The sequence below is a fragment of the Rhinoderma darwinii genome, chromosome 8 (assembly GCF_050947455.1).
Source record: "Rhinoderma darwinii isolate aRhiDar2 chromosome 8, aRhiDar2.hap1, whole genome shotgun sequence".
In the NCBI taxonomy this organism is placed as follows: domain Eukaryota; kingdom Metazoa; phylum Chordata; class Amphibia; order Anura; family Rhinodermatidae; genus Rhinoderma; species Rhinoderma darwinii.
Genome location: NC_134694.1, coordinates 12,194,213 through 12,249,013, shown reverse-complemented (window position 1 = coordinate 12,249,013; position 54,801 = coordinate 12,194,213). Strand labels below are relative to the sequence as shown.

At 45.4% G+C, this 54,801-nt stretch overlaps 2 protein-coding genes across 4 annotated transcripts; both read right to left on the bottom strand.

The window, feature by feature from the left end:
• Window positions 1-3,761: 3,761 nt before the first annotated feature.
• ZDHHC12 (zDHHC palmitoyltransferase 12) lies at window positions 3,762-10,316 on the bottom strand. 3 transcript variants are annotated; one of them, XM_075834162.1, is made up of 5 exons: window positions 10,165-10,316; window positions 9,483-9,619; window positions 9,301-9,393; window positions 5,683-5,849; window positions 3,762-5,236 (listed from the first exon to the last, which is right to left on the bottom strand). In XM_075834162.1, the coding sequence occupies exons 1-5, from the start codon at window positions 10,259-10,261 to the stop codon at window positions 4,921-4,923; spliced, it is 810 nt and encodes a 269-aa protein (XP_075690277.1). In that variant the 5' UTR covers window positions 10,262-10,316; the 3' UTR covers window positions 3,762-4,920. The 3 variants fall into 3 exon arrangements, with proteins under 3 accessions (XP_075690277.1, XP_075690278.1, XP_075690279.1); XM_075834163.1 differs by having other exon boundaries at window positions 5,683-5,846; XM_075834164.1 differs by having other exon boundaries at window positions 9,301-9,387.
• A 9,859-nt stretch (window positions 10,317-20,175) lies between these two features.
• Window positions 20,176-53,368, bottom strand: ZER1 (zyg-11 related cell cycle regulator). The gene is made up of 16 exons (XM_075835104.1): window positions 53,077-53,368; window positions 46,963-47,223; window positions 46,311-46,461; window positions 44,982-45,418; window positions 42,645-42,821; window positions 42,430-42,544; window positions 41,937-42,083; window positions 40,404-40,577; window positions 34,916-35,131; window positions 34,791-34,832; window positions 28,724-28,843; window positions 28,519-28,634; window positions 28,254-28,442; window positions 26,999-27,096; window positions 26,706-26,808; window positions 20,176-23,953 (listed from the first exon to the last, which is right to left on the bottom strand). The coding sequence occupies exons 2-16, from the start codon at window positions 47,118-47,120 to the stop codon at window positions 23,896-23,898; spliced, it is 2,301 nt and encodes a 766-aa protein (XP_075691219.1). The 5' UTR covers window positions 47,121-47,223; window positions 53,077-53,368; the 3' UTR covers window positions 20,176-23,895.
• Between the last annotated feature and the right edge of the window lie 1,433 nt (window positions 53,369-54,801).

Below are 54,801 nucleotides of genomic sequence, written 5' to 3'. Positions count from 1 at the left end.
GTGTGTGGGGGGGGTGTGTGTGTGGGGGGGTGTGTGTGTGGGGGGGGTGTGTGTGTGGGGGAGGTGGGTGTGTGTGGGGGGTGTGTGTGTGTGTGTGGGGGGTGTGTGTGGGGGTGTGTGTGGGGGGTGTGTGTGGGGGGTGTGTGTGTGGGGGTGTGGGTGTGTGTGTGTGGGGTGTGTGGGGGGTGTTGTGGGGGGGGGGTTGTGTGTGTGTGGTGTGGGGGTGTGTATGTGGGGTGTGTGTGTGTCGTGCGTGGGGGGCGTGTGGGGGTGTGTGTGTGGTGGCTGTGTGTGTGGGGGGCTGCGTGGGGGGGTGTGTATGTGTGGGTGTGTGTGTGTGTGGGTGTGTGCGTGCGTGGCGCGGTGTGTGGGTGGGTGTGTATTTTGGGGGGTGGGTGTGTGTGGGGGGTGTATGTGGGTGTGTGGGGGTGTGCGTGGCGGGGGGTGTGGGTGTGTGTGTGGGGGTGTGTGTGTGTGTGTGTGGGGGGGTGTGGGTGTGGGGGGGTGTGGGTGTGGGTGGGGGTGTGTGGGGGGGTGTTGGTGTGTGTGGGGTGTGGGCTGTGTGTGTGTGTGTGTGTGTGTGTGTGTGTGTGTGTGTGTGTCTGTGTGGGTGGGGTGTATGTGTGGGGAATTGTGTGTGTATGTGGGGTGTGTGTGTGTGGGGCTGTGTGTGCGTGGGGGGCTGTGTGTGTGTGCGTGGGGGGCTGTGTGTGTGGGGGTGTGTGTGTATGTGGGGTGTGTGGATGTGTGTGTGGGGGTGGGGGGGCTGTGTGTGTGGGGGTGTGTGAGGTGTGTGAGGTGTGTGTGTGTGAGGTGTGTGTGTGGGGGTGTGAGGTGGGGGTGTGTGTGGGGGGGGGTGTGTGTGTATGTGTGTGAGGTGTGTGTGTGGGGGTGTGAGGTGGGGTGTGTGTGTGGGGGGGTGTGTGTGTATGTATGTGGGGGGGTGTGTGTGTGTATGTGGGGTGGGTGGGGGGGCTATGTGTGCGTGGGGTTGTGTGTGTGGGGCTGTGTGTGCGTGGGGGGGGGTGTGTGTGTGTGGGGGGGGGTGTGTGTTTTGGGGGGGGTGTGTGTGTGTGGGGGGGGGTGTTGTGTGTTGGGGTGTGTGGGGAGGGGTGTATGTGTGGGTGTGTGTGCGTGCGTGGCGGGTGTGTGGGGGGGGTGTGAGCGGTGTGTGGGTGGGTGTGTTTGGGGGGTGGTGTGGGGGGGTGTGGGTGTGTGCGTGCGTGGCAGGGTGTGTGTGTGTGTGTGTGTGTGTGGTGGGTGTGTGTGTGTGTGTGTGTTGTGGGGGGGGGGGTGTTTGTGGGGGGTGGGGTGTGTGTGGAGGGGTGTGTGGGCGTGGGGGGGGGTGTGCGCGTGGGGGGTGTGCGTGTGGGTGTGTGTGTCTGTGTGGGGTGGGGTGTGTGTGGGGAGGTGTGTGGGGGGGTGTATGTGGGGGGTGTGTGTGGGGGGTGTGTGCGTGTGTGGGGGTGTATGTGTGTGTGGGGGGTGTGTATGTGGGGGGGGTGTGTTGGGGGTGTGTGTGTGGGTGAGGGTATGTGTGTGGGGGGTTTGTGTGGGTGAGGGTGTGTGCGTGGCGGGGTGTGTGTGTGTGAGCGGTGGTGGGGTGTGGGTGGGTGTGTGTTTGGGGGGTGGTGTGGTGTGGGGGGGTGTGGGTGTGTGCGTGGCGGGGTGTGTGTGTGGTGGGTGTGTGTGTTTGTGGGGGGGGGGGGTGTTTGGAGGGGTGTGGGCGTGGGGGGGTGTGCGCGTGGGGGTGTGTGTGTGGGGGGGTGGGTGGGGGTGTGTGGGTGAGGGTATGTGTGTGGGGGGTTTGTGTGGGTGAGGGTTTGTGTGTGGGGCGTGTGTGTGTGTGGGGGGGTTGTGTGTGGGTGGGTGGGTGTGTGGGGTGTGTTTTGGGGGGGTGTGGGGGGGTGTATGTGTGTGGGGTTTGTGTGTGGGGGGTGTGTGTGTGTGTGTGCGTGTGGGGGGGGGGGGTGTGTGTGTGTGTGCTCGTGGGGGGGGTGTGGTGTGTGCTCGTGGGGGTGTGTGTGAGGGGGGGTGTGTGTGTGGGGTGTGTGCGTGGGTGTGTGCGTGTGCGTGGGGAGGTGTGTGCTCGTGTGTGGGGGGGTGTGCGTGTGGGTGGGGGGTGTGTGGTGGGGGGGTGTGTGTGTGGTGGGGGGGGTGTGTGTGGTGGGGGGGGGTGTGGGGTGGGTGTGTGTGGGTGGGGGGTGTGTATATGTGTGGGGGTGTGTGTGGGTGTGTGTGTGGGGTGTGTGTGTGTGTGGGGGGGGGGTGTGTGTGTGTGGGGTGTGTGTGTGTGTGGGGGGGGGTGTGTGTGGGGGGTGTGTCTGTGTGTGGGGGGGTGTGTGTGGGGTGTGGGTGTGGGGGGTGTGTGTGTGCGTGTGTGTGGGGGGGTGTGTGTGTATGTGGGGTGTGTGTGTGTGTGGGGGGCTGTGTGCGTGGGGGTGTGTGTGTGGGGGGGGGTGTGGGGGTGTGTGTGTATGTGGGGTGTGGGGGGGGGTGTGTGTGCGCGTGGGGGGGGGGGTGTGGGGCTGTGTGTGTGGGGGGGGGTGTCTGTGTGTGGTGGGGTGTGTGTGTGTGTGGGGGGGTGTGTGTGTGTGGGGGGGTGTGGGGGTGTGTGTGGGGTGTGTGTGTGTGGGGGGGTGTGAGGTGTGTGTGTGGGGGGGGTGTGTGTATGTGGGGTGTGGGGGGTGTGTGTGTGTATGTGGGGTGTGTGGGTGGGTGTGTGTGTGGGGGGGCTGTGTGTGTGCGTGGGGGGGGGGGGTGTGGGGCTGTGTGTGCGTGGGGGGGGTGGGGTGTGTGGGGGGGGGGGGGTGTTGTGTGTTGGGGTGTATGTGTGTGGTGTGGGTGTGTGTGGTGGGGTGTGTGTGTGTGAGCGGTGTGTGTGTGGGTGGGTGTGTGTTTTGTGGGGTGGTGTGGTGTGGGGGGTGTGGGGGTGTGCGTGCGTGGCGGGGTGTGTGTGTGTGTGTGGCGGGGTGTGTGTGTGTGTTTGTGGGGGGGGGGGGTTTGTGGGGGGGGTGTGTGTGTGTGGGGGGGGGTGCGTGTGGGGGGGGGTGTGGTGTGTGTGCTCGTGGGGGGTGTGTGAGGGGGGTGTGTGGGGTGTGTGTGTGTGGGGGTGTGTGCGTGGGTGTGTGTGCTCGTGGGGGGGTGTGTGTGCGCTCGTGGGGAGGGGGTGTGTGTGGGTGTGTGTAGGTGTGGTGGGGGGGTGTGTGGTGTGGGTGGGGGGGTGTGTGTGGTGTGGGTGGGGGGGTGTGTGTGGTGTGGGTGGGTGGGTGTGTGTGTGGGTGGGGGGTGTGTGTGGGTGGGGGGTGTGTGTGTGTGGGTGTGTGTGGGGGTGTGTGGGGGTGTGCGTGGGAGGGTGTGTGTGTGGGCGTGTGTGGGGGGTGTGTGTGTGTGGGGGGGGTGTGTGAGTGTGGTGTGTGTGGGGGGGTGTGTGTGTGTGTGTGTGTGTGTGTGTGGGGGGTGTGTCTGTGTGTGGGGGGGGTGTGTCTGTGTGTGGGGGGTGTGTGTCTGTGTGTGGGGGGTGTGTGTCTGTGTGTGCGTGTGTGTGCGTGCGTGCGTGTGTGTGTGTGTTGTAGCGATGTGCATCAATATGCCTCGAATTTTCTTTTCATAGAATTGCACGCCCCCAGCCCTTGTTGTAGGATGGTGCTCACCTACCCAATGTCCAGGCCCTGACACTCGCTGTACGGTGAAGCTGGGTGATCCACCCCTATAATCGGGCCCTGATCCCCTCCCTCCACACAGAGTTCGGTGAAGCATCGTGACCACATAAGAGATTCTTTATTAAATCCAAAATTGCTGTATAAAACTTGCAGCAAATATAAAAAAAAACAGTGCAATAATCCGGCCAGGATGATGTGCAGCGTCGTGTACAAAATAGACGTCTCCAGCGAGACAATAGAACAGAATCTGTATGATGAATATTCCCTTTACATAGAGGAACCTGCTGATCGGGTGCTCTCTATAAGGTGTAGATTGTCTGTCGCTACCCGTGTGATAAAAAACACAATGATTTTGAGGTCCTCGCCATTTCCATGCACGGCTGCATTCACACCAGAATTACAGAATTTTTTTGTTGCAACCACTGCGTTAAAATAAAGCAACTTTACAAATCGTCTTTAATCAAAATCTACCGGTTTGTGTATACAGCTCCCATGCAGACTTATGTCTCCATGCCCAGACTACTAGCATACCTTGGGTGCAGTAATGAATTACTCCTATCCCATTATTGCCAACCCATAGAGGGGGAGTACCACTGAGCTGGAGTCGGGGGTTTGTGTAAGTCCTGATTCACATTGCGTTATTTTTCTTCTATAGAAAGTAGCGATGTACCCCACTGTGCCCGAACTCCCTGGGCAGAGCGCTACTTAAAGCGAAGTGCTCGGGTATGTCCCTGATATCACTGTCCATATACGCAGTGATGTCAGGGGTTTTCAACTACGGAGTCTCTAGCCAGAGCATCGCAAGAGATCTGGCCGGGGCCTCCTGGGTTGGGAAAGCCCTTGACGTCATTGCCCATATATGGACAGTAGGATCTTAGAGATGCTGGAATCCCCAGCCAGATCGTCGGCAATTATCTGACCACAGATTCCGCTCCTGGTGAATCTATATATGGACAGCGACGTATACACAAAATGGCAGAAGATATTTTAAGCAAAACTATTTGTAAAGTTGATTAATTTTTTTTTTCATAAATTGGCTGCAAAAGTGGACATACCCTTTAAATACTTCCCATGCCTGATCTATAGAGACCAGTGCAAACCTCCACTAATCTTTATATACAAGCTAGTCCATTCACATTGTCCGGCGTGGAGCGGGATCAGTTATGAATATTTTGGAGCACATCTCCAAAGTATAGTAGTGCCTTTTTTATACAAGAATGTATGGTATACAGTCAATTAGTTTTGTTCTGGTCCGGTCTCATACTGGGTTATAAGTGTCTCTGAAATAAACCCGTTCCCAGACCACATTACCGCACATACAGAAGAAGCTCCAGAAGTTGCGGATGAGGCCCCTGTCAAAGGGGTTAGTGTCAAAGTCACACTGCTTCAAGTAGGAGATGCGATGGTGGGACATGAACTCCCAGGTGGTGACATTGCAGGAGATGAGGTACAGGTGGATTACAAGCAGCAGTATCACCACAACCGTGACGACGCAAATCACAATGAAGGCCACGAGTAAGATGATGTTGTCACGCAGCCACTCGCTCCAGGTTAGCGCAGAGTAAAATCCAGACCTATACATAGAGAACGCATATTTTTAGCAGTCTGAGCACTAAATTCCCTACGTAGACTTAAAATATAAACTGCCGGCTGCCCGCAGCCACCACTAGAGGGAGCCTGCTGCATACTGATGTTCAAACAGTATGCATCAAGCTCCCCCTAGTGGTGCAGGCAGCCAAATGGTTATTTACCTAATCTGTTTAGGCAGAAGATTTGTATCAGAAAAACATATATTATACTCCGGAGCTGCATTCACAATTCTTGCTCACACATGTGCAGTTACTAACCCATTAGATCTACCTTTTTACTGTGTGTTCAGCTATTAGGGGAGGGTTATCCCCTGCTCAAGAGCAGCCTAAGCAGAGAACCCCTTTTTTTAACACCAAAGAAACCTCTTGGTGACCTCCACCCCAATGACCACGCATTTATATCGTTTGGGATGTAAAATATTTTTTCTTACCAAGCGATGCGGAAAGCCCAGAGTAGCACCAGCAGCTGAAGAGCCAAGTACAAGATGAAGACTCTGTGGTTCTTCTCTCCAACACAGTTCTCAATCCAAGGGCAGTGGTGATCATATCTCCGCACGCAGCGCTTGCAGGATTTGCAGTGTCGAGCCCTCATTGGCTGCTATGGGATGAGACGAGATTATTCAGTTTATATCGTTCCGCCAAGTGTGACGTCAGTAGCCCCATGAGGTGCAAATAGCGTTCTTGGTCCTTTAAGAAAAAGTCATGGCGACACGTCCCTCTCTTCTGAGCGCAGCTCAGACTCCTGGGATGAAGCTGTAGTCCGTGTGATCGCTGCGGTGGTCACATAGGATAAAACGTCATCCCAGGAGCATGGGCTGCGCGCGGAAGAGAAGGACGTGTCGCCATGACTACGGCCGGGTAAGTATAAGCTCTTTTTAGTCATTTGCGCTCATTGCTGTGGAATCGTAATGTTTGTCGCAACACTTGGCTCTTTGTTGCGGGTTTTACCTCCCAATTGAATTCAGTGGGGAAACCTGCAACAGAAAAGCAGCGAAAATTAACACGCTGCAGATTTTAAAAAAAAAAGCACCGCAGGTCAATTTATGAACATTTGTTTGTCTGATTTTTTTTCCCGCTGTGTGAATGACATCCACTTTATGCTACTGGATTATGCGGCAGATTTTCCGTAATGAAATCGGCTGCAGAAAATCTGTAGTCGTTACGCTTCGTGCGTCCTTACCCTCACCTACAATTTTTACAAGTAGGAGGGACGCGGGTAATACGAGAAAGCGTTCCCCACGGCTGCTGTAGCAGGGATGGCATCTGCGGAGAGGGGAAAGGCCGTTATGATGGTCATCAGCAGGTCAACAAACTTATTCTCTCCCCTTTGACAGAGTAAAGATGATAAGAAAGTAGTCGGGCAGAGCAGCCATATCCGATACGGTGATACTCCTTGCCACAGCGCCCCCTAGTGGTGCACCAAATTCACATAAGGTCTCCCAATAAATAAAAAATACAAGGATGCAGAATCCGCTCTTCTCCTGCAGGAATCCAGAATACGCGGAGCAGCCGGGAACGCCGAGGCATCTATAAACACGTATTAAAGAGATTCACGTCATCTCCTGAAGAACATCCCGTCAGTGCTAGGACGGAGCATTACACACAGCGGCCTATAGGGGGGCGCTCAACCCCTTACATCACATCCGTGTTAATACAGTATCAATACATGGAGGTGTAAGCAGAGTCACGCCAGCTATGCAGCAGACCCTATTAGCCGTGTTTTAAAGGGGTCGTCCCACATGGCATATTACTAGGATATGCCATCCATCGCTAATCAGTACCCCCTCCCATGGAATAAGGAGTTTGCTGCCGCACTATGTGGCTCCGAGCGCTGCGCAGGTCAGGACCTCACCTGAACGGGGTGGAATTGCAGTTCTCTGCACAGCGCCTGAAAGGGAGAAACCTTGGTCCCTTTGTATCAGTGGCGATCCCTGCGGTCGGACCCCCACTGATCAGCAAGGGATGGCATATCCTAGTCATTTGCTGTCACTTGACAAGATCGGAAAAGCCCTTTACATTGGTCGTCATCTCGTCGCCATTAATATGCCCCGTGCGGAGGTATCCAGTTAAAAAACAAAAAACGTACACGTTTTTAAAAATGAAGGCATATGGGTGACGTATGTCTAGAATTCACATAAACATCAAGAAGAATCATCAAGAAAAAAAGGGTGGAAATTCAGAATATTGGGGAGCCTGTAGTGACCTCTGGCAATGGGCCGGCGGCTGATATCAGAAAGCAAAGGAGCAGTTAGCAAGGACGCTGGATGGACGTACACGTGCAGTCAGACATAAAGAGCCGTGCCGGCAGAACTTATACTGACAATATGTGGCGTTACACCAGGAAGTCCGAGGCTGATCGCTGCTAGACATTGGGGTGGCGTTAGTAAGGACGCCTATCAGATCCGCTCGTTACAAGTGAATACGAGCGTTACGTCTACAGCACCACCATATAAGACGGACTGCAGTCCCACCTACTGTCACTTATTATTTTAACAACTTTATAATATACTTTGTTTTAATTTCAATGTTATTCCTGATCTAGTCCAGCTCACAGCTGAGAGTTTGTTATCATGTATCTGTCTAGGCAATACTCTACTTCCCCAACTCCAGACTGATAACTGTTACCTACATTGTAACAAACACTCAGCTGTGTGAGGACTGGGCCAGGACCAGGTTTTTCAGCCTCTAACAAGAATGTTTCCATTCACTGACAGCAAGCAACAGGAAGTAACACAGTCCAATGATATTAAAGTGAAGAGCAGCACCAAGTTAAAACCCAAAGACAGGCGCAGGTAAATGATAAGGTTTTGGCTACCAGGAGCCACCACTAGGGGGAGCTCACTGTATGAAGTTTTACACAGTTATATTTTAATTTAAAGAGGCTCTGTCACCAGATTTTGCAGCCCCTATCTGCTATTGCAGCAGATCGGTGCTGCAATGTAGATTACAGTAACGTTTTTATTTTTAAAAAACGAGCATTTTTGGCCAAGTTATGACCATTTTCGTATTTATGCAAATGAGGCTTGCAAAAGTACAACTGGGCGTGTTGAAAAGTAAAAGTACAACTGGGCGTGTATTATGTGCGTACATCGGGGCGTGTTTACTACTTTTACTAGCTGGGCGTTGTGTATAGAAGTGTCATCCACTTCTCTTCAGAACGCCCAGCTTCTGGCAGTGCAGCACTGTGACGTCACTCACAGGTCCTGCATCGTGTCAGACGAGCGAGGACACATCGGCACCAGAGGCTACAGATGATTCTGCAGCAGCATCAGCATTTGCAGGTAAGTAGCTACATCGACTTACCTGCAAACGCCGATGCTGCTGCAGAATCATCTGGTGCCGGTGTCCTCGCTCGTCTGACACGATGCAGGACCTGTGAGTGACGACACAGCGTGATCTCTCGAGAACACGGCTGTGTCTGCACTGCCAGAAGCTGGGCGTTCTGAAGAGAAGTGGATGATACTTCTATACACAACGCCCAGCTAGTAAAAGTAGTAAACACGCCCCGATGTACGCACATAATACACGCCCAGTTGGACTTTTACTTTTCAACACGCCCAGTTGTACTTTTGCAAGCCTCATTTGCATAAATACGAAAATGGTCATAACTTGGCCAAAAATGCTCGTTTTTTTAAAATAAAAACGTTACTGTAATCTACATTGCAGCGCCGATCTGCTGCAATAGCAGATAGGGGCTGCAAAATCTGGTGACAGAGCCTCTTTAATACTAGCTGTATAAATCCCTATGGAAAGAGCTCCCCCTAGCTGCGACTCGAAGAAGTATTATTAGTAAGGATCATTGCCTCCTATAAACAGCGCCACTCTTGTCCATGGGCTGTGTCTGGTATTGCAGCTCAATGCTATTCATATGTATGGAGAAAAGCAACCCTATCCACCTGAATGGGGTTAATATATTAAGCTGCAATACCAGACACAGCCCATGGACTGAAGTGGCGCTGTTTCTGGGGACGGACGGACAGACTTTTTTTTCCTAATCCTGGAAGAATAATAGACTACTAAATATGGAACATTGGTCAAAGTTTCCGCACCTTTAACAGGCAGTATCCGCAGCGCCTCATCCGTACCGCGGCGGAGTTCAGTGACACCGTCTCCCGCTCTTCATTCGCTGGGAAAGGCTGATACTGACAGAAGACAATAGCGTTATTATTCCTATGCTCAATGTACAGCAGTATACGACCACGTGAGACCCCCAATAAGTAAAGAGTTTCACCTTCTCATCAGAGTCAGTCAGTACATAACCCGGGTCCATAAGGGACACTCCATAATACAGCGCCATGGAGCATGTGACCATCAATACAAACACCAGCGCCTGCAGATGCCGCCAGACATCCTCCTGGGGATAAAGATCTAAAGGGGAACAGAAAGGGTTAAAATAACTAAACCAAACTACAAAACGCCAACGTACATGTAACTTACTGCCCAGGCCTGCGCCACAGGCACGTCGAGCCCTGAATAATTTCTTAATGTATTGTCATATTTTTCGGAGCTCTATTTTTCTGATACAAAGCTCCAAATCCCCTGCATAAGTCATTGAGATAAATATAATTCTGTATCCGCACCCACCACTAGATGGCGGTCACTGCATATGGATTTATAAACTCAGTAATATAACAGTGTACAGGTAGATCTAAACTCCCCCTAGTGGTGGCAGCAGTGAGGCGAGTCTCTAACCTCTACAGTCAAATTCCTTTAATCCGGCATTAATATGGTATGGAACCCAGCTTTCCCAGAAACTGATCTTCCTAAAAACGTGAGAGAAGACGCCTGACCCACTGCGTAGTGATGGAACCGTGAACCAAACGTTATTACCGGCTGCTGAGCGTAGACGAGACCATGGGCGCCTCAGACAGAAAGGTGAGGGGGCAAATGGGGTGATACCCCCAGATACTTGCCAATGTCATGCAGGAGCAGCACCAGTGTCACCCCGACGGTGAGCAGCGTGTGCACCGTCCTAATCCCGCAACCGGAGCCCCACACGCTATGAAACATGACGGCTCTAAGACCCCGGGTATCCGCCCTCCACCCCAGCCCGAAGGCCGGAGAAACCAACCCGGAAGACACGAGCAGGCTGCGACACGCGGAAGTTAGTTACCATAGTAACAGAAGGGATTGACCTGTAGTGCTGCGACTCTGATTGGTTAGCTGCGGAGGGAAGTTATTGGCCACTTGTATATCTGACCAATCACTGCTGATTATCGCGTTATGTATCGTAAACTGTGTGAACTGAACGTTTATACAGCCTCGCCCGAGTATACCAGTTACATTGTGAAATGCATGTGCCCCCATAACAGTGCCAGCCAGAGTCACCCTGCAACAGTGTCAGCCACAGTGACCCTACAACAGTGCCAGCCACAGTGCTCCTATAACAGTGCCAGACACAGGCAGCGACCCCACAACAGTGCCAGCCACAGTGACCCTACAACAGTGCCAGCCACATTGACCCTACAACAGTGCCAACCACAGTGACCCCACGACATTGCCAGCCAGTGACCTCATGGCAGTGCCAGCCACAGTGAACACATGACAATATTAGCCACAGCTCTGTGATCCAAATAAGGCTTTGTTCACACTTGCGTTGTGTTCTTTATTTATAAGAGAAACCATGACGCATAGTCGGATCCGTCGCACAACGATTACCACCGCTGCCTGACGGACCCCACTGACTAACAATGGGGTCCATCAGGTCCTGCTGAGGTGTCCTTCGTTGTGACAGGAAAAATAGCGATGTATGCCGCACTCCTTTTCCTGTCAAATCTGACGCAATCTGCAAAGGAGGCTCCGAACGCAAATGTGAACATAGTCTAAGTGCCGACAAAAAGAGACGGCGAGACCAAAAGTATCACATGATAGGAAAATAACCGGCCCCTGAAACGGAGAAGAACAAGATGTTGGCTAAATCCACAATACAGCATTTCAGCTCACAGCACGCAGCCCTCCACTTATTGTCTGCCTGGAGGGACCACACTGGAATGGGCAGGAGCGATGTGCTGCAGGAGCGATGTGCTGCAGGATAACCGTGCGTGATATCCTGTTGTGGCGGAGACTCACTGCTGCCCTACTCTAAATTGGATTATAGCGACCAATCACATTGATAGAATTACATATCGCTATATACAATTTCCTAATATCCAGACAGCGCCTCTCCCTGTACAAAGAATGCAATGCAGACGCTGTTAACCAAATAGTTTATGGCAGCCTGTATTCTGTAACTGGAGGCTGGGAAGCATCCCTCAGCAAACCACAACAGCCTTTATGAGCAGTGCAGACTACAGGCTGCATTTGCAGAGAATTCATGTTCTCCACAGTCCTACATGCTTCTTATCAAATGACTACAGTCAAATCACCGTAGACCGCCACCTGATAGTCCGGAAATTCCGATAGTCGGGTACTGGGATTGTGCGGACATAACCACTTATGTGAAGGAAATAAAAAGGGATAGTAGTAGATTATATGTTTGGTTGTTTTATTTTAGGCTGCAGTTTTCACTGCAGGTGTCCTATAATCCAGAGCATTTGATAATCCGGAATTTCTTTACTGCAGGTGGTCACCAAGCACAAGACATCTCAGGAGCAGCGTCACTATTCCTGCGCTGCCAGACTGGGCTCCATCCTAGTTCAGACTGGGCGTCTCCATAGAAATCAGGACGGGTGCTGTATCGTCTTGATGCCCTCCTGCGACCCCACATTCTGGGCTTGGTACACGCCTGCAAGGAGAAAGTCATGATCACCCCCATCATGATACCACGGCTCATTCACTGGCATTACTTTACTAAATGATCAGTGGATTACATATATAGTACACAAAGGAGAGAGGGCACCAGAGCAAATCAAAATGCCCCCTCCCTGGGTCTGTTGCCGTTTTTGTTTTTACCCGCAACACCAAGGCGGGGGGATACCTGCACAATGCCCAACATAAACAGTGGTGCCAGCAAAATGCCCCTAACAAATAATACTGCCAGCAGAGTGCTATTAATAAATAATACTGCCAACAAAGTGCCCGCATACACAGGAACAGTACTTCCCTTTATGCTGCCATTTCTTGCTTCCTGTAACTACCACAAGAGGGAGCTCACTATACAGCTTCCATTGATGTCAAAGGGAGCAGTATAAAAACATATGCAGCAAGCTCCCCCTAGTGGTGGTAGACAGAAGTTGTTTTTTTTAGAGACTTGCCTGCTCTGTCGGGAGGTTTTGTGATATTTCTGAACAATTTAGTAAAGATTATGTTACCTATATAAAAAAAAAATACACGTCTCACCCTTAATGCCAAGAGCGATTGATGGGAACTTGCAAAATTTGGAAGCAGTAAATATTTCTACTATGACTTTAGGCCACATACACATGGAGTCGGCCCTTGGTGGCCTTACCTAAAACAATAGGCTTCCTGCCTTCGCTGTATATGTTCTATGAAGAAAACAATAAGTGACCTATCTTCAATGTACCCGGTTCCAGTTGGGTGGAGTCTTATACCTGTGCCAGGAGGGTGGTGCCCATCTCTAATGATTTCACTCGCTCGTTGAGATCACACAGAAAGCCAATATGTTCCGCTAAACCCATCTTCAAGTCCTTGCTGTTACGTTCCATGTAGCTGAAGCCGGTACTGTTGACATTACGGACGAGGGCCTGATGAACATAGCAGAAAATAGTATATATATAAATCACTACTAGGGGTAATTCCTAGTGGGCCTAATTGTTTTTGCTTTATGGCTTAGTAAAGGCACAGCTGAATTATCTATTGGAATCTGATGTCATCTATCTCATCAGAAACTGTTTTTTCCACCATGCTTTGCACTGCAGCTCTACTCACTCTCACACTAGTCAACAAGAAAACCACATATTCAATACAATTATCATAGATTATAATGTATATGGAATGCGTACCTCAGCCACACACAGCTTTAGGTGCTCCATCTTGTCAATTTGATCCCCCAAACGTTTTTCCAAGTCTTCTATTAGGTTTATGGCTTCCTTGGACCCCAGAGAGACGTTCAAAGTGGTATTTAGATCCATATTTTATCTTACAAAGAACAGAAGGAATGGTGAAGGGAAAAGAAACAATGGCACCGCTAATGAATGCCGGGTAATATTAGGAAAAATAATAATAATATGCTCCATAAGAGTCTGCTTGGGATAGAGAGGTTGGTGGGAGCTGTACAAGTTTAGGAGGGGGGGCACTGTTTTACTATGATACATGTCAATGGAAATTTACTATTGATATGTCTGTAAATAACATTTGTATGAACAGAGTCGGGCAATTATATAGCGATAAGCGGCATTAAGTGCTGCTTATCTCTACCTGCAGAACAGTTTTAAAAATTTCCTAGAAAAGTGATTTATATCAAAGTTGGTCAGAAATCACTACATGAGTGTCTGACTTGTGGTCTCACCTCGCTCTTCAAGAAAAGGTTCTTCAGAAGCTGCAGTGTGTATTAGGCCTTCTAATAATAATGTAATAATAATCTTTATATAGCGACACATATTCCTCAGCACTTTACAATTCAGGGGGAACATGTACAGACATTACATAGTGACAAAACTAATAAACCACACAAGAGGAGCGAGGTCCCTGCTCACAAGAGCTTACAATCTATGAGGAAATAAGGGAGACCCAAAATTTAAAAAGTGCTTGTTCTGCACAATGGTCCGGCCATCTTTATACAAATTGGGTAGTAACATAAAGCTGCCAGCCAGTATCTGTGTATGACGGACAATGTGTATTAGGCTGGGTTCACACGAGCATGTTACGTCCGTAATGGACGGAACGTATTCCGGCCGCAAGTCCCGGACCGAACATATTGCAGGGAGCCGGGCTCCTAGCATCATAGTTATGTACGACGCTAGGAGTCCCTGCCTCGCTGCCGGACAACCGTCCCGTACTGTAATCATGTTTTCAGTACGGGACAGTAGTTCCACGGAGAGGCAGGGACTCCTAGCGTCGTACATTACTATGATGCTAGGAGCCCGGCTTCCTGCAGTGTGTTTGGTCCGGGACTTGTGGCCGGAATACGTTCCGTCCATTACGGACGTAACATGGTCGTGTGAACCCAGCCTAATACATAATGTCCGTCATACACAGATACTGGCTGGCAGCTTTATGTCCATAAATCACTTAACATTTTGGATACATACAACCACCACTAGGTGGAGCTCACTGCATACAGATTAATGGAGTTGTCCACTACCAGACAACTGATGACCTAGGTCATCAGTATATCATCATTGTGGGTCCGACACCCGCACTGATTAGCTGCTTCCACTGCCTGCGGGCACCTATCAGAAGCAGTTTGCTCCGTACATTGCATAGCGGCCGTGCTGCCAAACTGCAGTCCTGCAGCTCGGCCACTATTCTGTGACTGGAGCCATCTGCTTCTGGCATGGACATCCGATGCCTAGAGGCAGCCAGAGCAGCTGATCGGTGCGGGGTCCGGGTGTAGGACCTGCACCGATCATACACGGATGACCTATCTGGTGGATCAGTTGTCTGGTAGTGGACAACCTCTTTAATTGAGATAAAAAATAAATCCATATAGAGTTAGCTCCCCCTACTGGTGGTTGCAGGCAGCTAGAATTGTAGAATTTAATTTGCAGGGGATTTGGAGCTCTGACCACAATTTTCAGGAGGAATGTAAGATTTTAGAAGGTAGGTTTAGGGAAAAAAATTTCCCAATACAATTGATTAAGGGGGCCCGCTCTAGGGCGGCGGAATTAACCCAAAAATCCTGTGTTGCTCCAGTAAAAAGGGTGGAGGCTATCATTAATGGTACAAATGAGACTGACAAAGTTGATAAAAAGAATAGTTTGAAGAAACACTCAAATAATTTCATCACATCTTATAACAGTGGACATAATTCCGTAAGATCAATTTTGTCGAGATATTGGCATATCTTGAAAAATGACCCATTCCTCAAAGATTTTTTGCCAGACAAACCAGGCATTACATTTAGACGCTCAGCAAATTTAAAAAATATATTAGCCCCTAGCCGGGTCCATAATATTAAGTCATCTATTCCAAAAACCCTCTCCATTTTAAATGGTTCCTTCAAATGTGGACAAAAACGGTGTCTTTGTTGTATCAATATTTCACATAGAAAACATACTTTTAGTTCTAATATTACTAAGGAAATTTTTCCTATTAGGTCATTCCTCAATTGTGGCAGTGATTATGTCATTTACCTCTTGGAATGTTCGTGTCGGTTACAATACATTGGGAGAACTATTCAATGCCTGCGGAGTAGGATTAATAAACATAGGTACAATGTCTCAAAAGGATTTTTAAAACATAGTGTTTCAAGACACTGTGCCTCGGTTCATAATTGTCAATTTAATAAGATTACTATTACTCCGATAGAGCAAATATCTTGTGACATTCCCAATCGGTTCCAGAAATTAAAACAAAGAGAAAATTTCTGGATTTTTAAATTACTAACACTGCAACCAAATGGTTTAAATGACATTTCTGAAACATCCCTCGACTAATTTTATTCTCTGGGGGTCTATGACTGTGGTTTGTGTTTTTTTAACCCCTTTTTTTACATATATATATATATATATGTATGTATTTTTTATATATATTTTTATGTGTGTTTTTTAGATACATGTTTGTTTGGCATATTTTCTCATCTCATATCTCCTAATTCTCCAGTTTTTATCATCAATTGTAACTTTTATCTGTGTATGAATTTTCCATGGAATAAATATTTCAGTAAATTATAGTTAGTCCCCCAATGAGGCATCTTATATTAATTTGTAATGTTTACATTACAGTATTGGTTCTTAATTAATTTTTTACTTAGTGCATTTTTTATCATGATATGTGTATCCTTTTGTATATTTAATATTTTTCATCATATTTTGCAATTGCCGCATTTACATTATTGAGCATCCGTTTGGATGGTTTGAGGGTTTATGTATATTTTTATATATATATGTGGATTATTTCTTCTTCCATTAAGAGAGGGGTGTGTGTGTATATAGATATATGATTATTCCGATTTCAGATATTAAAATAGTTGTCTTCTTTACGGCATCTCAAACCTTCTTTTGAGTTTTTTGATATCTAGTTCCTCAAGTTCATACACGCTGAGAAATACAAAATATACATGTATTCAGAGGTTTATTCGTTTAAACTGATCCTTTTCTTCTTTTCTATCCTATTTATTAAAGTATTAGATGTTTATTTTGATAAAAATCGTTGTGTTTGTAAATACCACACTTACGCGAATAGCAAATAGTATGTATTTTTTTGCAGGTCCCGACTTCTATTTCTCTGAAATTCCTTGATAGCAATTTCATGGTACAATGTTCTTATTTGTATTGTTCTTTATATTTTTTAACCCATGATGTCACTTATTGTGTTACTATTGGTTTTACACTTGTCTTTCTTTATTTGTGTTTTTTTTTCTTTTTTATCGATGACGTCACTGATGCACTCTGACCTTGATCACATTGGCGGTTTTTTTGGCAGCATGTTGTATTTAAGGTGTGTTGTTTCAACTGAAATTTATATGGCCTGAGGAAGATGCCGGTGCGGCATTGAAACGCGTAGCCTATTGAATAAAAGATCTTATCATTATAACCATTCCAAGCATCATTCTTGAGTTGCAGCGCCGTTCATATCCCATTTTTTCCTCTGCAATCATCCGATGCCTAGAGGCAGCCAGAGCAGCTGATCGGTGCGGGGTCCGGGTGTAGGACCTGCACCGATCATACACGGATGACCTATCTGGTGGATCAGTTGTCTGGTAGTGGACAACCTCTTTAATTGAGATAAAAAATAAATCCATATAGAGTTAGCTCCCCCTACTGGTGGTTGCAGGCAGCTAGAATTGTAGAATTTAATTTGCAGGGGATTTGGAGCTCTATGAAACGAGCTTCTGACCCGGATAGGTAAAAATTGTGTCATTAATTGGCACAAAGATTTAGACCTAAAATGGTTTTTTTTACATTCCTAGAAATTCCCTAAATACATTAACTGAATCCATTACCTATATAACCTAAAGAAAAAGATGCCACAAGACTAAAGATGTAGAAAAATAGAAAAGTACTTTATTTGAAAATAACACATTAATATACAATGATTAAAAAAGAATCCATAAACCAACAGGTAAAAAAGACATACAAGCCATGCAATTTATGTGATAAATAGAGTCTGAATAGACAAAAATACTGAAAGCCAAATGGCTTAACCTGGCACTGAATATGTCGGCAAGCTGTATATTTGTTATACTGAGTACAGGTAAATAGAGATATATACCATATACAATGGTCTAAGAAAGAGTACTCAAATACGTAGTAACAGCGCCGCAGAGAAATAGGCAATGCTAAAGTATAAGAAGTAGTCACAATAGATAATGACGATAGACATACCCATTTAGAGCCCAGGTTTAAAGTGCACAGCGAGATGTCTGCCCCAACGCGCGTTTCGGCGCAACTGCCTTCGTCTGGGGGTAGCATTGAACAATGTATGTTCCACTTCTTATAGAGAAATGAATAAACATATTATTTATTATGTACTTATTGCACATCACTACGCATCTTTTCAAATAATACAATTCTTTCTTTTTATATAATGGATTTATGGTCCAATTAAGATTTATGTTCTCTTCACATCACTCTTTTATTTCTTCACTTTTATTCATTTATCTTTTCACTCTTTCATTGTCACCTTCATTATTAATTGCATATATATTTTCACCTTTACGCACACTGCACTCATTCATTCATTACTTTTTCACATCCATTAGGTTTATACCTATGATTGTTGTACTCGTTATTTTTGTGACATTTTTTATAATAATGTCCCATGTACATATGTCTCTTTACATTAGGGTCACATCTAATTTTCTTCACTGGCGTTCTAAACTTTACTAGGGACCACGGTCGCTGTTTACAAACATTGTGTATCCAGGGTTACCCACTTTCTCGCTGCATCGCTCCCTCTGATTGGTGTTCAGGTGGTCGGCCTCCGTTCCGCCGCTCATGACGCGCCGGACTCCTGACTCACGTGACCGCGTCTATTGACGCGGTGACGTGTATCCGGCCCCTCGTGATCGGCGCTTCCGGTAGGCGCGGCCATTTTGTTTTCACCTCGAGGAAGCGATCGGTAACTATGCGGCGTTACATTATTATTATATTGTTACATCTGGGATCCCTGATTAGGATACTCCTTGATTGGTCAGCGTTTCTCTATAAGAAGTGGAACATACATTGTTCAATGCTACCCCCAGACGAAGGCAGTTGCGCCGAAACGCGCGTTGGGGCAGACATCTCGCTGTGCACTTTAAACCTGGGCTCTAAATGGGTATGTCTATCGTCATTATCTATTGTGACTACTTCTTATACTTTAGCATTGCCTATTTCTCTGCGGCGCTGTTACTACGTATTTGAGTACTCTTTCTTAGACCATTGTATATGGTATATATCTCTATTTACCTGTACTCAGTATAACAAATATACAGCTTGCCGACATATTCAGTGCCAGGTTAAGCCATTTGGCTTTCAGTATTTTTGTCTATTCAGACTCTATTTATCATATAAATTGCATGGCTTGTATGTCTTTTTTACCTGTTGGTTTATGGATTCTTTTTTAATCATTGTATATTAATGTGTTATTTTCAAATAAAGTACTTTTCTATTTTTCTACATCTTTAGTCTTGTGGCATCTTTTTCTTTAGGTTATATATTTATGCTTTGGATGCTTTATGGGTATACGCCCTAGGATCTGGCTCACACTTGAATACATGCTTGCTGATGGCCGCACCTTACTTTTTCTGAGCCATTTCAGATCCATGCTGTGTCTTTCGGTTATATGAATCCATTACCTGTTGGCGTTGAAATTCTGTTGTCCCAACAACCATGTAAAATTTCTTCTTAATCTGGAATCAGTCAATGCTCCAAAAGTTTCAGGGTCAAAACGCCAAAGAAAAAGGAGTGTTGGAACAACATCAGGAAACAACTTCGGAGGCGCTAAAGAGATGATCTGGAGTCCAGTACAAAATGTCATGTATAAATCCTGCATAAAAAGAGTTAACTTTGCTGAATTTTCGTTACGGTTTTCTCACATTTTTGTTTGGTTATTTCCGTCATTTTTCTCTATTCATACACAGAGCTGCTTTCAAAATTAAACTGGTTGCCATTGGAAACAGACAGCCATTTAGCCCCACGCTGTTGTCAGACATGCCACCTAACATCTTAGACTTAAAACGGTTGTCTCATGAAGACAACCCCTGTCGATATGCCCTGTAGGGAACCTCCCTCTATGATCCAGAACGGAGAGCAGCTTTCACGTGAGCTCCCACAATGCACTGCTCCCCAGTAACAGGAAACCAGCAGAATTTAGCTTAAGACCTTAACCGAGGAGAAAAAAAATATGCTAATTAAAACTGAGATAATATTTTTTTTAAAAAAAAAAGACTTAAACTTTGTAATATTGTTAATTTTCAATAAAAGGGGTAGTTCATGTGACCTGCAGCCAATAACTCGTATCAGCAGTGAGCCTGCCCGTGATTGGCTGCAGCGGTCTTGTGAATGATAACAGTGTTTTCTACGCTGTAGAAACATTAAGGACTAATGAAACATCGTTGATCGGCACTCGTTTGCTCCTGTCAGACGGGGCTATGGATGGGGAGGAGCGGTCGTCACTCCGATCCCTCGTCCCCATACGTTATTACATGTCGGCAGCGCGTCTCCGTTTACACAGCGTGATGTGCTGATAACGGCGATAATAGTTCACTTTTTTTAAAACCATACAACCAGCAGATAATCGAGCGTTTGGTCGTTCATCTGCGGATCGCTGTTTACACCGGGCAATTATCGGCAAGGAGCGCTCTATGAACGCTTGTCTGCCCGATAATCGCCCAGCGTAAAAGGGCCTTAACTCAACGTCAAGAAATGAAACAAAGACAATTTTCTTTTTACATGGGACTTTATTGTTTCAGGTCATCAATTGAGGCTTTTACAAAACATGATGCACAGCAGCACCGCACAACTAACTTACACCGGGCCTTACTATACTCAATTGCGCACCATGCCCCCTGCAGGAGGTAACAAGACCTAATCCAGATAGAACACCTATATAAATTAACAACACAAAATTCATCTGCTGCTGTAGAGGACAGTGAAGACAATTCAGCTAAAAAGTTGAATTCATAAAAAAGTTAAGAAGTGGACCTGGCGCAAAAGAAAAATAAATCAAAATGGCGGACTGAGTCCCAAATTTCAATGTGGTGAGTCTATAGGTGTTCAGGAGGCCTGCAGTGGAATGTCTGTCCACGCTGACTTTAGAATAAGCACCCAAATATCTATGGCTATAAAAAGTCCAAAAGGAATTGGTAATACAAAAAAGAGCAGGGGGGGCCGCACTCCACTGCCGCGCTTTAGCTTCTGCCTCAGGCACAATAGAAAGGTGAACATTTTCCACAAGTCCATTGTTAGTTTGCTTTCTTATTGCCAGCCGTCCTCATAGGGAAGACACAGACGTGGACTCTCTAAGGAACACTTCAGAACAAGCAACAAAAAAAGAAACAAAAAAAAAAAGTGAATGGGGGAGGGCAAGTGTTCAAAAGAGGAGCCAAACAGATAATACACCTACATAATTATAGGTTTCAAAAAGAAGTGTAATCCATGACTGTTATATTGCTTAAGACGGCACACGCTCGCTTCATACCTCAGTAGCCGGTCTCCCGGATACCTAAATATAGTGGACGCTGCCGAAACTCAACCTCTCAACCAATAGGAACTTAGACACGTGTTGTGGATGGCATACTGGTGCCATTCACTCCTAAAAAATCCACGGCCTGTGCATGATAATGTGTATACAGAGTAGGTGGCGCGTCCTCTTAAAGTGTACCCACAACATATTACATTGGCTTTGCTTATAATAACTAAAACGGTAATACGGGTAACTAAACGTTTAAAGAAACTTTTCACACGTCATAGTCACGTCAGATATTTTGACCACCACCACCGATCGATCGCTCAGGTGAGCGCTGTGCCGCTTAGTATCTGTTCAGCTTTCCTCAGAAAGCCGAGCGAGCGGTATACGGATTCATACTTTCTATTGAGCCCTTACACCGCTCCAAGGAACACCGATCAGTAACTAAGCGGCACAGCGTTCATCCGAGCACTACTTTCCCTTTGTTTTAGCGATCGGTGGGGTCTCAGTGCTCAGATCCCAACCAATCATAACATCTGACACTTTACTATGACATGTCAAAAGTTTTTTTTAAAAGTTTAGTTACACGTTAATGAATCCACTTTCTTAAAGTATGAGATTTCGGAAACAGCGCCACTCTTTTCCAAAGGCTGTGTTTGGTATTACAGTTTAGATCCATACAAGAGAACGGAGATAAGCTGCAATACCAGACATAACCTATGGACAAAAGTGGCGCGGTTTCTGAAATCTCATACTTTAAAAAAGTATATTATCAGACTCCATGTCTTGGTCACGTGATCTGGAGGTAATATTCTCACAATTGCCAAATGCACTAGGGAGCCTGGGTGACAGCATTTTTTGTGCTGTAACGGCGGCCATATTAGTTGTCACCAAGTGAGTGCAGGCATCTCATTTCCCGGTCATGACCTGGTCCTGCTGCTTCTCGGGTAGCGGAGACCATGAATACGCTAAAGCCAAGAGACTCCAGAGAAGCAACGTGTAGACGGCAGGTCGTTTTATAAGGTACACTTCAGACCCGCAAGACTGATTAATACAGGAGATGTATTCTAAGACCAAGGTTGGTTTGGCACTGAAACCTTGGATCATTGTTATAATAAAAAAATATGCAGTTGAATACAATCTCAAAATCACCCCAAGCCACCAAGTCATACTTCCAGGAAGCTGAGATATGGAGTGCTGTTTGCAAGAACCTCATAAAGGGGACCATGAGGCAGCTCTGTGGTAACTGCTGATTTTCTGTCCCTGACTAACAATATATTGGCTCTGCAAGGTTAATGGGGATTCCCAGGAAAAAAACATTGATGGCCTATGCTTGCGTTCGACCCCCAGGACCACCCCAAATCAACATAACAAAGGGGCAGTGGCGTACGTGTAGCAGCTCAGCCCCATTGAAGTGAATGGGCCCGAGCTGCAAAACAAGGCATAGTCGTACGAACAGACGAGCCAGTGTGGAGGCTCCGGAGAGCGCAGCACCCCCTCTTTCAGCTGATTGTGAGGGCCGGGGATGGGGTCACACATTGATGACCTATCCTAAGTCTAAGCAATCAATGTATATATTTGGAAAACCCCTTTAGGAAGATTTTTTTTTTACTCACGCAGTATTTCTCCATGTTAGTTCTGTAGACACAGGGACAACTAAGCCGTTTTAATGTAAGGACACAGCATACAGCAGAGTAGATCTCAGCTTCCTGGACCTATACATTTTCAGGTTTTAAAGGGCTTGTCCAGGACTACAAAAAAAAAGGGGTCTTTTTTTTGTTTTCCCATGAAAAGCAACACTCTGGTCTGGGGGCTGTGTCTGGGATCGCAGCTCTGCCCCATTCAGGCTATTGCAATACCATACAAAGGGGCAAGACTGGCGCAGTTTCTAAGAAAAAAAATAAATTAGACCCTGTTTTGTAAGCCCAGACAACCCCTTTAAGAGTCAGCGGCCATTCTTTTTGCAGACTCACTCTGTGGTTCGGAGACTACACCCTTGGCATACCATAATCCCATACGGGTTTACTACCGAGATCACCGCAAACACGTCATACACAAAGTGAGCTTCCATCATCTGGAAGATTTCGGTGAGAGCCCATGATCATGACGCTACTACATGGCAATGTCATAAATACAGAACAGACTACAGTGAATGGTTATTTCAAGCTTATGCAAAATTTGGCTTGGGCCATTCCAAAAACAGCACCTGGTGCCCTGTGGAGGAAACATTGGCAGTGGCCGTGTTCAGTTTCTGCTCTTTTGTGTATTGGTTCTCTTCAGGCTTCTCTTGTAGCGTTCAAGCCTAGGACCTTGTGATTTCCTTGCCGCTTTCATCATGTGCCACCAGTTTGTTTTCTTGGAAGTGAGACTATTCCATGCCACGAAGCACTTTCTATTATAAAGCTGTGTGTACTGCTTCTCGGAAGGTACTGATCCTCCTTGAATAATCGCCGATAGGTGGCACTAGAGAGACTGTTTTCTTTCCTCAGGAGTGTAGTGTGAGCGAACTTCAATAAACCAGACTGGCAGGGAGGTTTTCATACAGTTGGGTATTAAACTTGCCAAGCTTTAGGTTGGTGGACAATGCCCGTACAGACAGGCTTGGTGACAACTGGAAGTAAATAGGGTTCATCAATCTTAAAATCGTCTACTTGCAAGTTGTGCTGTTGCATCTGTCAGCCAGGTGCGAGGAGCCCGTCTTCTTGGTGGCGACATGATTTAACAACGTCCTCTACACAAGATGTTGGGTTATCAATAGGATAATAGTCTTGTTACTTGGTTGCTGCCGTAGCTTTCTCTAGGAACCTCACCCAAATCCATCAAAATAAAACACCAATAACAAGAGTTTCTTGTGCAAAGCAAATTCTTTCTGGTGCCTGGTGGTGCTGCACATGTGGCTCCCCCTAGTGATAGAGCGGGATAGACGTGTTCTCTGTGGAGAGGGCACAAAATACTACAAGTGGCTGCCGTCTTTATAGTAATGTGTCCATGCTCTCTTCATTATAACAACTGCAATGCTCAATCACTTTGCTGGAAAAAAAAGAAATATGATAAATATGAGATAGATAGATAGATAGATAGATAGATAGATAGATAGATAGATAGATAGGAGAGAGATAGATAGATAGATAGATAGATAGATGTGAGAGAGATAGATAGATAGATAGATAGATAGATAGATAGATAGATAGATAGATAGATGTGAGATAGATAGATAGATATGAGAGAGATAGATAGATAGATAGATATGAGAGAGATAGATAGATAGATATGAGAGAGATAGATAGATAGATATGAGAGAGATAGATAGATAGATATGAGAGAGATAGATAGATAGATATGAGAGAGATAGATAGATAGATAGATAGATAGATAGATAGATAGATAGATAGATGTGAGAGAGATAGATAGATAGATAGATAGATAGATAGATAGATAGATGTGAGATAGATAGATAGATATGAGAGAGATAGATAGATAGATATGAGAGAGATAGATATGAGAGAGATAGATAGATAGATAGATAGATATGAGAGAGATAGATAGATAGATATGAGAGAGATAGATAGATAGATACGAGATAGATAGATAGATAGATAGATAGATAGATAGATAGATGTGAGATAGATAGATAGATGTGAGAGAGATAGATAGATAGATATGAGAGAGATAGATAGATAGATATGAGAGAGATAGATAGATAGATATGAGAGAGATAGATAGATAGATAGATAGATAGATAGATAGATAGATAGATAGATATGAGAGAGATAGATAGATAGATATGAGAGAGATAGATAGATAGATATGAGAGAGATAGATAGATAGATATGAGAGAGATAGATACGAGATAGATAGATAGATAGATAGATGTACTACAAAGACATGCCAGGTCCTACCAACGCTTTGGCTGAAAGTGGGGTCCCGAATGAGTGACCTCCCCATCCTTATTAACTCAGAAAGCCCTCAAGTCTTAAAGAGAACCTGCCAGTTCTGAAGTGTTATAAAGATAGTACCTCCATAACATATTCCACTAATTCTATTACAATGTGCAAAAGTTTTACCTTCATAAATCCAAGAGGATCTGTCATTTGGGCGCAATGTCAGGGATATGGGGACAAAAGCCCAACAGCTTACATTGCTGACAAAATCTGTTTGTCATTTGTATAGTTCCAGGAAAAAGGTCTGGGGGTCCAAATCTCCAAACCTGGGTCATCATCCATGGGCGGGATTCATGGCAGAGCTCGTTACTCACATACTACATTTACAAATGTACTTGCCCCCCTTTAAAGATCCCGTTATAATCAAGGATTGAAGCTTTCATGTCTAGTATGAATGAGGCGACATTTAGGTGATTGTCATCTGCTGTGACTCTTCCTAAAAAGAGTTTTGCCATTGTTCCCAGCATTGCAGGTGTGATAAGAGACGCTCCGATCACACCACAAAATTATACAGGTGATGGGGCTTATGGAGTTATATTACCTGCTGCGCTTCTCTGCCGTGGATCCGCCGCTTTGGGGTCCTCTCTATGTTGTCCCAAAATGGCCACACAGCTTCACAGACTGAGTCTAAGACGCTTCCTTTGTTCTCGGATTGGCCAGAACTACTCACGTGAGAAGCTCTGGCCAATACGAGAACACTAAGAGTATCTCAGACTCGTAGTGTGAGGAAATGTTCACACGGGCTACTTTCGGCCATTTTTCGGGCCGTAAATGTCCGAAAAATCAGAAGCAGAACGCCTCCAAATATCTGCCCATTGAAATCAATGGGAAAAACGGCATTCTGTTCCGATGAGCCGTTTTAAAAAAAAATGCTGCGAAAAAGAACTGCAGGTCACTTCTTGGGACGTTTTTCAAGCTGTTTTTCATAGACTATTGAAAAAAGCTCCAAAAACGGCCGTAAAAAACGCAGCGAAAATCGCGAGTTGCTTAAAAAACGTCTGAAAATCAGGAGCTGTTTTCCCTAAGGGCTAGTTCACACCGAGTATTTTGGCGCTGTTTTTGACGCAGAAACCGCATCAGAAACACTGCCAAAATACGCCCGAAATCGCCTCCCATTGATTTCAATGGGAGGCGGAGGCGGTTTTTTTCTCCAGCGACATGCCCTTTCTTCGAGGGCACTTCCGTCTCTGACCTCCCATTGACATCAATAAGAGGCAGAGAAAGAAGTTTTCACTGCGTTTTTTTCCCCACGGCGCTCAATGTCTATGGCCGAAAAACGTGACGGAATTTTGAGGCAGATTTTTTCAACCTGCAAAAAAACTCAGTGTGAACAGGGCCTAAAAAGCACTGCAGCCATGTTGGGTCAAAACAGAGGTGACCCCAAAGCAGCAGATCAACGGCACAGAGGCGAAACTGGAGGGCAGCAGGTAATATTACTCCATATACCCCATCACATTTATCATTTTGTCCTGGGACCGGAGGGTCGTATTAAAGGGGTTTCCCATCACACCTAATGATGACATATCACTACAACATGCAATTACTTACTGATCATGGGAGTCCGACCACTAGAACCCACACCGGTCCCTAAAACGAACAGGTCATGCGACATCGCTGCTCCCGACCAGGCCGAGTTGCAGTACCTGGTGAATGGTGGCACAGTGCAGGGACAGAAATCTGATAGGGCCCCTGTGCTTGGTTGGGCCCCTGAGTTTAGACCTCCTCAATCAGAAGGTGATGGCCTATCCTAGCAATCCTGTGCAGCTATTTTTCCCTAAATTTTTCCCATATGAAACCTTGAATGCCTGCGACCACTGCTGCACGCTACGTGTATCCAATACCTAGCCATATCCTTGGTTTCTTGGTGTGTAGTGGTCATCTTGAGCACATCTAACAGCAGAGGGAGTCCTCCTTCCTTGATCAACAGGGGGCAGTACTTGTCCGCTAGGTTACAGAAAAAAAGGTAAAAATGCATTACAAACGAGAATGGGCCCTCAATACTAGTGATTAGGCAATGACATACAGTACAGTAAATATAGATACCGGGTACACACTGACTGTATGCTAGATATATATGGTCTGCTCTCCCATAATGACGCTGTAATAACCCCTTAAGTGAGGAACAGATACTCACAATATACAGATACAAGATTGTACAGGGCCCACGTCGCCCAGTGCTGGCTTACAGGAGAAACGCACTGGGGTAAAAGCCGGAGAATTGGCTCAAATGACCTTCAAAAACAGATACAAGGAGGTTAGGAATCATTACTAGTACTTCAAAGAAATCCTGGCGGGCATCAATCCTTGATATGGAAAAACACAGCCAATGTGCCACGTTATGTATGCTCAATGCCACGCTGGCAGGAGCGGGCCATTAGGTTAAAATCTAGTTTAAAGAAAAGTGTACGGTGCTGTGCCTGGTACATAATGAAGGTGGGCGAGCGCTTGTCCAACTCCATTATTTACCAGGCACAGCACTGTACATTTTTTTTTAGTGACCCATTGACTTTAATGGGACTGAGTTGCAGTACCAGGCACAGCTACTATAAAACGTATGGCGCTGTGCCTGGTAAACAATGAATGAGACGACTGACCGATGCGCCACGGCCCCTTCATTCAAGGTGATCTGTAGGGTGATGGGACTTGGCCTCCCACCGATCTGATATTGGTGGCCTATCCTAAGGACAGGCCATCAAAATTGAAGTCCCTGAAAATACCTTCAACACTATGGGGGAAATTCATTAACCTTTCTATGCCAGCTTTCATAGAAAAGTCGTAATTTGTGCTGAAAATTGTGACTTTTACATATTTTATGCCGCCCTTGACACTTTTGGGAAAATGGAGCGTGGCTTGCCAAAAGGGTAAATTATAATTTCTGCCAGTAAACTGGCGTAAATTATAGCGGAAACCTTCATTAGCTCCTAGCTGGCAAATATTTTACTCTGTGGGGCGTAGCAGGGTAGAGGCTCGTGCCAGGCCCCGTACATTGCCCCCTTTCCCTGATCAATTAACCACCCCATCAGACAATAAAAAACATGTATGCTCACCTCAGCGGGTCCCCTCCGCATGCTGCGGCTCATATAATGTACTAAGGCAGCATCAGGACCTTGTCTGAGCGCAACATGCGGAGGGAACCTGGAGAGGAGAAAAGGAGCGGTGAGGGGAGTTTAATTGTTTGTTTGTTTTTTGTCCGATGATGGTTAGCGCTCAGCACAAATGTGGCTCACAGTCTACATCTTATGAAAGGCCAGTCTTAGTAAATCTGCCCCCTAGACTGTGATAAAGTCATAACGCTATACCCCAGATCATAGACAGAAGAGGGGGAACAAGAGAAGGGCGATTCAAGTACTAGAGGGCAATCTAAAGGGTATATTAGTTGTTCCTCTGACCGGTAGTTAATGTTTCTTCTGGAGCTTATATCCCAGCTCTGAATGGCTCTCCACATGCGTTCTTCCACCTCCTGGCGTGTGGGTTCTTCAATGAACCAAACCTCAGGACCATCAAACATAATGTGTGACAGCACCCCACAGGCGTTGTAGGAAACTTCAATCCCATCAGCTTTGCTCTCCAGGAGATTACTGACAACAGTAGAAGGGCACACGTTAGTGAACGATCAAACCCGTTACCAAAACCATTGAAGACTAAGCCAAGTACCTGAAAACTGTAATAAACTGTGACGTCATCAGATGTGAGCGGAGCTCTTGGACCTCCGCCACATTTCCCAGAAGTCCCAGCATGTTACGATGCAGTTCCTGCTTCTCTGGAAATTCCTGTGGATGGCAAAGGGACACTTGGTAAAACGTCATCTTAGTCCCAAAGAAAGGCTGCAACTGCGGAGGAGGAACTCAAGTACACTCACTTTTAAACAGTGGAGAAATAGCTTCATGCCGCCGTAGTTGAGGAACATCTCGCAATTATCTGGCGTCTCATCTGTGATGTTCCATAGGGCACTCCAGGAAAATTCCATTACCTGATCACACTGACAATTAAGGCAAAAGAGAATGAACTTATTCTTATAATAATAGCATCCAACTCATCATTTATTTATGAATGTAGACGTAAAGTGGTTTTCTGAAATAAGGAAAAAGGGTAACTTTTTTTTTTTACCCAAGAAACAGCGCCACTCTTGCCCATTGGCTGTGTCTGGTATTGCAGCTCAAACTCATTCAAGTGAATGGGGATGATCTGCAATACGAAAAGCGTTGGTACGTGCGGTCAGGGACAAATTTCATGCAAAGGATGACCCCTTCTGAGAAAGAGGCACCCTTATAGCACCCAAACCGTAGCGACTTTGAGGAGATGTCAGGCAAAGAATGGAAACATACTGACAGATGACTGGCTTTTAAAAAATGCATTAATACTCTGTTTCTATTTCAGGAGGACTTGATCACTAAATGGTCTATTTCTCCTTCAGTGGATCCGCCTATCCCACGGCTGTCTAAGACCCCCACCATTCCACTGTCAGATGCGGCATCACTCAATGGACTCTTTTGACAAGTTGGATACCCAAGTCTGTATTGGTGGCCGCAGGTTTTGCTCTGTGCTCAACATTTGCATCAACCTGGGTGTGGGTGAGTAAGGCCTACTTGGTTTGGAGTAAACAGTTGCATCTTGGAAGGTGGGCCGCAAAAGGACATGGCTGACCTCGTGTCTGAGGTAATTTAAGATTCAAAGTTCCTTTTTCATGATTCAGACTGATTTAATGGCCGTGTATCGGCTAATTTGATTGACATAGGTTCTTTTTTGGTTAAACCTTGGGCGGCCGATTAGGCTCCCAAAAAAGCCCTTGACCCCTTCCCTTGGTTGTTGGCAGACTTTTTAGGAAACGTCGGGACAAGAGTATTTCTGGGGCTCTCCCAGCATAGCTGCTCGCTTCACTCAATTCTACAGGGACTTATACTCCTCGCAGTCTACGTATGAGTGGTCCGAGTGTATATCATATTTGGAAGATTTGAACTTTCCACAGTTAGATGTGGCAGGCAGGGATATGCTAGAACTTGACATTACAGAAGACGAGGTTATACAGGCATTGAGGGATATGTCGAAGGGTAAGGCATCGGGCCCGGACGGGGTACCATTGGAGGTATACCTTCGTTATTCTGACCAGCTCATTCCCCCACTATGCTCTATGTATTCTTATGCCCGGAGGGAGGGTAAACTTCCGGACAGTTTCTATGATGCCACAATTGTAGTATTACTAAAGCCTGACAAAGACCCTAGTGATTGTAGTTCTTACCGTCCTATTTCATTATTGAACCTAGATTACAAGCTACTTGCAAAGGTAATAGCAAATAGATTGAATAAGGTGATATTACAAATCATCCATCCGGATCAGGCAGGCTTTATGCCTGGGAGGTCCACATCTGACAATATACGCAAGGTTCAAATTTTCGCTCAAATAGGTGAGGCACTGAAGGAGGACTGGGCAATGGCATCTCTTGATGCGGCCAAGGCCTTTGATTCCGTTGAGTGGGCATATTTGTTTGAAACATTACAGAGGTTCAGTTTTGGCCCGACTTTCATTAAATGGATAACAATCCTGTATAAGGATCCGAGGGCACAAATTTTGATCAATGGTATAATGTCCCCCTATTTTCAACTCCATAGAGGTACTAGGCAGGGGTGCCCTCTCTCCCCGCTATTGTTCGCAGTAGCTATTGAACCTTTGGCGATCTGTATCAGAACGCACCCAGAATATCAGGGAATAGTGCTGGGGGGAAGAGAGGAGAGGATCAGTTTGTATGCAGATGATGTGATATTGTATATGTCATACCCGAGGGACACTTTGGGGCTAGCTATTGAAATTCTGAACCAGTTCGGTAGATTTTCTGGCCTATATGTTAATTGGAATAAATCTTTTTTCATGCCTTTAAAGGGGGCAGGGTGGGCGGATGCTGAGTACGGTTTGCAGGTGGTGTCGTCCTTTAAATATCTAGGTATTATTATAAACCGAGACCATAGGCAGGACCGAATCACCAATATTCTGCCTCTGTTGGACTATATCAAACTCAAGTTCAAGGTGTGGGGGGCCCTTCCATTGGCAGTGACGGGCCGAGTAAACTTAATTAAAATGGTTATTCTGCCAAAATGTCTATATGTCCTAGAGCACGCAGCCATACCAGTATATAAGGCCTTTTTTAAATCCCTTCATGCATTATTCCCAGCCTTTATTTGGGGATCCAATAGATCAAAACTTAGTTTGTCTACCCTGCAGAGACCTAAACATGAGGGAGGGATGGCATTGCCGGACTTGTTCATGTATTATCTAGCTGGGCAGCTGAGGTACCTACAGCTATGGACAGGGCCGGATCCGTTACCAACGCGGGAACAGCACCTCGCTACATATTTGCATCTTACACATCTCTGGCCAGTGCTAGAAAGTTCCCCGGGAACCTATAAGGCACTGCTTCCAGTCCATAGGGTGGCAGTGCAGGCCTGGATGGCTGCCAAACAAATTTATGCATATGCAGAAAACACAGGTGGACATGCCACTGTGGGATAACCCCCTTCTTCCTCATTTAATGGAAGGGCAAGCCCCCCCTTTCTGGTGTGGATTTGAGGTGCGTAGAATTGGGGATGTGTATGTTGATAACGTCTTTAAATCCTTTACACAAATGCAAGAGGACTTCCAAATTCCTAGAGAAGGTTTCTATCGATATCTACAGCTGCGGCATGCTCTCGCGAGTCAATACCCTAGGTCAGATCACAAATTCTCACGATTCCCTCTGATTGGTGTTTCTAGATCACAGGGCCCCCGGGGGCTGATATCTGCTGTCTACACAGCTCTTATACAAGCTAAACTGGCCAATGTCATGTTACCGGTGAAGGATAAATGGGAGGGCTTGATACCAGATCTGACGGGGGAGGAATGGGGGGATATACTCTCATCTCCTCTCTCGGTCTCACCGGCGGCAAACAACAAAATGATTCAGCTATCCATAGTTCACCAGAGCTATCTCACGCCGGTGAGATTGCACAGAATGGGCAGATACCCCAGCACTGAATGCCATAGATGCCGTTTTCCCAGATCTGATTTCTGGCATATGATTTGGGATTGTCCAATGGTGGCCTCCTTTTGGGGGGATGTGATGAGAGTGGTTGAAGAAGTGGTGAAACAGCCGATCCCCCTCTCACCAAAGGTCTGTCTATTTGGGGTACTGACTGAGGATCAGTGGCCATTCCACCTGCGTATTCTCCTGCAAGAGGTATTGTTTATGGCAAGGAAAACCATCGCACTTCGGTGGATGGATCAGAGACCACCTAGGGTGGCGAAATGGAAATCGCTGATCAATACCATTATTCCATATGAGCGAGTTTTATATAAAAAAAGAGGATGTATTAGTAAATTTTATAAAATATGGCAGATTTGGTGTGATTCACCGTGCAGTTTGTACACTCCGCATAGATTTACAGACCTGAGGGACCAGTTGCTGCAACCTTGGGAGGGCTGATGGCATACGAATAGATACTTGCAGAACTTCTATATTTTGTCTGAAATAATTTGGAAATTGACCTTAAAATGTATGGTGCCCGTTGGGATGTACTTATTGAAGATTAATATGTGATCTAATGTGTCATGACCTGTTAATGGCTACCATTACTACTATGCCTCTATGTTCACGTAATGTATTATTACCTAAATGTGTTTCTTTACTACGGACATTTGTATTGTGCAAATTCTTTCAATAAAAGGAGTATAAAAAAAAATATAAAAAAAAATAAAGAGTATTTCTGGGGCTACTCGCGGTAAGAGTACTCTTTTGCCACAAAATGGCCCCTGCTGTCCACAACCTTCTCTCCATTCTCAGAACTTTTGGTCTTTTCTGAACTTCTCCTTCCAGAGGTCGTTCTCTTCTCAGAGACCAGATAAGAAGACTGGTCGACTCAACAAGCCCAAACGTCCTTTCAAGCCCAGGCCTGCTTGGCAACAACACCAGAAGTCCTCCTCTGCCAAGACATTTTCAGCCTGAACGTGTCTCCCCACTCGTGACGGCTGTCCGAGTGGGGGGGGACAACTGTTTCTCTTCCAGGAGACATATCTAGCCGGCTGGTGGATGACGCCTGGGTTAGGAAGGTGTTGTAGACAAGTTACAAGGTACAATTTTCCACCCTTCCCCTTCTCCACCGGATCGCGCTTTTGTTTTTTCCCCAGGCTTTTTGCGCCCTACTGCAACCACAAGATTCCAACCTACATGATCAAAGCGGGGGATCCCAGGGCCATGCCAGTCAATGCCTTAGTCTTCCCTACCCTTCCACTCTTGCCCAGGGTGCGCAATGGATTTAAGGCAATCCCGGTGGCGCTGGCCTGGTCTTGTTGGGCGTGGTACGCCAATCTAGTTTACCAGCTTGTGGACGCACCTTGTTCTCCTCCTCCTCGACTTGACCTCCTTTCCCAAGGTTCGCTATTCCACCCAACTTTACATCACATACATTTAGCGGCTGTTGAAGCCGAGGTTCTGAGAGCATGAGGTCTCTCCGAGTCAGTCATCAATGTTGAAGGCCACGAAGCCTTAAATCGGTCAAGGTTTACCAGAGTGCAGAAAACTTATTTTTCCTGGTGTGAACAGCTCCTTTTTGTAATAAGGCCTTGATCTGGAACTTGGATTGTCTTCCCTTAAGGGTCAGGTTCCCGCACTATCCATATTATTTCAGCGGGCCTTGGCCTTTCAACTTTCCTGCAAGGAGTGGCTCATGCAGGTATTCAGAACTGTCCCATACTTCCACCCGTTTGTTGTCTCGGCCTTCCATATCAATCAAGATATTGTCCTGCTTTGTCTGCCCTTCCCCATCTCCCCAAGGAAACAGACTTTCTATTGCCTTAAGGTGATAAGAAGAGCCCACGTCTATGTTATTGCGAATGAGTAGTTTCAGCACTCCGATTCTCTATTCGTTTTTCCCCAAGGGCAACGCAAGGTGTTGGCAGCATCCATTGGTAGGCCACCATTGCGCATTGAGTACAGTCAGGGAATTTGGAAGCCTATTGGCCCAAAGGCAAAGTTACTCTTCTGCGGGTCACTGCCCATTCTACTGGGCCGTCTTCAATTGCTCAGGTCTACAAGGCTGCTACCTGGGGTTCAATACACGCAGCTATTTGTTAGGCGGGTTGCATGGCCATACTTTGCCTTTGTTTTTCTTCTCGCCCACTGGGACAGCTTTAGGACGTGGGTGCTGCATTCCCCAATTATTTAAATAACAAAATATGATTTTTGTACTGACCCTAAAATCTTTTTATCGTATTCACTGGGGGACACAGATGCCACCCTCTTTTTTTGGTTTATTCCAGGGTCAGGGCCGGTTGTTCTGGCTGTTTGGTTGGTTGTTGATTTTTGTCTTCTCCTACGGTTTCTGCACAAACTGATTTAGAAAGTGTCTGTGGGAGAGGGATGGCCTGCCTGGGCGGATCCAAATACTCCCCTACCTAGTGTCAAGTCATATACCCATGGTTCTGTGTACCCAAATGAATACAGCTAGAAAAATATACTACGGTGAGTACAAAAATGTGATTATTTTTTACCTAGTCACATGAATGCATCATCCAATAGATGTAGCGCGATAGACGCAAAGCAGCGGAGCTAATAGTACCTGTGGTCACATGACCAAATCACCAAATCATTGTGACGTTTTGACCCTAACATAGGTCTTTCTCAAGCTGCGCTTTTTAAGATGAAGAACAAGTGCTGCGTTTTTTTATTTTGTCTGGTACAGTGGGACTGGAAAGGCCACAGCACGACACTGCGTGCGACGTATGTATATACCACCTGGTGACCTTTCTTTCCATATGTTGGGAGTTGTGATGGGCGGCTTATTTCTAGATACTACACGGAGAGGTGCAAAGACAGGGAATTTATAGAGACTTTTTTTTTTTGGGGGGGGGGGGAGGGTTTAAGTACAAACACACAAGACAAGACAGAAGCCATAAAACGTACCGTTCTGTCCAGCAGCTTCTTCTGAATCAGTTTAAGCATAGTCTATAAAGATAAAGGAAAACGGTTTTATTTGGAAATGAAATAAGAGTGAAAAATGATTTACCCTTTAACTGTTTAACACTCACCATGACAAAGCCCATCTTCCCCACCGCCTCTTTGTGGTCATTGTCCACCTGACAGACCAGGGCATTGCAGAGGTGAACTGCAATACGCTGGATGGACTCATCTTGCCGGGGTGGGATGAGGATAGTCAGCAGCAGCGCATTTACTCTCTGATACTGGAATTCAAGCTCCTCCGGGATGCCAAAATTACACAGCGTGAGACAGCAGTTTCTTTGCACCTAGAAAAATCCAGAGACCATTACAATTATTAGAACCAAGGTTTCCGTCCAGTGGCAGCTGTGAAGGTTTTTGCATAAATTTTCACTAAATCATGGCAAAAATAATGCAGCCTTGTAAACCCGCACACATTTGGCCGCAGTAAAAAACGCGATGACTGCAATGTGTGAACACAGCCTGTAGGTTTACATAGGAGGCCATGTACATAGCAATCATTGTTAATAGACGATCAATAACCGTTATAGTTACATGTATGACCGGACATTTCTTCCATCAGATATAGGATTCTAATGTTTCGGTCATTACTGACAGATCACTGTGACCATTTACAGTAGGATTTCATTCTAGGATGAGTGCGGCAGTACACACGAAGATTACAGCAGTGTGAAAAGTTTTCCACGTGAGAAATCATTCCCATCATTGCAGATAATCTTGCCATATGTACTCCTTTGATGAGAGTAGGAAGGTTGGTCCCATCGGGCACAAATTGCCCTGGCTACAGTAAGCCTTCTACAGCAAGTGCCTAAAACGTAACTAAACAGTCAGAACAACAAGTTCCGGGCCTGGAATAAACGACACAAATTAGGAGGACGGATCAGTGTCCCCCAAAGAATTCAACGAGAAAAAGATTTTGGCGTGAGTACAAAATTCTAATTCTCTCATTAACATCATTGGGGGGGGGGGGGGCAAAGCGCCATGGAACGTCCTAAAGAAGTCCCAGAAGGTGGAAAGAAAAGTAAAAGAAAAAAACGCCGTCATGCGACCCGCCTAAGGGTCCTCTTCTACGGGCTGACATGGGACATGTAAACGAGTGCTGATCAACAAGACAGATCATTGATCGACATTCTTTGCTCCTTTCACAAGGAGCTATGTATGGGAACGAGCGAACTAAGATTCCTCGTTTCCTTACATTTCTAACATGTCAGCAGCACATCGCTCTGTTTACACAGGAAGACGTGCGGTCGACAACGATAATATTTCATGTTGCATAAAGGATACGATCAGCCGATGAGCGAGCGTTTACACAGGGTAATGATCGGGAACGAGCATTCATATGAACGCTCATTCGCCCGATAATTGGCCTGTGTAAAAGGGATTTTAAGGATCTTACGACCAAGCCTGGCCTGAGGAGAGGCTGATGAATGAAACTGGTAAAAAGTTAATGAAGGTGTGCGCCGAAGACCTAAGCAACTGAAGCTTGATGCCTGATGACACCTACAGCCCTAGTAGAATGGACAGTGACCTGAAGAGGAGGAATATTACCCTTGGATCAATAGGCTTCACAAATGACAGACCGCATCCAAGGCGCAATATTGGCAATGGTTGCTGCCAAACCCTTGCGTGACCCTTCAAGAACCCAAAAAATAAATTAAAAGAATAAGGGAGCCGAAACAACTCCGTCGCTGTCAGATGGACACAGACTATTCTTACCACGTCAAAACATTGCAAGGCCACTTCATCGGATGAGGTTCAAATAAGCAACCGGTCTGGATTCCAGACAGGACTATGAAGATCGCCCTCAATTCCAGAAGGATCTGCAAGGATGTCTTCTCCTGCGACTAAGTGCCATAGACCGTGTAGAGGCAAAAAACTGCACCCCAGCCAGATAAGCGGGCTGGGACTGGAGGGGAAGAAAAGACCTTCCCATCGTGATGGCCGGCGAGGTCTCCAAACAGCACAACTCCTGATGAATTCGAGAAGGGAGGAGAATCAACTTGTCCAGTAAATCCTGAGACTTCTCCCAGCACAAGAGGATTGCCCCCTAGAGGAGTCTGGAGAGGAATTACACATATGGAACTGCCTCGAAGGATGACACCATCTTGCCCAGCACACAAATGCAAAAGCGGATGGAAGTTCCGGTGGATGGAAGTTCCGGCGGATGGAAGTTCCGGCAAAAGTGCCACCTCGGCTCATATGGTCTTGATCTTGTCTGCCGGGAGATGGATGTTGGCTGTCCTAGTTTTGAAGATCATTCCCAGAACCTCCATGCTCTGAGTTGGGACCAAGGAGGATTTCTCCTCGTTGATGATCCACTTGAATTTTGTAAAAGTGTCCAGTGATGTTGAGACTGGAAAGACTGTCCTTTCTGGATGGGACCTTCACCAAGAAGTCGTCCAGGTAAGGAATGACAGAGACTCCTCTAGCGCGGAGAAGCCTCATGAGAGTCGCCAGAACCTTGATGAAGACCCATGGAGCTGTGGCGAGCCCGTAACAGAGGGCGAGAAACTGGAAACAAAGGAAACACTGGTGGGTCTCCGCGATAGTAATATGGAGGTATGCATTGCGAACGTTGATGGGAGAGAGGAACCACCGAACTCAGGGATTCCATGCGCAACCACTGAATTCAACTTTAAATATAGGATTCGTCGCACTGATCTGTCATTTTTTGGGACTGTAAAGAGATTCAAGTAGAACCCATGAAAATGTTCCGACTGAGGATCTGGGACAATAATTTTCTGTAGGAGAAAAGAACGAACGGCCTGAAAAAAAAGCAGAACCGTGATCCAGTGTGCAAGGCGGAAGTCCACAGAAAAAAAAATGACTTGGGTAAAGTCGAGAAATCTATTGTGTATCCGGTCGACACCACTTCCCGAACCCAGACGTCGTTCACATGAGCGGGCCGGGTCTCCTAATAAGAAAGTAGTTGCCCCCCCCCCCAATCATCAGAAAAGCGACACGTGTGGAGAGGACACCTTGAGGCTGCAGATGTCTTGGTAGGGGAGGGCTTTTAAGTTTTGGGGCGCTTTTGCAAAGCTGGTCTAGGCTTGAAAAATGGGACCTCTAAGAACGAAGAGAAGCCAGCAGAAGGCACCAGTATTTGAGGCAGAAGAGAACTCTTACCACCGGTAGCCTCATAAATAATTTAATTCTAGCCATTTTCCAAAAAGTCTGCCACGAACGGGCCAACACAGGCTTTTTTGGAAGATTTAGGGCTTCTGGCTGTTTAACCGCTGCAGTCAATAGCGAGCGCAACATCTAAGCCATTGCCATGTCCACGGTTGTCACGTAGCCATCTGCCATCTTTGTTTTGCAGTGTGTTGTACAAATGATCTTACGATAACTTGTTCAAGTCCAAAAGGGAAACAAATGAAAGTTCAAGATTTTTGTAATATACAAAAAAATAAATTTAAATATTAAGTGGAAAACAAACACAAAAACAAATAACTTTCCCCTAAAGTACTGTCAAAATAAATTATTAATATTGCCACGCCTGTAATAGGCTAAACTGTTCTAATATAACGTTATTTAACCAGTGGGGCCCCCCCCCCCCCAAAAAAATAAATAAAATAAAAAGTGATCAAGTAGGTAGCAATAAACACAACTTGCCCAGCAAAAAAAATAAAATACAATCCCTTACAAAACTCCATCGACGAAAAAATTGTTAAACAAATATAGTAGTACATCATAAAAAAAAAACTATAGAAATTTGTTACTGCAATTATTGTTATTGTATAGAATAAAGTCAACGTGTTGTTTTTAACCCCTTCCCCCTGCTGGCATTCTGGGCCCTAATGTCCAAGCCATTTTTTAGATTTTTCCATTGTCACATTCGAAGAGCTGTAACTTTTTTATTTTTGCGTCGGCATAGCTGTATAAGGTCTTGTTTTTTGCGGGACGACTTGCAGTTTTTATTGGTACCATTTGAGAGTAGATGCGACTTTTTGATCACTTTCTATCACATTTTTTTTAAGTCAGGATTAACAGAAAACAGCAATTTTTCCATTGTTTTTTATTTTATTTTTTACGGCGTTCACAGTGCGGGTTAAATAATGTAACAGCTTTATAGTCGGGGTCGTTACGGACGCGGCGATACCAAATATGTGTAACTTTTTTGCTTTATTGTAGTTTTTTTTAATAGTAAAGCATTTTGTAAGGGGAAAAGCTGGGTTTTTCATTTTTTTTTTTTTCACTTTTTTTTTAAATTAACTTTATTAAACTTTTTTTACTTTTTTACTAGTCCCACTAGGGGACTTCCCTATCCTCCGATCGCATTTATAATACACTGCAATACTTTTGTATTGCAGTGTATTACTGCCTGTCCGTTTAAAACGGACAGGCATCTGCTAGGTCATGCCTGCGGCATGATCTAGCAGGCATTCGCTGCAGGCAGACCTGGGGGTCTTTATTAGACCCCCGGCTGCCATAGAAGACACAGACACTCGGCGATTTTATCGCCGGGTGTCAGTGAGATGAGAGGGAGCTCCCTCCCTCTCTCCAAAACCATTCAGATGCGGTGCTCGCTATTGTGCACCGCATCTGAAGGGTTAAACAGGTGAGATCGATACTAATATCGATCTCACCCGGCAGAGCAGGGACGCCCCCAGCCCTCAGCTGCTTCTGGCAGCTGAGAGCAGGGAGATTTCACGGCTCCCTGCTCTGTTTACTTTATTCTACAGCAGCGACGTAGTTTGGCGGCGCTCTAGAATAAAGCCCACTAATGACCGCCGTAAAAAGACGTATCGGCGGTCATTAAGGGGTTAACCACATGGTAAACGCCGTAAAAACGAATCCCGAGCGTGGAGGAATCGCTGTATTTTTTCTATTTTATCTCCCATATAATTTTTTTCCAGTGTTTCAATATATATTATATGGTACAATAAATGATGCCGTTAAAAATGTCAACTCGTCCCGCAAAAAAACAAACCCTCGCACATAGGTCGCCGCAAAAATTAAAACGTTATGGTTTTTGGAAGGAGGAAAAAAATAAAAATTAAAAAAATAAAAAATGGATGCAGCAGCAAGGGGTTAAGGAGTTAAACAAAGAGCACAACACGTTACTTTTATGAATAGAAAATATTCCACTTATGCCCTCATCCTGGCATCACCAAAAATGTCTGGCTGTGTGTGTGTGTGTGTGTGTGTGTGTGTGTGTGTGTGTGTGTGTGTGTGTGTGTGTGTGTGTATACACATATATATATATACACACACACACACACACAAACGAGGCAGAGATTTACGAAGCAAAATGCGTCAGAAACGCACAGTCGTGATAAATTTGGCCCATTTTCCACTTGTCTGGTCTAGTTTCATCCTAAATTTAGGACAGAAGAACCGAAGCGTGTAGCATATTCTAGGATAAGCATTTTCACTAATTCTATGATAGACGGTGAATGTCATCGGATCCGCAGCAGCTCTCGTCAGACCCTCTTATTTGCTTAACTTTAAAAAAAACCTCTAAGGGGAATTATTAACTTTCATGTATTTTCTCGGCTTTGTATGTAATGTGCAATATGAGAAGCAGAAAAAAGCGGTGTAATAATGGAGACGGCTTACTGTGACTTCCTGGTGGGATTCCATGCCATTCAGCACCACTTGGATCACCTGCCGCCGGAGCCGGACACTCTGCTCCGTGCGGTATTCAGCGTTAGTCAGGTAGAAGAGCGCGGCACTCCCGGTAACCTGGATGGTTTTATCGTACTTGTGACACTTCAGAGCGGCAATCACCAACTACAAAAATTGGGGAAAAAGACTTCAGCATGTCGGCCTCTTCAGAAAGAATAAAGTCTATATATATATATGTCTAAAGGATAAAGTGTATACAGTCTAAATAATAAGATATATGTATGTATATATGTGACTTTATTCTTTCTATATACCGATCTATCTATACTGATCAGCCATAACATTAAAACCACTGACAGGTAGTAAAGTGGATGACATTGATGATCCGGTTACAACGGCGCCGGTCACGGGGTGGGATATATTAGGCAGCCATTGAACAGTACGTTCTTGAAGTTGACGCATTAGAAGCAGGAAAAATGGACAAGCGTTCGAATCTGAGCGACTTTAACGAAGCCCTGGTCAGAGCTTCCCCAAAATGGCAGATCATGTGGGGTGTTCCTAGCATGCACTGGTTAGTACCTACCTAAAGTGGTCCAAGGAAGGAACCCAGGGAACCAGCGACAGGGTCATAGGCACCCAAGGATCATTGATGCGTGTGGGTAGTGAAGGCTAGCCTGTCTGATCCGATCCCACAGAAGACCTACTAAGATACTGCTGGCTATAATAGAAGGGTGTCAGAACACACAAAGCTTCACAGCTTGCTGCGTTTGGGGGTGCATAGCTGCAGCGCAGTCACAGTGCCCATGCTGACCCCTGTCCACCACCGAAAGCGCCTACAGTGGACACGTGAGCATCAGAACTGGACCATGAGCAATGGAAGAAGTGGTCTGGTCTGATGAATCATGTTTTCTTTTACATTATGTGAACGGCTGGGTGTGTGTGCGTCACTTGCCTGGGGAAGAGATGGCACAGGGATGCACTATGGGAAGAAGACAAGCTGGCAGATGTGGGCAATGTTCTGCTGGGAAACCTTGGGTCCTGGCAATCATGTAGATGTTACTTGACACGCACCACCTACCCGAACATTGCTGCACACCAAGTACACCCCTTCATGGCAACAGTATTCCCCAATGGCAGTGCCCAGGATAACTCGCCCTGCCACACTGCAAAAATTGTTCAAGAATTGTCTGAGGACATGACAAAGAGTTCAAGGTGTTGACTTGGCCTCCAAATTCCCTAGATCCTAATCTGATCGATCATCAAGTCCGATCCACGGAGGCCGCACCTCACATCTTACAGAATTTTAAGGATCTCGATACCAGAGGACACCTACAGAGGACTTGTGGAGTCCATATCTCGATGGGTCAGAGCTGTTTTGGGGACCGGACACAATATTACGTAGTAGGTGGTTTTAATATTATGGCTGATCGGGGTACAAGCTATATATGAATTGAAACCGGTTTTACAGTCCAAACTGGATTTGTATGATAATGTTGACAGCCTGTACATATGTGGAGTAGGTACCTGCAGGGCTCGCAAGTGTTGGTTGCACCTTTCTATTCGGGCAATGTCAAACAGTAGGTTTATGGCACGGGAGGTTATCTCAGGACGATGTTCTGTGTATGCTTCAATGGCATTTAGCACTTGCTCCTCGTTCTTGTCTCCACTCACCTGTAATAACATGCTATATTAGAACACCCATTCTCAGGAAGCAATATGATGAATTAAAAAAGCCGTCTCATGACGACATCCCCTGTCCATGTGGCCATTAGGGCATATGGACATTATAGTGGGATTCTCTGCCCACGATTTCGCTCCATGAACCTCAGAAATAGGTACCGTTTAATACCACATTTCCCCTGCAGAGGTCGCTGCAGGAGAAATGTTTGGCCAGCCACAACTTTATCAGCAATAACAGATGATTGTCAAGGGTTTAGCTGATCGCTAGTGAGGCTCACTTCTAGAAAAGGGGCGTCGTGTTTAGACAAGTCCTTTAAGGGCATGGGGTAGACCTTACCTTGTAGGCTGGGATGTGCGTTAGGCGGCATAGAGAAGTTTCAAAAAGACCCAGGAACTGTAGCGGCCTCTTTAGAGATCGGAATGGAATTATACTGCTCTTACTGGGGTCGGTGCTGCGGAGAGACAAGAATACGGATAACCATCTGACAGCAGGAAGAATCCCACAAATCTATCTATACGGTAGGATATCTCTTGTAGGTTAGACGCTCTTACCTGGGAGGACCCAACTCATCATCCATCTTAGACATGGCACAGTTCTCCAGCATCATATGACCAGAAATGTCCAAAGAGACCAAGTCTTCCAGGTTCTGCACGAACTGGCTTAGCACCTTGCGGGTAAGTTTGAACTTGTAGTAACTTGAAAGTCGATCACGGGAAATATCCAAGTGCCTGGAGCCCCCAAAGCAAAGGAAGAGAAGCCCATACGTGACCATGTAAATCAAGCAATGGATACAGTCAATGGGTAACAAGTTCTATTATACAAACCAGTCCCTCAATACGCCAAGGAGTGATGTTATATATTACTAAGAAGGTTAAGGCCCAAAACTTTTATGAATACTATGCAATGATTCTCCATTAAAGGGGTTATGTGGGGACTGGAAAGTATTAGCAGTGTAGTCAGTGCAGTAGGTGGCACACTCGCTAATATACATTCCGGTCCCCGTTGCGCTGATTCTGAGATTTTCATAGATTTTTATAGCGCTGGCGGGGGATCGGAGGTCTGGTTGCGCAGCCTTCTTTGATGACGATACGACTCTTCGTCATGTGACCAGCCCCGCTTTGGTCTATACAGGAGCAGTAGTACAGCGATTAACTAGAGTACAGCGGGGCCGATCACGTGACGAAGAGTCGTATCGTCATCAAAGAAGACTGTGCAACTAGAGTTCCGGTCCCCCGCCAGCACTATAAAAATCTATGAAAATTTCAGAATCAGCACGACGGGGGACCGGAATGTATATTAGCGAGTGTATCACATAATGCAGGGACTACCCTGTTAATCATTTTCAGTCCCCACATAACCCCTTTAAGTAGAGCCATCCTCTACCAAACCTTTGCTGAATGACACTCCAGGGATAAAAGTAGCATTAAATCCTTTTGCATACAAAATGAAGGAAGCAAAGGCAGTGCTATCTCCCCGTCTCTACCCGTAAATGTTGTAGACACAGATAGTACTACTGCCTCCCTCTCTGTGTGTAAACAATCTAGGCATGACAGTACTGCCCGTCTCTCTCTATAAAAGATATAGACACAGAGAGTACTGCCCCATCTCCCTCTTTGTAAATAATCTAGGCCCGATAGTACTTCCCTGACTCTCTCTGTAAGGCAGCGTTCACATCTGAGTCAGGGCTCCGTTCCGACGTTCCGTCTGAGCTTTTCGTCGGAACGGAGCCCTGACTGACACAAACGGCAAACCATAGGTTTCCGTTTCCATCTCCATTGATTTCAATCCAGTGCCAATGGTTTCCGTTTGTCTCAGTTGTGCAAGGTTCCGTCATTTTGACGGAATCAATAGCGTAGTCGACTACGCTATTGATTCCGTCAAAACGATGGAACCCTTGCACAACGGAGACAAATGGAAACCATTGGCACCGGATCCGTCACCATTGAAATGAATAGCGATGGAAACCGAAATCTACAGTTTCCGTTTGTGTCAGTCAGGGCTCCGTTCCAACGGAAAGCTCAGACGGAACGTCGGAACGGAGCCCTGACTCAGATATGAACGAAGCCTTAAAGATATAGGCAGAGATGGTACTGCCCCATCTATCGCTCTCTGTCTGTAAATGATGTAGGCATAGATAGTACTGCCCTGTTTTTCTCTGTAAACGATGTAGGCACAGATAGTACTGCCCCGTTTCACTCTGTAACTGATCAGACAGTACTGCCCCCCTCTTAATGTACTGTCCACTCTCTCTCCCTGTAAATTATGTAGGTACAGACAGTACTGCCCCCCTCTTAATGTAAATGATGTAGGCACAGATAGTACTGTCCACTCTCTCTCCCTGTAAATTATGTAGGTACAGACAGTACTGCCTCCCTCAATGTAAATGATGTAGGCACAGATAGTACTGTCCACTCTCTCTCCCTGTAAATTATGTAGGTACAGACAGTACTGCCTCCCTCTTAATGTAAATGATGTAGGCACAGATAGTACTGTCCACTCTCTCTCCCTGTAAATTATGTAGGTACAGACAGTACTGCCGCCCTTTTAATGTAAATGATGTAGGCACAGATAGAGAGAGACAGAGGCAGTACTATCTGGTAAATAATGCTGCAACTTCTCTCATTTATTCTAACTTCGCCAGGCAATGAATGTGTTCATCAACTTACTGAAGGAACCAAAATAAAACACATGGCTGAGAAATTGAAAGAAGAATACTATGTGAATGAGGCTGAGCTGCAATACCAGTCACAGCTCAAGGACAAGGGTGGCACTATTTCAGGAAAAAGAAAAAAGGCAGACAATTTTTCCTAATCTCATATAATCCCATTAAACATATATTATTGGAATAATAACATTAAAGCTAAAATGGATCTAGCCTGCAAATATACCTGAGTTTCTGCAGCTGTACAATGACTCGTATATGTTCCTCTGATAGGTCCATGTTGTACAGGACTAGAGACACCAATGTGTCTTTCCACTGAGTCAGAAAGCTGATGTCATTCATCTGTATTCCTGATAGATTTAGGGCTTTTAGACAAACCAGGGGGCGCAGCATCCTCTCTACATCCACCCCTTTGGTAATGCAGCCAAGATTTAAAAATCGTAGATGTTGGAAACCTTGGAAGGTGAAGTCCTGGGACAGAATCTGACGGGTGGGGTTCACCAGAAAGTCAGTATCATAGCGGCCCAGGTGCTTCTTTTCAAAGAAGATGTTGCTGCAGCCAAAGAGGCTCAGTGACACTAGGGTGGACTTGAAGTTCTCCAGGGTCTGCAGACTCCTGGCGGTCAGCCTCGCACAGTTTGTAAGGTACAGTTCAACCAGGTCCTGTGGAAATAAAGAATACCACTTAAAAGGGGATCTTTTCTTAACTCTGTTGTGCCGTTCCTCTGTTACTCCTCCTGGAAATGCATTAATAAATTGACAAGTGGGAGTTACCAGTTAGAGGGGTGTTTGTATGCACTGTGGCACTGTCCAATCAGTGCGGACTGTATAAGGACACACCCCTTTGATAATGGTAACACCCAGTTGTCAATTTATTCAAACATTTCCAGGAGGACTAAGAAAGGAATGGCACAGTGAAGAGCTTTAAGAAAACTTGCTCCAGAATTGTTATTTATGGGGGAATACAATTATTTACTAAACCAGACCTGTCAGAAGAGGGGACAGGTCCTCTTTACGGCCATCCATTTAATACAAGGACGCCTGGAGTGCGTCAAAATGGAAGCGTTTCGATGTTCTGGCTCATAAGGGGGGAGGGGCCCAAATGGAGAACCCCCCCTCTATGATGTCTATATGCCCTACTGAAGAATATGGAAAAGGACTGCCATGGAAGAAGTAACCGTGTATGCCCAGTCACGCTACATTCAAGTCAATATGAGATACGGCAACAGCGGAACAAAATACCAGCGTCTGCAACCTCCCGAACCTAGAGTTACAGCTCTCAATGACAATGGCATTACTATGCAACCCTACCAGCTAAACCAATGCGGGTTATACGATAGCAAGCGCACTGATTATACACAGATCAAGTGATGCCCCTCAAAGCGTAATGTAAACCAATCCTTGTGTTAACAGATCACATTGCCGTGTGTTGGACGGCGTCCTCTGAATCAAGGGAATGAAGTAATGCAAATAGAGGAAAGCACCAAAGATAAGGTCGCCCTTTGTCGCCTGCTCACTTCCAAGACACGAGAAAGACGGATCCTGCTGTACTCACTTGTTTAGCGATTGCTTCCAGATCATGGTCCTTGACAATGTCATCCCTTAAATGCAGGCGGTTGAGTCGTGTGCTCTGAGGTTCTGAGAACAAAGTGAAGAAACTCTCGTGGGGCTTAAAAACGCTGTCCGCATTCGCCAACTCAATGTACCTGATGAAAGAAGAGGCCTCAAACGGTTAACTGTGCAATTTTCTCACCATGCTATATGGTCTGCGATGCAAGCGGTGTGAAGTAATCTCTCAACACAGGACTGTGGTATAACAGCTGTCAGTCCCAGCCCCCGTCAGCTGCTCACATTGTAAACAATAGGGACAACACAGCCAAGAGTAAGGCCTTGTTCACATCTGAATTGGAGGCTCCGTTAGGGGCCTCCGTTGCGGATTCGGCCGAGATTACCAGAAACAATCACACAGCATTGCTGCGCTATTGTTTCCGGTAAAACCACGGACGCCCCGACAGAATCAATTAAAGTTAATGGGTTCCGTTGGGCGTGTCCGTGGTGCAACGGAACCGTCGCATCGGACTTTCCCGTTCTGCTTCTCTGACGGAACAGAACAACGGCAAGCCCTGACGCAGAGGTGAACGTAGCCTTAGTATTTTATTTTTTTAGCGTAAGAATAATAATTATAAACACCTACAAAGGTTACTTACTCGTTCACGAGTCGGTCGCAGATTTCGCTGGGCAGGAAGATATCTGGATGTAGACGCAGGATTTCATTGTCTAAGAGGTAGCAGAGGGTCCCCTTTAAGTTCCGGAGGCAGAAGTCAGTGCAGATAGTCATGAGAGACTCTGGGCTGTCTGTTGCCATCTTGGAGTGTTGCTGTAAAGGACAACTTGCTGGACAGAATGGGCACCAGGAAGAATGATGCCCGCCCCCAAGGTTAGCTTTTCTGGAACATTGATGTGCAGCTCTGCGGGTATAAAATAATCATCATCAGAAGTCGTAACGAAAAGCGATTACCATTACGGCGCCTTCATGCTCAATATACAGAGAAGTCCTCGCTCTGACCGGTTATTATATGTGCACACCAAAAGTCATCCTACAAGGCCCCATGCACACGACCGTAAAATCACCCGTTATTACGGGCCCATTAAATTCTATGGCCGACAGACACCTTCCCGTATGTCTACAGGAGGGTGTCCGTGCCGTAGAAACCTGGCGAAAAAATTAGGACACGTCCTATTTTTTTTATTTTACGGACCGTGCTCCTATACTTTATAATGGGAGCACGGCCCGTACAAATGGCCACCTGCCCACGGCCGCCCGTGCCCGTAATTATGGGTCGTAATTATGGACACGGTCGTGTGCATGAAGCCTAACTCGGTCACCTCCTGCAGGCATCGTACGTCCTATAATCTGGGTCTGGTATATTGTAAATGTATTCCTGAATCAACTGAAAGAAATGCTGTAAGAAAAAAAGCCTCACGCTGTCAAGATTTAAGGGGTTGTCCACCTAGGGGCCCTTTTATGACACCAAGATGCCCTAACAGGGCATGTGAAGAAGGGTTGTCCTGAGTTGACGACCCACTGAAAACGCTAAATAGGAACCCACAATCCAACACTGGGTCCGGATCCCATGTTGTCACCCACGGGCAGTGACCCTTTTTGCTGAGCAATGGCCAAACACATTCAGGCCACTGCTTAGCACACAGCGCAGGGGAAAACATACTTGTCAGGCAGCCTGTAGGACCCCTAATAAAGGTGGGAAAATCCCTATTAGGACAACCACTGTCTATAGGTCCCATTAACGGTATATGGACATCATAGGGTGAATGGATCACTAGTAGGTCATTATTTAAGAGGTTTTCCTACTGGACTCCCACCGAAAAAAAGAGGGGCTGAGGCTTCCCTTTTGGACTCCAGTCATTACTCGGGAGACCCAAGGTCATCCCATGGTTCCATTGGATGATGGGTCTGACAGCAGAAACCTGATGGTACCTGGTGGATCCACTGAGGTCCCTGCTGACAGATCCACATAAGTTAATATTCCTGTGAAGTTGCGATCGTTCCTCTTCCCCTGACTTGGATGCCCGGGCATGCTGTGACTTCTAGATCCTTATCAAAAGCCCAGTCTATGAGCCGGAGATTCGAAGCGACCAACTACAGGGGGTGGAGCCAGGATGACATTTCCAGGGCTCCGCAATTAGATTGCAAGCTCCAATGGTACAGAGACGGTCATATCCCCACGATGTAAGTGAAGATGCATTATAATACTGGACTCTCACTGTATGAACACTGGGATCTTACAGAATAATTAAACAGTAATTAGTCAATGACACTAATAAGGAAGCGTTTACAGCCGGCAGGTGTTAGGAAGGTCGCACTCCGCCGCTATTATTTCCTCTCTGAGTCACTGGTACAATATGATCCAGCTCTTCACTAGGTCAACTATTTTAGACACAATTCCAATCATCCGCTCAGAACCAAAGCAATTGTTTCTAGATAAGCGGATTTTAACTTTTAAAGTGGTTGTTTCATCAGGACATCCCTATTCATATGCTCCTTTATGGCGTATGGACTTCATAGAGGGGATTCCCCTGCTCGGGAACCCCTTCTATAAGCCAGACCTAAGTAAGGGCGACTTCCGCCAGCATCCCATTCCCGTATTACGTTTAAATTTATGGCCGAGCGATACTTCCCCAAGCTGATCATCAGGATGGCTGCATTTAAAGAAGAGATTGTTCTTTACTTTATATTAGGAAATTGCATAGACAGCAATTACCTAATATTCTTCTATTATCAGAACTTAAATTCAGACTCATATTGCAGACACGGACTGTTATACGTAGGCAGAATACTGGCTGCTCTAAATGGCAGCCTGTACTCTGCTGACAAGATCACATGACAACAGCGGATTCAGGTCATCTAGGTATATAAGGGAGTTGTGATTCAGGTCATCTAGGTATATAAGGGAGTTGTGATTCAGGTCATCTAGGTTTATAAGGGAGCTGTGATTCAGGTCATCTAGGTATATTAGGGAGCTGTGATTCAGGTCATATAGGTATATAAGGGAGCTGTGATTCAGGTCATATAGGTATATTAGGCAGCTGTGATTTAGGTCATATAGGTATATTAGGGAGCTGTGATTTAGGTCATATAGGTATATTAGGGAGCTGTGATTCAGGTCATATAGGTATATTAGGGAGCTGTGATTCAGGTCATATAGGTATATTAGGGAGCTGTGATTCAGGTCATCTAGGTATATTAGGCAGCTGTGATTCAGGTCATCTAGGTATATAAGGGAGCTGTGATTCAGGTCATATAGGTATATTAGGCAGCTGTGATTTAGGTCATATAGGTATATTAGGGAGCTGTGATTCAGGTCATATAGGTATATTAGGGAGCTGTGATTCAGGTCATATAGGTATATTAGGGAGCTGTGATTCAGGTCATATAGGTATATTAGGGAGCTGTGATTCAGGTCATATAGGTATATTAGGGAGTTGTGATTCAGGTCATATAGGTATATTAGGGAGTTGTGATTCAGGTCATATAGGTATATTAGGGAGCTGTGATTCAGGTCATATAGGTATATTAGGCAGCTGTGATTCAGGTCATATAGGTATATTAGGGAGCTGTGATTCTGGTCATCTAGGTATATAAGGGAGCTGTGATTCAGGTCATCTAGGTATATTAGGGAATTGTGATTCAGGTCATCTAGGTATATCAGGGAGTTGTGATTCAGGTCATCTAGGTATATCAGGGAGTTGTGATTCAGGTCATCTAGGTATATCAGGGAGTTGTGATTCAGGTCATCTAGGTATATCAGGGAGTTGTGATTCAGGTCATATAGGTATATTAGGGAGCTGTGATTCTGGTCATCTAGGTATATAAGGGAGCTGTGATTCAGGTCATCTAGGTATATTAGGGAATTGTGATTCAGGTCATCTAGGTATATTAGGGAGCTGTGATTCAGGTCATATAGGTATATTAGGCAGCTGTGATTCAGGTCATATAGGTATATTAGGGAGCTGTGATTCTGGTCATCTAGGTATATAAGGGAGCTGTGATTCAGGTCATCTAGGTATATTAGGGAATTGTGATTCAGGTCATCTAGGTATATTAGGGAATTGTGATTCAGGTCATCTAGGTATATCAGGGAGTTGTGATTCAGGTCATCTAGGTATATCAGGGAGTTGTGATTCAGGTCATCTAGGTATATTAGGGAGTTGTGATTCAGGTCATCTAGGTTTATAAGGGAGCTGTGATTCAGGTCATCTAGGTATATTAGGGAGCTGTGATTCAGGTCATATAGGTATATTAGGGAGTTGTGATTCAGGTCATATAGGTATATAAGGGAGTTGTGATTCAGGTCATATAGGTATATTAGGGAGTTGTGATTCAGGTCATCTAGGTATATTAGGGAGTTGTGATTCAGGTCATCTAGGTATATAAGGGAGCTGTGATTCAGGTCATATAGGTATATTAGGGAGTTGTGATTCAGGTCATATAGGTATATTAGGGAGCTGTGATTCAGGTCATCTAGGTATATTAGGGAGTTGTGATTCAGGTCATCTAGGTATATTAGGGAGCTGTGATTCAGGTCATCTAGGTATATTAGGGAGTTGTGATTCAGGTCATATAGGTATATTAGGGAGCTGTGATTCAGGTCATCTAGGTATATTAGGGAGTTGTGATTCAGGTCATCTAGGTATATTAGGGAGCTGTGATTCAGGTCATCTAGGTATATTAGGGAGTTGTGATTCAGGTCATCTAGGTATATTAGGGAGCTGTGATTCAGGTCATCTAGGTATATTAGGGAGCGGTGATTCAGGTCATATAGGTATATTAGGCAGCTGTGATTCAGGTCATATAGGTATATAAGGGAGCGGTGATTCAGGTCATATAGGTATATTAGGCAGCTGTGATTCAGGTCATATAGGTATATAAGGGAGCGGTGATTCAGGTCATATAGGTATATTAGGGAGTTGTGATTCAGGTCATCTAGGTATATAAGGGAGCTGTGATTCAGGTCATCTAGGTATATTAGGGAGCGGTGATTCAGGTCATATAGGTATATTAGGCAGCTGTGCTTCAGGTCATATAGGTATATAAGGGAGCGGTGATTCAGGTCATATAGGTATATAAGGGAGCGGTGATTCAGGTCATATAGGTATATTAGGGAGTTGCTATTCATGCAATTCTCCAATATAAAGCATCCATTCACCAGAGGCTCACGGTTAGGCCTTTACTAATCATTTGCAAACAGCAGGTAAAATGATAAGTGGCCAAATATTTCAGTCCATTATTGTATGTTATTCCCCACAACAAAAAATGTTTGCATATTGTAGGGAAATTACGCAACGAACAAAACAAAGGGAACTTGGGGAATTTAGAGAGAGAGCACCGAAACGTCATAACGATACAGAAAGTAAACTTTAAAGGGGCTGAACGCTGATCTCTTTGGTGAATCTAAATTACTACACAGGGAGAATCGCTTAAATAGCAATCCCTCACTTTAGAAGCAGGAGCATTTCCGTTATATTGGGAATTATTGTTGACCTGAGAATACGATGAGGACCAATCAGATTCCAGCTTTTATTTCTGAAGCATGAGTTAGAAAATGTAAGATGTGCTCTGATTGGTTGGAATGGCAACTTAGTCCTTTTTCAGTTTAGTTTTGATACAGAAGGCTGTTTCATCATAGCCTGTAGATATTGGCAAACTACAGACTACCAAAAACAGTAACTTCTAGTCTGCTGATGGGCAACGGGGTGGAAAAAGAGTTCCACTGAGCAGCCCTGCATATTAGGGTGTTGTTATTTATGCAATTTCCTAATATATCCATGCAACTACATATCTTGCACCACTTGAAATAAGGATAGTGTAAAGATATGGGGGCACTTGTCTATCGTAGTGGCCTGCAACCTACGGTACCCCAGGTGTTGTGAAACTACAACTCCCAGCATGCCCTGACAGCTGTAATAGCTGGAATACAACAGGTTGCACCACTCTGATCTATATTAACTTAAAGTATCCAGAATTTAATCCAAAGTAATGATACTGAAATGCCAAACCCTAAACTCATCTTATTAAATAAAAGTCTTCTTAAAATTCCTGGTAAATATAAACCCTCAAGTAGATAGATTTGCCATTCAGCAGTCTGGGAAAGTTGGGTGACAACCTCTGAGGTAGCTGTAATAATGATCATATTGGTAGTCACCCAGACTCTTGAACGGCAACTGCACCTTTCTATGTAGTGATGTCAGACTGGAGGATGCATCGATGCAAATCTAGACAGATTTGCCATTCTGGAGCCTGGGAAAGATGGATGAACATCTCCGTGGCAGCTGTAATGATGGTTATATTGGTTAACACCCAGCTCTTTCCAGATTGGTAAATCCATCTACTTACGCAGTGACATGAGAATGAAGGATGCATCAAAGCAGATCCAGACAGATTTGTTATTCTGGGGCCTGGGAAAGCTGAGTGACCATCTCTGCGGGGCCTGTAGTGAGTTATATTGGTCAATGCCGAGCTTTCCCAGATTCCTGATTGGTAAATCAATCTACTTACTCAGTGACATGAGAAGGGACGATGCATCAATCTAGACAGATTTGCCATTCTGGAGCCTAGAAAAGCTGGGTGACCACTTCTGTGGGAGCTGTAATAATGGCTATATTGGTTGTCACCCAGCTTTCCCAGAAGGAGTAGGGAATATATTTGCTCCTGCCATATAATGGTGAGGTATGCAGCCCCTCGCATTAGACTTTGCAGCCCCCTGACTGCGGTTGTAATAACGCACAGGAGGACAAGTTCTCACCTTATAATCGCCAGGTAAGTGTGCCGTAGCTTCCTGTCCTCCTCAACACCCAAGGTCGGATCCGGTCCCCCCACCGAGGCAGCTGTAATCCCCCGGGGCTACGAGATATTCAGGTTCGGACCCTACTGCTCCGTTCCGGGCCGTCCTCACAGCCGATCCTCCTCCTCCTCCTGCTCACAGAGCATCCTTCGGGCTCCGCTGTCAACAAATTCTGGCGTCACTTCCGTTCTGCCCCCATAGCAACCAGACCGCTTGTGTCCCTTCAGTCATTCCCTCAGAAACATGGAACCAGCACTTGATTTCCGCCTGTAAAAGATCACTGACCTGTTCATGAGCGGACATTGCTGAATTCACAAATATAAATGGACTTTGGGGGAGAGGAATAAAACAAAAACAAGGAAAGGAATTTGTAACTTTTTTTTACTGTTGATGCAATAGTCAGATTACAGTGGAAAGCTCTAAAGCAGCCGCCCTCAGAGACACAGAGGGGAACATTTATTAAAGGGGTGCTCTCCAGGGGACCTCAGGATAATATACAGGGTGGGCCATTTATATGGATACACCTAAATAAAATGGGAATGGTTGGTGATATTAACTTCCTGTTTGTGGCACATTAGTATATGGGAGGGGGGAAACTTTTCAAGCTGGGTGTTGACCATGGCGGCCATTTTGAAGTCGGCCATTTTGTATCCAACTTTAGTTTTTTCAATGGGAAGAGGGTCATGTGATACATCAAACTTATCGAGAATTTCACAAGATAAACAATGGTGTGCTTGGTTTTAACGTTACTTTATTCTTTCATGAGTTATTTACAAGTTTCTGACCACTTATAAAATGTGTTCAAAGTGCTGCCCATTGTGTTGGATTGTCAATGCAACCCTCTTCTCCCACTCTTCACACACTGATAGCAACACCGCAGAAGAAATGCCAGCACAGGCTTCCAGTATCCGTAGTTTCAGTTGCTGCACATCTTGTATCTTCACAGCATAGACAATTGCCTTCAGATGACCCCAAAGATAAAAGTCTAAGGGGGTCAGATTGGGAGGCATTTCTTCTGCGGTGTTGCTATCAGTGTGTGAAGAGTGGGAGAAGAGGGTTGCATTGACAATCCAACACAATGGGCAGCACTTTGAACACATTTTATAAGTGGTCAGAAACTTGTAAATAACTCATGAAAGAATAAAGTAACGTTAAAACCAAGCACACCATTGTTTTTCTTGTGAAATTCTCGATAAGTTTGATGTGTCACATGACCCTCTTCCCATTGAAAAAACTAAAGTTGGATACAAAATGGCCGACTTCAAAATGGCCGCCATGGTCAACACCCAGCTTGAAAAGTTTCCCCCCTCCCATATACTAATGTGCCACAAACAGGAAGTTAATATCACCAACCATTCCCATTTTATTTAGGTGTATCCATATAAATGGCCCACCCTGTAGATGTCACCTGTATTCAGACGAACGTGTGCGAAATTGGCTTTTCACATCCGATTCGCACCCGTGCAGGACAGGTTTTCACGGATCCCTCACAGAGGGTTCACACAAACGTGTCCGTTTTGCGCGCGTAAAAAATGCAGCTTTTTTCTTGCGTTGCGGTACCGTGTGACATCCGTGTAGGGTGTGAGTCTGCATTTTTTACGCGCGTATGTCATCCGTATGTCACGCGTTTTTTACGTTAGCAAAAAAAACTGAAGGTGTTTTTCTTTTTCTCATCATTTCTTTAGC

What these genes read in the sequence shown, in the direction of transcription:
- ZDHHC12 (XM_075834162.1), bottom strand. Translation starts at nt 10,261, where the DNA reads ATGTTTCATAGCGTGTGGGGCTCCGGTTGCGGGATTAGGACGGTGCAC. An exon ending in GCTGCTCCTGCATGACATTG is followed by an intron (nt 9,620 to 10,164) that starts GCAAGTATCTGG and finishes GTTCCCCTTTAG; the next exon opens with ATCTTTATCCCCAGGAGGAT. An exon ending in TGACTGACTCTGATGAGAAG is followed by an intron (nt 9,394 to 9,482) that starts GTGAAACTCTTT and finishes GTCTTCTGTCAG; the next exon opens with TATCAGCCTTTCCCAGCGAA.
- ZER1 (XM_075835104.1), bottom strand. Translation starts at nt 47,120, where the DNA reads ATGGCAACAGACAGCCCAGAGTCTCTCATGACTATCTGCACTGACTTC. An exon ending in GATGAGTTGGGTCCTCCCAG is followed by an intron (nt 42,545 to 42,644) that starts GTAAGAGCGTCT and finishes GTCTCTCCGCAG; the next exon opens with CACCGACCCCAGTAAGAGCA. An exon ending in AATCCCACCAGGAAGTCACA is followed by an intron (nt 35,132 to 40,403) that starts GTAAGCCGTCTC and finishes GGATTTTTCTAG; the next exon opens with GTGCAAAGAAACTGCTGTCT.